The 72,089-nt window shown below is 38.4% G+C and overlaps 1 protein-coding gene across 1 annotated transcript; it reads right to left on the bottom strand.

The window, feature by feature from the left end:
* Positions 1-29,553: 29,553 nt before the first annotated feature.
* LOC148030349 (casein kinase II subunit beta-1-like) lies at positions 29,554-71,861 on the bottom strand. Its single transcript, XM_087686660.1, has 5 exons — positions 71,504-71,861; positions 58,120-58,344; positions 30,295-30,404; positions 29,963-30,128; positions 29,554-29,822 (listed from the first exon to the last, which is right to left on the bottom strand). Exons 1-5 carry the CDS (start codon positions 71,682-71,684, stop codon positions 29,683-29,685), a joined length of 822 nt encoding a protein of 273 aa, XP_087542786.1. The 5' UTR covers positions 71,685-71,861; the 3' UTR covers positions 29,554-29,682.
* Between the last annotated feature and the right edge of the window lie 228 nt (positions 71,862-72,089).

The raw sequence follows: 72,089 nt of genomic DNA, 5'->3' as shown, positions 1-72,089 counted from the left end.
TACTCGTGAAGAATTGATTAATGCCTATTTCTTTATGCATTCTTTACATCAAGTTTTCTCTGTTATAAGCCTAGCAAACTTGCAAGAGTTCATACAATAAGCACAAAATTCCACGATAGACTTGTATGAGGTAGAACCTTCTCCTAATAATTAGACCATCCTTTTTAAACATAAACTTTATGGAAACAATCTTCAATCTTGTACATATTATATAGAGCCCAATGAACAATATAGTTGTACGTACTATACTAAACTCCATGAACAATATACCTGTATTGTCTTGTTATGGAAAACCCTCATGCCTTCATTGCAAGCATCAAGGCTAAAAAAGATGATTAGGATCCCAATTTTAAGTTGTTCCTTCATGAAAGTGAGTTTGAGGAACATTAGGGAGGCATCACTTGTTATGCCTCTTTGGATAGAGTTTTGATGCTCCTCTAAGGCTTGCATTAGAAGAGAGGAAATTTGTAGGGTAAGCCAGTGAAAGTGTGGCATTCCATATATCAAATCCCTACACCCTTGTGTTTAAGAGAAGTAGAGTGCCAAAATAGAGGTAGAATTTAAAGTTGTGATTGCATGAGAGGAAGTGGGCTTCACATGCTACTATTGTGATTCATGTTTCTTAACTATGACTCTGGTTTATGCACCAATGGATCACTTTTGTGAGCTTTGAAATTTTCCTATGGAGCAAAGTAGCATCTTAATTTTTTCTTGTTCTCTGCCTATACCAAAGATCTCTCAAAGTCTGTTTCCCATGAGTATTTCAAAGGTGGCATGGTAAATAACATAATATAAGCTCCTTCTCTAATTTGATGTTCTTCTTTTAAAGGAGTGATGCCAAACATCATATGTTTTTCTATCATGGTTGAGCTCATTGATCACCATAAGGTTAGTATCATCTTGAAGGATCACATGTTTCAAGCCACAAAAACTAATACAAAGTGATAAGTTTGTTGTACACATACACATGCCTCTCTTCAATTGAGCAACCTAGTAATGTTAGTAAAGTTGCAATCTACTTTAACACAAAACCTCTAATCTTAATTCATCCAAAGATTTTGTCCAAAAGAAGCGAGTTCATTGCAATGGGGTGTTTAGAGTGGCAAAACAAGCTTCTTGGACTTGTTTGCTAACAAGTGGTAGAGTTTAGCAATATTAGGGCTGCTTCAACTAGATCTTTGAGCCTAGGAATTAATAGTAGCATCATATAGCCCTAAAGTTGTAGTGTTTCTTTAACACAAAACCTCTATTCTTGATTCCTCCAAGTCTTGTGCAAAAAAGAAGCAATGTCATTGCAATGGGGTGATTTTTAGAGTGGCAATGATCTCATTGGGGTGCTTGTTAACAAGCCATAGAGTTTAGCAATATTAGGGCTACCTTTGTTGGATAGGTATTCATGGTCATGTGGCTTGTGCTCGTGGTTTATTGTTATGGCAGATCTCCTCTATGGTTTCACCACCCTAAGGATTAATAGTAGTGTTGCACAACCCCATTTTTGACCCCATCTCTTGATATGTGGACTATGGGAATCCTTCTCCTTGTGGAGAGTAATGGGATGTGTGGTTGGAGGACAGAGGAAGAGAGAAATGTGTATAGGGCTCACACAAACATGTGCAAGGGCCCTACACACTTGCACTCGTTGGACTACTTCAAGCACAACATCTACATCAGGGGGTGGTCTTAAGTGTAGTGCATGACTTTAGGTGTGGTGCCCTATCCACATGGTTGTCTTCTATTATCCCTTCCACTTCAAGGACAAGGAGCTCTTCATTGTTTCCAAGGGGCATGTACACTAGCAAGTTCATGTATTGTAGTAGGAAGGCCTCCCTCTCCATTGGTAATGTCCTTCCCCCTAAGTCCATCCCGGAGGGTGCATCATCTACAATGTAGAGTAGCGCATAGTAGACTCTGGCTTGTTGAATGCTAGGACCTTTGGTGACTATGTGATCCTCAACCAACCCTAACAATAGAACCACATGTGATGTAGAAATTGCTTGTAACTTCAATGAAGTAGGTCTAGGTTGTGTTGCATGGTGTTGCAAATACTTGTGATTAATGATGTAGAAATTATTTTGTCTTCAAATAATCAGATCTAGTCGACATCTATGGTATTTTGATTAAATGTACAATGTGTCATCAGTTAATTTGTTGCAACAATATTAGTCTCAATGTGTTGTTTGTATGGTTGGCTTTTGGATGGCATTGAAAATATGCTTTACCAATTAGGGTATTCCAAAAATACAAGTTTTATTCCAACAGGCATTGTAAACATGTATGCCCAATCAAGTTATTGTAGGTAGAAGAGCTTGATGCCTTGCTCCTATAGTTGGGGTTTGAATAGCATTGTGAATATGTGTGATTGATTAAGGTATTTCACTAGCACAAGGACCTGATGTTTTGTCTCAATGGTTGATTTTTGAATCGTATCCATTTCAATAAGTACTTGCAAGAAATCAAACAAGATGATGCCACTAGAGTGAAAGTAACCAATAAGAGGCATCCTCAGAGTAATCTGGATCCATCAAGCCATGATACAAAAAAAGGCTTTGGCTTAGGCAATGTAGATGGGGAGTGTCTGATGCCGAAAGGAACATACAATGCCAAGCAGAGAGATGGAGTAGTAAATGCATAGGAAAACAAGTCTTCAACCTATAAATGTAGCCAAAACTAGGAGTGCCCAAAAATGGAGTCCCTATAATAAATGTAGATATATCCTATTGCTAGCCTAATAGAGAGGCTACTCAAACTACTGAGGTGCTTTCCAAGTCTAGAAAGGCAAGCCCAATGTGGAACACAACAATAAAAATAATCAGTTTTCCCTAAAAAACAAGCCACCCACTTGCAAACTATGATGCCCAGACTGCTAAGATGCCACCCATTAAGAAGCCTACTACCACAAGTACAAAAACGCAAACAAAAACGTACTAATTGGAGTGCTAAACATGTTGCCTAGAAGGTTGTTGTATTGGTAGGCTGCAAGAGGAGACCGCTGAGTTGAAAACATAGCATAAGAAGATGGCTACCCAACCTGGTTTGAGGTCGCTCTAAATACCATTGTTGGAGCATGTAAGGTTAAAGGTCTACCGCAAGGGTAAAAGACAGCAGGGTATAGAGATTTTGAGTCCTAGAACAGGATGAAAGAAAGAGAATATAAAGATTAGATGAATCCAAAGGCAATAATCAAGGTGCAATCCAAAGATCTTGTTTCACATGTAGCTCAATAAAGCAATCTCAGTACATCCATATAATATGCCTAAACTAGCCATTATGATGTTCATTTGGGCATGTAATGCTAGCCGACCTACTCCATTTATGACATATTTTTGTTCTTTATATTTAGGCTCCTTCTCCTTAGTCAATCATTATCACCTATAGGGTTTTGTTGGAGAGAGGGAGCCGATGCCATTGCCTATGCAGCTAGTGACTCATTGTTGTATATGTGACTGTTTGGTATATGGATTCCATTTTCCAAACATTCTTTTGAGTTCTCTTCTTTGCAGTATTCTTCTATGGTTTTTTCTCTTTTGTCCTCGTGTTTAGTAGTTTATTACAACACATGTATATGCTTCCATTGCTACATCCACTTTTGACATGGTATCAAATTTTAGGATCCAAGTTCATGTTGTTGTTTTTACTCTTCCAAGTCTATATTTTGGATTTTTTACAACTGATTGGACCTATTCTTGATTATTGCAACTGATTTTTCAGCCTGGGTGACCATCTTTCGCTAATTTTTAGCCTAGTTTCTACTCTTTTTCTCAATGTTTTGTAGTCCCCTATTTGCATTTTAGGGACAGCAAGTTAAAGCAACTTGCTTTTATGTAGTATCACTGCATTTATTACAATTATTAACTACATTTTGACTCAAGACTTTGTGTTTTCACTACTTCTTCTCATGAAAGGCTGGGTGATAGTGTTTCAGCAGATTTTTGCTATGTCTATCACCCTATCCATTGCGTGTGAACTCTGCCATACAGCCTGTGTGCTTGGTTTGGTTGTACTCTATTTATCCTCGTCTTCTTTCCATTCTTTTCTATTCCTATCGTCTCTAGATGGCTCCCCCCTATTGTTCTTATGAAAGATGCAGATCTAGCGCATGGCTATGGCAGCTTGTAGACATAGACTAAACTCATGATGACATTGACCAAGGATCGAAGACCAACTATTACACAAGTGAATTAGGTTCCAAGATGGCAGCTTGGACTCATAAACACAATCTTGTGTAGGACTGACAAAGAAAAGACACTTAATTGAAAGTACAAAGCATCATGACATTGTATTCATTCCATATTAAAAGTGGTAGTCAAGTACAATGCTTTATAGTTGTTGGATGGGTAGCAGTTTTCCCTTTATGTGCATATGGGATTCAGTCTGCCTGCATGTCCTAAGCCCAGAACTACCTCATACAAAGAGGCTATAGTAGGTGTGATTGCAAATATCTCAACAATTCCACTCATGACAAATTACATGGCCTTGATTATCTCACATGGAGTGCTATTATGAAAGCTTGGTATGTGCAAAAGCAGTCATGATATGTTGTATCTAGAGCTTGTGAGCATCCTACTCCTCTTCTAGATGATTTTGACTAGGACAATTATGAAGAAGTTGTGTTTAGACAGGATACTAGTGATGCTTGTGCATATTATGCCCTTCTTCTCACTGCATTTCCAAAGAAGTTCTTCGAGCAAACACCACTTGCAGGACTTCTCTTGCAATTTGGGCAAAGCTTCAAATATCATATGAAGCTCCCTTCCCTATGCATGCCATTACTCTTTATGGACAATTTCGATAGATGAAGTTTGAGTCAAATGATTTGATTTGGTCTTTCTTATTTCATGTCACATAGGTATAGGTCCAACTTGAACATATGCATTCTACCTTCTAGAGGCTCATCTTGTGTGGAGTGTGCTCTACAAGCTCCCTCTAGAGTTTAATGGAGTGGCCAATGCTTTGCAGGGCTGAGACAACATCGGCACTCGTCAATTTTCTACATATGTCATCCTCAATGTTGCTTGAGCATGAGACATCTTTGCGGTTATAGGAGAAGCTTCCCTCCTATTCTATGGATCCAATGATGCCTTTATAGCTTCAAAGAGGGGTGACATGAAGAAGAAGTTGAAGGCACATCCCAGTGTTATCACTATGGTGAGAAGGAACATTTGCGCAAGGATTGCAAAGAGCTAGTGGCTTCGAGGAAGGCAGAGATGAAGATGAAGTAGGATCCTAACTCCTCATGGAGTGTATGTGTGCATACATGTCACATAGACAATCAGACACACGCAAGGCAATCAAGAGTGGTGTCTCAAAGCCCAAGTGTCTAAATGCAGAGGATTGGCAGAGACTCAGGTAGGAGGCCACAATTTCTCCAATATGATGGCAGCAACAGGTAGCAAGGGCACAATTGGAGGTAGGGATCATGCATCATTTGAGGAGTGGCAGCCATAGGACATATTTGGAGGACTTTGTAAGTTTTCTTTTGGTTCTTCTAACTTTTTTATTTGGAATATCAATTGTACTAACAATCTTGTTTCTAACAATGCTTTTCTATTTTCTTTACGGCACTCCATCACAAGCCACGATCCCACAAGTTTGGAGACTTGATATGTAGAGAGACATGGTCTCACTGCACTTATCAATAGATTGTATGTGCGGCGGCCGAATAAGTCAATCCTCTTTATTATCAATAGTCACTAGTTTTTTTAATGATGCATTATGTACAATGGAATAATGTCTAGTTATTTATTTTGCAAAGTCCGTTCAATGCTCCTTTGTGTTGGGATGAGCTTTTAGATGGCGATGATCTGTAGCATACACTTGGATTCGTGGAGCGCACATCATCTTCTTTTGGTCCTGTGATCTATGCAGGCCTCTTCCATGTAGCATTCCGTAGATATACTTATCATCATTTGTATAAAATCGCACTTTGTGATATTTGCAAATAGATTTTCATGTTTGTTTTGACTCTCCTCTCCATTGTTCCATGTAATTTCATGAGTTGTCATCACAAGTCTTGTACTTATTTTATGAGTTATTAGTCTTGTGGTTTTAAGTAGTTTTTGCACCTATCTTGATAACGATTGTGTATCCAATATGTAACTGCTTTGTAGAATATTATATAGCACATGATGTTATGGGGGGCAGGGCAACTTGCTACCCTGCCACCATTTTTTTTTCCTAGGTAACCATCTCTATTTGCGTTGCTAATTTACAACACGTGTCGCTATTTGTATCACAAAATCTCACTATTTGCATTGCAATTAGCATCGCTTAGTGATGCTATCTTTGATGAATTTGTAGAGATGCCTATATCGATGCTTTTAGCAATGATGGGGGAAATTTTTTTCATGAACATTTACGTCACTTTGAACATCGGTATGTTGCATGTATCTTGTATTGATAGTGCAACAAAAAAGTATGCAATGAAAGAAGAATGAAGAGATGTAAAAAGCAATCAACCCATGGAATTATCAAATGACTAACCTAAAGGTGGACTAGCCTTTCTTAATCCAATAGGCCTAAAAGGATATTAATCCTAAAGATATTTTCCCTAGAGATAGACTGGCCTAACTTAGCCTAAAGGGCTTAGTCAAAGGAGCTTGAGTCTATTATAAGGCCAAAGAATCTAGCCTATAAAGGAGGGCCAAACTAGTTAGACAAACCATAAGGCACTCATTGAGGGGGTGGGTAGTATTAGGGCAAGCCATTGATGAACCTAGGAGCTAAGCATTGCAGAAATCATGTTATTTCCTTAGGGATGACCCCTTCTCAACTACATGGAGTGGCACAAATATTGCCAAATGGGATATTGGGTGTGGATAAGATGTACAAGAATTAGAAGGGATGGGTAGGAAACAATAATTTAGGGCACTGGTATAAAACAAAACCTACATGTGTACATGGTTGGGTTATTCTACTCATAGAGCATCCTCTATATACACATTTGTATTGATCTAAGCCTTTAGGATGACTTGTAGCTGGTTCTTGAGAACAATAGGCACAACATAGAAAGAATTTGGTTTATGCAAACCTACCACTAGGCTTAGTAAAGATGAAGGTATTGGATCCTAGTCACTCTCAAGATGGTTTGTTCTCCCCCATTTGAGAGCTATGCAATCTCACCAATGAGTTGCCCCAACCAAGATGTGACTCTTAAAGAATGAATATGTTAATTACAAGAGTTGAGCCTCTAAGAAGGATACCTTTTTTGGGATGTTCCAAGTATTCCACATTCATGGCCTCTCAAGATCTTTTTTTAATACAAATGATGATGATGATGACACATCTTGATAAACCAGGAGTCCCCCAAGGTGAAGATGACTAAGAAGGAGCTCCCAATGTGAATATAACTGAGATAATAAGTTTGTATGCATTGTTTATGCCAAACCTATTGCTCACAATAGCTTAAAATACTCTTTAAAAAAGCACCAAAGTTGATGCATGTGAGAATACACTAGGATTTGTAAAGAAAATATAAAGAGCATATGAGCATGACTATCACAATGAACTTATACAAAGTGCAAATGAAGAACAAGTTCAATGAAGAATGGATGTTGAGATGAATGATGAATGAATGAGATTGATATAGAAGTGTGTACTTAGAAATAGGAGATGATTCTATTAGAAATGTGTATGCTGCTATTTAACATGCTACTATCGTTTTTGTCAATGGCTGCTTGTAATGAGACCTCTTAGGTTTTGTCCATGTGACTCCTCTTGGGTCTCATCCTCTCAAGTCTCATCCATGTGACTCCTCTCAAGACCAATTTTCCTGGCTCTCATCCACATGACTTCACTTGAGTCTTGTCCCAATTGTATCCTATACAAAGGCAACCCTATGTGGGGTTTCACACACATAGTGTGCTACATTTATTGTTCACTTGCTCTTAATTGGTGTTTTGCTCTTGGCTCCGTCTCTGTTGTTGGTGCTTGTTTTGGGGTAGCTTGTGTGTTCATCATCATTGCCTTCTCTAAATGTAAAATATATATGATGACTTTGATGGGAAAAAAAAGGATGAACATAAATCTATATGTTTTGAAAGAAAATAAATACTTGTAAGAAGAAGAAGGTCACACCAATTATTGGACAATTTTAAACAAATCCTTATTGAAGTAGGGGGGATGCAAGGCTATAACCCCCCTCTCATCATGCAAAATGTTGATGGTACATTTACTATATTCTCTTCCTTGTCAAGCAAAACTCTCAATACATGAGAGAATATATCATAGAGTTTCCCACAATTAAATACTAGGGCTTTTAGATATAATAACAAACATGATAGCATTTATTCTTGAGACTTCTCGATTGTTATTGTGAATGCCAAATGGATGGAGAATCTTATGCATTTCATAGAGAAAGAAATTTTAAATGTGATTGGGATGAAAGTGATTATTGGACTAAGTAAGCCCTCCCCAAGATTGGTTCCTATTATTATCCCTATCTCAATTACCTTCTTGCTAAATGCCTTGCACATAAGTTTGGTATCATAGCATAAAACTTTGGAAAGTTTCTGATTCCTAAGTAACATTATAAAAGCATTCATTTATCTATAGGAGCAAAACAAGAGGAGGAATACCTCTACAAATGTCAAGGAAATTAAGATATTCATAGGTAAACTATGGAGTTTTAATCACTCCAATTTATGGAATCAATAATGTAGTATTTCTTAACCCTCTTGGCTTCAACTACAATGCATGGTTATTTAAAAATTCCATCCCATTATTTTGAGGTGCAAGAATAGCATGTTCATTGAAGAAAACATGCCATCTAACTCCTTTTCTACTTATGCATCTTCCAAAGCATCATGGTCATCTAACAACTCTTCTAATATTTCTAGATCATAGAAGTACACAATCTTGCCTAAAGTTCAAATCATGCACCTTAGTCCAATTCCATGTTGGTTCTTCCACAAGCTCATCCAATGGTGTGAGGCTTGCTAAAGAGTTGTGTTTAGGCCTTTTATGTGTAGGTACTCTAAATCTCTAACTAGCTCAAACTTGTTTCATGGGTCTCATGGGTCTCATGTGGCATTCTTAGGAGTCTATCATTTTGACAAATTGAGCATCATGTAGACTAGCACAATAGACAACCAATCATCAAGCTCAGCTTGATTAGGCATCACAAGATCTTCTAGAGATTTAGTCTCTCGTTCACTATCACTAGCATGTGTTCTTTTGTATTTAGAAAAGGGAGGTTTATGGTTGTGAGTACCTAAATCCATTCTTTCTTATCCTTAGGATACAAAATATTTTGATCTCAATGGCCTATGGTTCACAAAACAATGTTTTCTTTTGTATTTAGAAAAGGAAGGTTTATGGTTGTGAGTACATGAATCCATTCTTTGTCATCCTTAGGATGCAAAACAATTTGATTGATGGCCTATGGTTCACACAACAATGTTTTTGTCACCCTTGATTGGTGTAGAAATGGCATCAAGGTCAACTTTGGAAGTCTTCCAAGTCTTTATTTCCATACAAACTACATGTTGCAATTGTCAAATAATACAAGCATGTAACACCAATCCTCTATGAGTGCAGCATTTCTCATCCATGGTCTCCCTAAGGAGAGGTTATATTCTAGTCCTATCCTCTATGAGTGCAGCATTTCTCATCCATGGTCTCCCTAAGGAGAGGTTATATTCTAGTCCTTCCATAATAGCAAATTTAATTGAGAATTGTAGTACTCCAATTCTAATTAGCCAACATGTCCCTAAGGAACCCATAGGTTTGACATTTTATCTATCTACCACTATTAGGTTGAAGCCCATATTCTGCATTGATTGACTTTTCCATGCTTGGATCAATAAACATTTCATGATGCTCATGCCAACACCCATATTAATTATTCTATTTTTGGTCACATCAACTAGGGAAATTATTGGAAGTAGATTATGCTTTTCAGCTCCTTCCTGGAAGGTGTTCACTCTTAGAGATCATAAGTTTTTTTGAGCATGTTTAGAATATAAGCTCTTGGGTTGAGCTCTTGGAGAGCTAGATCTATTGAAATAACTTCAACAATCCCTTTTATCTAAGGCTTGAATGCTCTCCAAATGAGTGGGTTCTGACTGAAAGGAATTCCAACTAAAGCTCCCATTTACTCTAGGTATCATATTTGGTGTAGAAGTAAGGTACCTTGTATTCAAAATCAAATGGTAATACATTTTAACAATAAATTTAGCCATGGTATATAGCTTATGTGAATAAACAATCACCCATATCTATAAAATGATCATTTGGTAATATCTCTTCTATCAATGACATCATTCTTCATAATTTTTGGTAATAACTTGTCTTGGAATTCCAATTGATAGGCTAAAGGACATTAATAATGGAAAATAAGTGTGTTCATCAAAATTCCTTTTTTTAAAGAAAATACTTAAAATTATATTAACGTTCTCTAATGTTCTTAATAATTATATTGTGATGTTGTAAATACATTCTCTCTCTCTCTCTCTCTCTCTCTCTCTCTCTCTCTCTCTCTCTCTCTCTCTCTCTCTCTCTCTCTCTCTCTCTCTCTCTCTCTCTCTCTCTCTCTCTCTCTCTCTCTCTCTCTCTCTCTCTCTCTCTCTCCACTTCCAACATGGTATCAAAGGTTTAGCCTCTTGACTCTTAAGGATTCAAACAAGATTGGGGCTAATATATTATGTTTTGCTTCATCATTGTTCATGTGTTCTTAACTTTTGCTATTTGTGTTTATGTTAATAGTTATACATAAGAATTGTTGACATTTATATTTTCCAATCCCATGGTATTGTGATTTTTGGATCAAGACATCACTTGTGTGGCAACAACAAGTGCACAATGACAAATTACATGTTTTAAGAGCATTGCTTGAGTCCTTTAAATGTGCTTTTTGTTGATCATTGCATTTTTGTGATGTGTGACACAAAATATGTGTTCTAAGATCATAGCATGAGAATAATGTTTTATCTTTTAAAGTTTTTGTGATGTGTGACACAACTAATGGATTTTGTAGTTTGATTGATGGAGATTGGCTAGCTAGCATGATTGTGCTCAATATTGGCCTTCATATCAATAATGCTAGTTTTAAATGTTTTGGCAAGCTTAGTTGACCTAGGTATCTTGGTGGAGTAATGCCATGCATTCATCAAGTGTCTTTGTGTCCTATTGTTGCTATTAACTTTGCCCTACTACTCAATTTCCTATTCACACTAGCCACCACATGCAACTACATTTGTAGTTACTGACTTGTGCATTATTGACCTACCTAAAAGAAAATATAAATATTTATGTAGCAAAACCTTAGAAAGGCTAGTGATTGAAACATTATATCACATCAAATAGAGTTAGAGTGACTATCATTTATTCTTGCATTAGCTTTATGCCTCATTAATACCACACTTTGGGTCTATTCTTATTGATCCACTACTTTGGAGTTATCATCAATGGACATGTTACACTAAATTCTTATCTTTTGCATAAGGATTTCTTTAGTTTGATTTTAAAAACTTTTCTTGAGATGCTTGTAGAGTGGAGAAGTTTTTCACCACAACGAAGCTATCAACACTCCTCACTATGCATTAACTACATTAGCTTTGAGTCTCTCTCACGAGCTACTCTTTGTGCTACCTAGATTGGAGCATCTCATGGATGTAAAGGGCATCATGACATCTATCTCTCACCCAAGTTTAGGTATCCTTCATCTTATTTCATTGGTCATTGTTGGTGTACTTCTCATGGAAGATCGTGAATTGGCAAAGGTACTTCTCAAATGTTGCCCTCATCTTTGTTGAGGAGTTGTTAATGCAAGTTGAAGGAAAGTTATGTGTGTAATAGTGGTGGAAGTACATGTGCCTTTACTATGAGGATTCATGTGGATCCACCATCTTGGGGATGTCTTAAAAGGGAGCTTCTCAACAAAGGGTGGCCCCACTCACATCGATTCCAGGATTCAATTGCTTCTAAGAAATCTTGTGGTGGTGGGGCCAATGCAGTATTTTCCACCAAGTGGACTTCTTTTTGCAAGTGGCAATGGATTCCTAGTCCACTCAATTGAAGGGGGGGCTATAAGAAGTGGTGTTTAAGTGGGGGAGACCAATATCCTCCCTAGAAGTATCAAATGTTCACCTTGAGGAGTGCTTTGTGATGGGGAGCCCTTGGGTGTGCTTTTTGTTTCACTTCTATATAAGACTTTCATATCATGGTTGGGAGATAATTTGTGAGTCTAAACCTTGCCATGATCAGTGGCTTGAGACATTCTACTTCTTGGACACTATGTGGCCTTCTAGACATTGCATATAATGGAAGGCTACCAACAGATGGTCTTCTTGTAGCTTTCAACAACCCATGCTTGGACTATCTTAACTGAAGGAAGTGGTTTCTTCATCCCATGCTTCATACTTGAGGGGTCTTCTTTGTGCTATCTTTGAGTCACATCAATTTAAGGCTAGGGTATCCATGGTTTTAACACATTTTATAATCTTATACTATGCATAGTGTTTAATATCAATAGATTGTGTGTGTGTGTGTGTGTGTGTGTGTGTGTGTGTGTGTGTGTGTGTGTGTGTGTGTGTGTGTGTGTGTGTGTGTGTGTGTGTGTGTGTGTGTGTGTGTGTGTGTGTGTGTGTGTGTGTGTGTGTGTGTGTGTGTGTGTGTGTGTGTGTGTGTGTGTGTGTGTGTGTGTGTGTGTGTGTGTGTGTGTGTGTGTGTGTGTGTGTGTGTGTGTGTGTGTGTGTGTGTGTGTGTGTGTGTGTGTGTGTGTGTGTGTGTGTGTGTGTGTGTGTGTGTGTGTGTGTGTGTGTGTGTGTGTGTGTGTGTGTGTGTGTGTGTGTGTGTGTGTGTGTGTGTGTGTGTGTGTGTGTGTGTGTGTGTGTGTGTGTGTGTGTGTGTGTGTGTGTGTGTGTGTGTGTGTGTGTGTGTGACTCATCTCTAGTCTCTTCCCACTTTCATGTACAAAGGTAACCCTATTTCCCACTCCACATGCACAATATGTTATATCCATTAATTACTCACTCTTGCTTGGTGCTTTAGTCTTGGCTCCAACATTTTGCAAGTATCTGTGGTGGTGGCTCGCTGTGGGGAAACTCTTGTGTGGCCTTCATCAATATTGAGTTTTTTTTTTCACAATCCTCATTGCTCTTATTTACGTTGTACATTCTCTTTTTACTAACTAAGTGCATGATATTGTGATGTTGTAAACATATACACTCTATTTTTCTCTCCCAACCTCTCTTTAGCCTACTATAGCTCCAACATATCCAACATCCACTTTCCCTCATGGGGGTAGTCTCAGGAGCATGTAAAGGAGTTGTGTCCTATATGAACTAATCTCAAGTGCAACAAATCATCAATCTCAATGCATAAATCCAATGTATCTCACTCTAATCATGGTGTAGATGAAGAGGAACATCCCAATCACAAGTCTAGAGAAGATTAATGATGGGATGGCATGCAATTGTAGGGAACTTGAATAGCATAGAATAATAAATGCAACAATATAACAATGTAGTGAAGGCCTCTACAGGATGGAATGATAGTTGGAGATCAAATAAAGGATGTAGATGAAGCTAATAATGAAAATGCACAATGGTATAAGATTGAAATATCAAGCAACAACTCTTGAGTGAGGGTGGATAGCAAATTTTCAACTTGGACTGATGGCATCTAATGATGATGATGATGATGATGATGATGATGATGATGATGATGATGATGATGATGATGATGATGATGATGATGATGATGATGATGATGATGATGATGATGATGATGATGACGACGACAATGATGGAAAATGGCATGAAACAATAGGATATTGTATTGGGAATCAAAATGTAGTAAGATAAATAGGTTAGAATTAGAAAAGTAGCAATGTAGTAGCCCAAGGACAACTTTTAGAGGATGGAAGAGATCAACATAGTAGGTCAATGGAGCTAAGAATGAAAATAGAAACATTTGTGTAGGGTTGAAATAGCAAGGAACATCTCCTAAGCAAGAATTGACAGTAGAATGCAACCTTAACAAATAAAATTTGATGATCATCATCATCATCGTTGTTGTTGTTATGATGGCGATGACCAAGAGGATGATTATGAGAGGAGACAAAATGTTAATGACAAGTTTTGAAGCAACAAGGAGAAGTTGGAGAGTTAAAACAGTAATGTGAGAGTGAGAGATGAAGGTGATAGTGCATAATGAATCCCTTTTATGGAACTTTCTAAGCCAATTATCCTAGCAAATATTCTAAATCATTGTATTACTTAACTCTTTTTGTCTAAAGACCCAAAAGTGGCTATTTCATTGTGTGTGCTCATCATAGTTGGGGTGGTTGCCTCACTTGTGACACCACACCTATATGCTACCTACATCTTTCCAAAGTTTCATTAATCTCCCCCATTTTCTTGGAAATGTTTGTCCCATGGCACTCTCATGAAGATCATGCATTAGGCATGGAGATAATATCATTATCGATGAGAGACAGTAAGGATTTTAGAAATGAATGGAGAAGCTCTAGAGAGGGGAGTGGTGAAAGTAAATTTCCTAATATGATGAGGCTATTTAAGCAAACTATATAAAAGGACAGAGATAAGGGATGGGAGAATGATTATGAATGGGGAGTTATGGTGTCTTAAAGCTTAATGATGAGGATAAAGTACAAAGAGGTATCTTGCTTTACTTTGGTATTTTTCACATGGAAGGGCTTCTAAATTTGTTTGATCATTTAAAGAGCTTTTTGAAGAACATGCCCAATGATTTTTTGACTGAGATTATGGGGCCTTCTTCAAGGAGACTCGTTTTATAGGGATGGGAAAAGGAATAGCTCATTGATGAAGATAGATGGTGCTTTAAATATTACTATCCATTATCTCTTTATTTCTTTAAGACTTTTGTTGCAACAATCACTCCTTGAGGTGAAAGTTCTTGATCACACTCAAGTGCACGTTACATGGATTAGGATTGGGACATGAATGTAATGTTATGTAGGCCATTACCTCATAGGTATGTCCTACAATCAACTTGGGTGTAGCTATATATGCAATATTTGTATGGTGCATAGTACATACCCCTCTTTACTATTATTGCCTCTTCTTGAGTGGCTTCATTTGACCTTGTTGGATGTCAAATAATTATGCCATTAATTGTTGATGATAAGGTATGGGAAGAAGATAGAAGAGATTTTAAGGGTGCCAAGTAGATACTTCTAATGTTAGGCAATTTGAGAGCTTCCAAGTATATCATACCCTTGAGGAGTGTAGTATAGGAAAGGGAATAGGGGTGACAAGGTCGTCATAGAGCAGTCAAAAACTATATTGCATATTTGCACTTAAGGACTTGCTAGTGTTGTGACGACGCTTTGTGAATAAAGTAAAGTGTGTGCTTCTACTTTTTCTTATGTCATCCTTGTTTTGGTTTTTCTAAATCTCTATTCTATTTTTTCTTTTTAAATTTCTTTTTGTTTTCTCTTTTTTTTAAACTCCTTTTTATACCATGGTCACAAGTCATACATTTGTCCATGAATCTCAAAAATATATTATAAGGATGGAAGTCAATTGAAAAATAAATACATGGTCACATTATTGAGGGTTGGAAAGGTCTAGTCCTAAATCCACTAGGGATCAAGGAAAAGAGAAGATAGATGGAAGAAAAAATATATAGGAACAAGAACTCTTAAATATACTGTAGAACATTAGAAACAGAGAAACCCAACAAGAAACTTTATTACTCTTGGAAACTTTGTACAACTATAATAAATCCCTTTAAGCTAAATACACTACACCTAAGTCAATGATAGCTTAGGTAAACTCTATACGAGATGATAACTCAGTCTCACTCTTTCAACCTGAAAGAGAAGCTAGAAACACTTGGAAATAATGTAGAATACCCTACCAAAATAGCCCATATATGCATTAAACAACCTGGAATCACCTCAATCCTCTTCCTTTGGTAAAACCCTAGGAGATCTCTTCAATTACCTCCACACAAACATTGTTTGCCCTCATCTATAGCACTAGGTAAATATATCTTCACATTTGTTCCAAAAATAACCTCCTTTTTTGGCTAAAAGCACATGTAAAGAGGTAGAATCACTTATCTTTAACATCAACTCTATTAATCACAATAGGAAATACCTTATTTATTTGCTCAACCTTGTAACAATGGCTCAGATCTCTATTTATGAAGTAGCTCATGCCTCGTTTTCACTATTGCTTTTTATGCCTTTTACCTTCCAAACTCTTGTTGTTTGCCTATGTTCACTTTTTTTCTATGGGCATACTACCACTTGTTTCAACCATAACTTTTGTGGACGAATGTGTAATCAAAGTGAATAAACCTCATCGACAAGCTAGCATGGGAAGAATTATGAAAATCCTCTCAAAATAATTGAAAGCGTCGCATTATTGTGAACGTGTTAGTTTTTTATATTTTTTAGCTTCTAAGAGTTGTACCACTCAAAATAAGTCATAGTACATTGCTAATGGTCTCTAATACTTAATTTTGGTCACTTGCATGTCTAGCATATGATTTGGTACTTTAGACTGTGTCATACACTAACTTACTCTTGATATGTCACATAAATCACCGAATAACTCATCCCATAGGCACACACTGAAATCCTATAACATCAAAGAACCTATTCATTTTCACACTTTAGACATGCAGTGTCAACAACGTGATGAGCACTTGTTTGCATCAATAATGTAGATATAGCCAAGGTAGATGAGGGTGAGCTCAAATCTATGAATGTTGATGATTAAACAATTGTAGCTTCTAGACTTCAAAGGCCAAATGTTGCTACAAATTATGATAAGGTAAATAATAGAGTGAGTTGTTGCAAATTGAAGCAGTGTTTGGGTTTACTTTCTTTAAAGAGATTTTTACTAGGGTAAGAGTTATTACTTAAGTACACTAAACCAATCACAATATCTACAAAAACATTGATGATGAAGGAATAGTAGGAACCTAATTTTACGTGTGGCCTTTTCCTTGGTTCAATTGGGTTAGCTTTAGCCCAGCTTGTTTGTCTCTCGACTTCACTTTTTAACTAGATAAATGTGTATTGATAAGAAAGGGATGGATGTTGTGGTTCAAGATTTTCTTGTCAAAATCATTGTTCTTATCATTGAAAATGCAAGGGAGGAAAATTTTCCTTTAGAATTCTTTCAACTTCATTAGTTTTCACATGGTAGGAGTTTAGGACATCTAATGCAAAAGGATGAAGAACAAGATTATGTATCTTAGTCATTTAATGCTTACTATAACCATATATGTGGAGTTTTTCCTATAAAAATCTTGATATATATTGGAAGGATTTTAAAATATTCATTATTACTTTGATCCTCTATGTGGAGATTTTTCTACGATTACTTCAATAGTAACTAGCTTGATAAACATTATAAGGCTTTTAAAACATTCATGCACACATTGAATAAAACTTAACTAGGCTATTGTTCATGGTTTTTACTTGGATGTTAGGCCCACAATTATATGCACTATCTTAAAAAGGTTAATCAATATGCATATTTTAATTGTATCTAATTGGGAGGGTAGTATCCTTAAGAATTGTAAGTCAATGTTCGTTGGACTTCATCAACCCCGAGCATCCATGCTATGATCCTCGATTCCATTTTTACAAATCAAGCTCACATTGTAGAGTCAATGTTCGTTGGACTTCATTATCCTTCAGCATCCATGCTATGATCCTCAATTCTATTTTTACAAATCAAGCTCACCTTGGACCATAAGACTATATTAAGTAGCATTATGTGCAATTAGCTTGCAATATAACCATAGCTACAAGTGTGCTACTTAGAGTAAATATTGTTGTATTATCAAATTGGATTTGTCGATGTCATTAATGATGTTATTTAGGTTGGATACTTCAAAGAAGACATTATAAAGTTGAGGATGTGGAGTGAATTGGGGGACCATCTCAAATTGTAGGAGATTTTGTGTGCAACTTTTTCTTATAGTGGAGCGAGTCTATCATTTTTTAGCATCAAACATTCTCATGTGTATGTGGGTGATTTCCACTTGTGGGTGATTATATAACATACATATTAGCCAATGTTAGCATTTACATGTACAAAGAGTATTGTCGTGACACTCTTTTTATTAGTCAAGTGTCCTTTAACCTTTAAGTATCCTTTGACTATTTGTTTTTGGTGACAACCAATGTTTGATATAGCCATTGTACTTGTGTTATTTTTAATTCAGTTTAGTGCATTTTAGCAATCTTATCTCTCTTTTTTCTATTTCTCTCATTTTCTCACATGGTATCAAAGCCATGATTATGCCACAAATATCTCTCAACTCATTTAGCCAACATCAAAACCATGAACCTATCTTTTATAGCCATCTTCAATAAACCTATTCATCTAATTTGTCAGTTCTCAAGCTATTTTGCTAATCCTTTGGCCCATATATCAAATTTAGGTTGAACTCTATAATTTGAGTACTTAGTTTGCCCTCCACCTTCTAAAATATTAATTTCTAGACAGACATACCATATCCTACTTTTTTGCTTCTAACTACCTTTATACTCCACCATTTCTTTAGCTATATAGCTTTGTTTGAAGTTAGCTCCAACAATCTATAAGGCTTCAAAATTAATCTTGCAATTGCTACTAAAAGCGTGTCCCATTATAATTAGACATTTGAGGTGGTTTTCAAGAACATTCTAGAAGTGTGGACCACAAAAGAAAATTTTTGCCATGTCCATGTAGCTAGAGCTCCACTGAGAATAGGGAATCATCCTACGAGGAGGAGAGTAGAAAATACTAGTTGCATGTTGAGTATTCAGGTTTCCATCCACTTAAATGTGAGAATAATTAAAATTTCGTAGCTAGTGGCTCGTAACTCTCCTAAGGTAACTTCAACCTTACCATTTCCATACTTATCTAGTCCATCGTCAAAAAAGAATTCCTTAAGAGTCAGGACTCAAAAGAAGTCATTAATAGAAGTCTGGGAGAAGAGTTGCATAGGTGTTTGAGTGTTGTGGTCCAAAGGCTAGGTAGATGGCATAGCAAAAAGTATTTTAAATTGTATCTCCTAACCCTGGATGACTTGCCACATACTCTCTAATTAGATTTTGTATAATAAAGGTGATGCTCTTGATCAAGAATTAAAGGAAATTTTTGTATGATAGGCATCATCCATTCCATTCTGGTTGTTGGCTAAGGTTTTGTGCCTTTCAAGAGTGCAATTCAATTGTGCTTCAAATAGCTTGTGTTACAAGTGGTCTATTTACTATTTTTTGGAAGGTAAAGATCATTAGCCCATGCTGGAAGAAGAGATAGAGGTTATTGTGATATCATCATCAAGTTCATCATTCGTTAGGATTTTTCGCTTACCAAGTGGAACACTTGCTATTTAGTTGTGCTTCAAATAGGTTGTGTTAGAAGTGGCCTATTTGCTATTTTTTGGAAGCTCATGATCATTAGCCCATGCCAGAAGAAGAGATAAAGGTTCCTATGATATCATCATCAAGATCATCATTAGCTAATGCTTCTCCAACTTTTGAAATAAATTGAAACGCCCATACCCACCAAAGCTTCCACAAATCTAGTGAATATTAAAGAGAAAGAACAAGTTCAACCTAGTTATGATCCATAACAAGAAGAGCAAGGACTACAACCCTAATTCAAGTCATTGTAACTTAGAAAAACAATGAAGCTTAAGAAGACTATTGTTAAGTGGATGGAACCACCAATGACCTACTTTGATGTTCTTCATCTTTATGGCTTTCAATCTACAACATTTTTTTACTATCATACACATGTAAACTTGTAAGTCTATTGGTAGAAGCACTCAAAAATAATGGTCTATTGGCCCCAAAGCTTCTAATAATATGATTTCACAATGAAGTTGGTTTGATCTAAATTCTCCTAGATTGTATGGTTATGTATGCACTACAGGTGACACTCCACGTAATATTAGTCATCAAGGTATTATTCCTCATCTTATGTGACTAATGGAAAAGCTAAAAGTCGCATAATGTATTGCATGCTCCTTCTATTACCAAGAGCTTTTTTTCTATAGAACAAGTTATTAAACAAGGCTTGCAATTTAGGTTTAACAAACATGGTTTCTCCATCGAATAGCATGGTTATGGTTCTAAGTTACTTGGTAAAGGAAAGAGGCGTGATAGAATGTTAACATTGGATGCTAAAATCCCTACTTTGTTTTTGCAAGCTACTAGAGGACATCAATGCATTAAACAATGGTAAAGGCAAATAGGCCACGTTAATTTACAAATGTTGAAATGCAACAAAAGGGAATAGTTTTTGGTCTACCTCCTTTCAAATATACTAATATGGATCATGTACAATAGGTTGTTGGTTTGGAAAGCAAGCAATAATGCCCTTCTTGAGGCATGTCTAAAGTACTACATGGCCATTGTAGTTGATTTGTTTTGATGTTTAGGTATTTTCATGGCCATTGAAATTAATTCATTTTGATGTTTGGGGACTTTCTCAAACAATGACACCTAGAGAATCCATGTACTATCTAACCTTCGTTGATTATTTTAGTATATACACACGGATCTATTTTTTGAAGCACAAGGATGAACACTTTAATAATTTTTAAAATTGTTCAAAAACATTAGGAAAAGAGTTCAACATAGAAGTTGGTTTCTTAACATCAAACCATGGAGGCGAATACACTTCAAATGAGTTGGCTTAGTAATGAGCTAATTAGAATACAACTTACATGCTCTTATGCTCCATAGCAAAATGAAGTAGATGAAATGAAGAATATACCCTTGTGGAATCAACTATGACCATGCTAAATACAAATAATTTTCCTAACTCTTTTAGGACCATGAAATCAACTAGGACCATGCCTAATAAGAGTTTTATCAAAAATGAACATAGCTATTGCAACCTCTACTTCTATTTTAGTAATTATTTAGCGATTAGTCCTTTGATAGATAGATTTAGTCGCTGAGGGGGGGAGAGATAAAGGAAAGGTAATAGCAATCCGTGATCCTCTTAGCCCCTTTAATACTAGTTGTGACTCATCTTCATAAAAATCGTGGATATATTGTTGGGGATCCCACCTCTAAATACACTTGAGGCTAGAAAAAATCGATTGTGCCTCCACATGAAGGAGGTAAATCCAATAATAATGCACCTCAACCCCACGAAGATCTCAAAGATTGGGACATTCATTTGACATGTTTACTTATAATTACTTTACAACCAAGCATTTAATTGAACAAATATATACGAAGCAACATGAAGGGTATGTGCACCCTAAGTATGTAAGTTACATTATAAGTTAAAGAGTGCCTTATATGGATTGAAGCAAGCACCCATAGTGTGAAATGACAAAGCTAGTATGTATTTGCAAGGCATTGGTTTAAAGTCAACAAAGTAGATTGTTCTCTATTCACAATGTCTACTCTAGTAGAATTGTTAAAGCAAGGAAATATCAAAAAAATAGTTTGATATGACAGAGTTAGAAGACCTAAAGTATTTTTTTTGGCATTGAGGCTATTAGAACCTCCAATGGGATTTAGTTAACTCAAATATAATTTGCACGACATGTTAGCAAAATATGGTTTGTTGGAATGTGTAACCTACAGACATAACTCTTGATCAAAATATAAAAATTGATGGCAAATGATGGACATGAAATAGAAGATATCACCATGAATAGACAAATGGTTGCTAGCTTAATCTATACCTTGTTACAAGGTTAGACATAAACTATTCAATTGAAGATATAGATCATTTGATGCAAAAACCTGGAAAATCTCACTTAGATGCTATCAAAAGATGATCACATACATGAAGGCTACAACACAAAATGGTTTGCTTATGGAGAGCCTACTAAGCTCATTGATTATGATGGTGCCGATAGACAAGATGTCATTATGATAGAAGATCAAGTATTGGATATGCATTTGGATTGGAAAGTGGAATGATTAGATGGGTAGAAAAAAGCAACCTACAGTTGCTTCTTCCAATATGAAAGTAGAATGTAGAGGTGCAACATTACCTACATGTAAAATTTCTTAGGTATATAAGCTACTATAAGACATGGATTGTCATGAGGACGACAAACTAATAAAGTTGTATTGTGAGAAAAATGAGCAATGTTCAGGTTGCTAATAGTCCGTTTTATCACACAAGAAAAAGCATATTAAATTACACTATCATTTTAAGTGTTTTGTGTAGGAAAGCTAAGCTTAACATGTGTGAAGAATGAAGACGTAGTAGTTGATATCTTTACCAAGTCATTGGGTAAATATAAGTTGATATAATTTGAGATGCTACTTGAGGTTATATCAAATCAACTCATATCAGACCACAATACTATGCAATTGATATATTAGCACTAACACAATTAACATGCAATTCTTTTATTCTCATTTTGTACTAATGGAAAACCTTTAAGCTAAGCAGTTACTTTTGAGCAAAACATGACTCAAGTTCAATTGGAGTTATTTTTCGTAAGTTGGACACCTAGGTCCAATGTTTGGACTAGCTTTGCTAAGGTTTGTAGTCTATCTCTTTAATGAAGTGTCTAAGGCTTTGGTTTGACCATATGCAGCATTCCAACCTCATTGGGAGTAAAAAGTTACCTTTTTTTTTGTCCTACAAGAGTGCTAAGTAAATACCCAACCTTTCATCATTACTCATATTGGCATTGATTTTTTAAATCACAATATTGGATCAATGTATTTTGTTTTAGATGGGCATTTCAAGGATTAAAGGAGGCTTTAGATTTGGGAAAATCCTTAGTGACAAGGGCCTCTTATGCTTGGAGATCAGAGGGCTAGTGTAAGAACTAGCCTCTAACTAGCTCAAACTTATCATCAAACCTTGGGGAAGGTTTGGATACGTCGGTACCATCAATGTATCGGTTGTATTAGTTTGAGGGTTGACTAGCAGGTGTCATAGTGATGTGCTCCTTGCTAGACTTAATTAGAAGAGTGATTGAAGGCTTTGGTGCATATAGCCATTTAACATGCACTTTAGTAGGTGGCTCAAATGTTTGTTCTTATTTTGACATTCAAATGGACAAGTTACCATGATAAAAGACTTGAGCCTCGAGGAGTTGATTTATGTAGGTGCTTTTGTCATCTCACATGAGTATGGTGAGTTCTATTGTTTGTGGTGTACATCTTTAGGTGTTAGGCTCTTTATTAGAATTTGGATTGGACACATTTATGGGTAGTTGGGCAGTCCTTGTTAGATCATTTCACATCCCTCTTGGAGAGAGGTAATGGGGGGTGTTATTGGTCACATCACAAGTGCCATTCATATGTGTGGTTTGTATGACATATCTCTTGTATTATATTATAGATTCCATTGCTTATTGATTCATGGTTTGAATTCTTCTATTTTCTCTTTCACTTTCCATTCCTCTCATTGTTTATCTAATGCAACTCTTCTGCTTTCATTTACTGATTCTCACATGGTATTACATGATCAATGTTGCTAGTCTTGGTGCTTTGTGTTGTTTTATTCATTGTTTTTAGCTTTGTAATAATTTTGTTTTGTTGCACTCAATCCTATTTACTACTTGATGACTTGTCTATAAGGTAGATGATCTAATTACTACTAATTTAGGGCTATTGTAACATGTCTTTTACTATTGTGGAGTTTTTCAACGTGCTTTCCTCTCTCAACTCATTGCTTGGTGCGAGCAACTTCATTTCTACTGGGAAACCTCAAATTGATCCTCATTAACATGTTCTCTAGTCTCATCATGTTGGCTATCTTACACTTTTAGCTCTTCTTAAATTGTATGCAAATGTTTGTGTTTCTCATTTTAAATTTTGCATTTGTGTTTTGAATTTTGCATTTTGCATTTTTTTTTTTCAATTGTAGTAAGGGTCTAGTGTGTTGGTTGTTGTGACAACTCACTATAGTCACTTCATGTCTATTTCCATCTGTGTGTTATTTCTACTACTTTTGTGTGCCAACAATGTTATGAACAATGGAAATCTTGATTTTTCGGGTTGGTTGACTGTGAGTGATCCAAGTATCTCTTACTTTATTCTCCATCATCATCTTGCATATCATAAATCTTTTTTCTACAGATTGTTCTATCTAAGTGGCTAAAGATTTCTTCACCATAGCCTAATCCTGATCTTGTCATGCTTTATTTTCAAGCTCGAGGTTGCTTGATATTTGATTTATAGTTTCACGTTCTTTATCTTATGCTTCAACCATGTTTCAAGTCTCACAAACTCACTCCACATCTCTAGTGCTCCTAGAGTTGTCTTTGGAGGATGGTGGTTTCCAATATGCTTCATCAAGTTCTCTTGGTGGCCCCTATTCAATGGCTTTAGTAGCCCCATATCATTGCTATCCAAATGAGATGGTGTCGTGTTTCTTCCATGGTGATCTCAATGCCCAATTGATGGTGGTGACTTATACATAGAGGGCCCTTATGTTCTTTGGTGACTTGGCCAATTCTATTCAACTACTAGATAGATGGCTACTCCATTGACTCTTCACTCCTCAAACTTGTTAGGGAGGGAAGCCAAAAATTCTCCTAGGGCATGGTTGGGCTACCAATGCCTATTAGGTGTGCTATGCAAGTTCTGGTGTTCCTTGATCTCACTTACTATGACCTATTCTCCTTTGAAGCATGGCTTGGCATGGAGTGGTCCTATAGTAGTGTTATGATACTCCTCATGTATATTTGAGCCAAATCAAAATGATTGGGAGTGGGTTATAGCTTGGCACATCGATGTTTGCTATACATTCATATGATGCAACGGATCCCAAGGGAGGGCTTCTACATGGATTGATAATCTAGATATTCAAAATCTTGGAGCTAGTTTAACTTTCTGGTCCACAATGGGAGGTTTGGATGGCAAGTAGTTTTTTGCTCCTAGTTTACTTCCACATGGGAGAACACTTTGGTGGTTTAACTGAAGGCAAGGAATCCATGTTCATGATGTACTTCTAGATGGCATTAGTGACAAGCATAGAGATTCAACTATTTCCACTTTCTATCATCATGATTTGAACATTATTGACATTGACTTGTACTTATTCTCTAAATGTCTTCTAGATTGGAAGTTGCGACCTAGAACTAGAGCCTTGGATTATTATTCAAGAATCCCTTTTCATCATATATAGACTAGGGAAGTATAGGTTTTTGGTAGATCGTTGCTATGGTATGGGACATGATGGTGGTTCCTAGGGTCTTGTTGTTTCCCATCATTATATAGTGTATAATGCTAACCATCCATGATCTAAGAGAGTGTACTAGTGGTGTACATTTCATGGGTGTTAGTTTTTAATTGGGCTTTGTATTGGGCACCTTTATGGGTACTTGGGCAACCCATTGAGGGTTAGCTCATGTTTCTTGGGTCTTCTCCTATAGTTTATATATACTCCACTCCTCCTCCATTCTTGTTAGATTGGTTCACATTCTTTTGGAGAGAGGGAGTCTGGAGGTACTATAAGTCACCAAACATGTAATTCACTTGTTTGGTTTGTATAATCTATCTATTATATTGTGTATATGGATTCCATTACCCATTCATTCTTTGTTTGAGTTATTTTGTTCTCTCTTTCATTGTTCACTCTTCTCATTGTTTAGTAGTTGTGATTCTTCCACTTCTATTGCTTATTCTCACAACTAGTGCCATGCACTATCCTAGTGCTTTGAGCCTTTGAGGATCTAGGTTGAGCCTTTGGTCCATGCTTCTTGCTTAGAATTTTGCTAAATTCTAAGATGTTATCTTAGGTTTTGCGTTAGTGGATGGATCTTTATGTTCAATGTATGGGCTATGACTTTTTCTTATGATGCAATCAACATATGCAATATTAGCCTAATTATTACAATAGACTTAGGCAAGCTAATTTGAATGCCAACTATGCACATAGTCTTACCTTGTTATCTTATCCCTAATGTGTAGTCTGTATTAGTTTTGGCCTCCTTAGTCAAGACGAGATCAAGAAAGAAGATTGTAAAATTATAGTCACTATTTTGATTACCACTTTGCGTTTGCTTTGCTTTTTCCTACATCTTACCATCTTCTCTAAGCCTTAATTGGTGTAGAGATAGAGGCACAATAATTTGAATAATTTTTAAAGTTTGAGCTACAAAGTTTTTGCTTAGTATTGTCTCACCAATTGTATGGTTCCCCTTAGGACCTAGTATTTTATATTAAATTTCCCACAAGAAAATGGAGGATTTCTTGATTTAAATTTCAACACTTTTTTGAGACACAATGGATTTTTTGTGTGGTAAGAATTATTAAATAATTCACAGCAAATATATTAGTAACATTTTAAAGTGAAGATTTGAAGTGTTAGAGCCCCTTATGATTGATACTTAAATTTTCCAATATGATTAAGTTTGAAAACTATTTCATATGCACGTACTTATAATTTTGAATTATATTTGTAATTATTATTGTATAACCTTGCTAATCATCATTGTTTTAATTTTTTTGAGTATTAATATGACCCTATTCCAAGTTCTCAATCGAAAGTTACCTAAATTTCAAGGTGCATGATTTTTTAAGTGCAATTGTTATTATATTTATGAAAACAAAATGATTGTTTGTTTATTTGTGGACTTTCATTATTATTTTTCTATTTCCTATATAATGATGACATGTTGCACATTGTGCACATGTGCAACACCAATGGTATTGTGCTAATTAGAGGGAGTTACATGGGTGCAATTGTTTTTATATTTATTAATGGAGCGCCTTTGGTGCATGGGATTTTATTATTTTGGGTGTTACTGGATGGTTATTTTATACACTTACATTACTATATATTAATGTTGTATTCTTTGTGTTATGGCCCAACAACAAGATCAATATTTTGTACAATTAGATTTGTTAGATAGGTCCTAGAAATTATTAGACAAAATCAAGTCATTCATGCAAGGAAAACAAAAAGTCTAAGGCGATATTTTTTGTGATTTTTGAGCAGCAAAGCTAAGAAATCCAAATCCATAATTAACTTCATGGAGGGAGGTGCTCTTATGCATGGGGGGAGATCATACCCATTCTCTTATTGTGCACTCTTGTCTTTCTTTCTCTCTTGTTCTATTTGAGCTCTTTTTTTTTTTGTGAAGTGTAATTGTATAGTAAAGGATATATGATGATGTTACTTGATTAGTTGCTAATTGCCATTTTTCAACTCTTTTTGAATACCCATGTAACCCTATTCCAACTTCCTGGTTTAAGTTTATGTAAAATGCAAAAGTGCATGAAATTTTCTATTCTACGTGACTCAATTGTTTGTGATACAATCAAGTTGCTACGATGCAATTTGGTCATGCAATTGTATGGACTTGCCACCACTTGCATATGTGATTGCCTGCGTTTAGAAGTCTAATGTTGCATCATATCATAACTTCTTTTATATGAAATCCTTTAGCAATGTTTTTTATGTAATGCCTTTTTTGTGCACAATGTTCTCACATAGTTGCTCTTTTGCTCATTTCCTCCTCAAGCCTATGAACTACTAAGACAAGAGAAATAGACCATAGAAATAAGAACTCCCAATAACTTTTTGTTCACATTTCAAATCTCAAGACAACTATTTAGACACATGCTAGTAAGAAACCAACTTCATATGGTACATGGCCAAGGAGTTACTGTCACACGTTGACTTTATAGAGAATGAATAAATAGCCTTCAACACAAGTTTTATAAAGCATGAAGTAGGATTGATAAAGCACTACTAATTATGTGCATGTATATGCATGTATAAATGTGTATATATGTATGTGCATGCACATGTGTAGTAATAGTAGTGGTGGTGTCGGTGTGTGCATGAGGGGGAGGAACAATAGTAGCGATAGTTGTAATAACACCATCATATGCCTCTAATTTTTTCATTCAATTACATCATTTAGATGTTAACATATACTCATACAATGATTAAACAACTCCTCTTAAAGTGACTCCTAATGATACCACCATTTAAACCTTAAAATCTGACTCAAACAATACCTTCACTTTTATGCACACTTTTCTAGAAGATATTAAATTTGTCCACTTCTTCACAAAATCTTCATTTATCTTTCAATATGCAACATATCTATCCACTTCTTCACAAACTAATCACTTCGTATTCTTTATAAGGTCCATGCTAAAAAACTCACTTTAACCTTCAATTTTCTTTGAAAATCTTTAGAGAAAATGGTTTGGCAAGACCTTTGCCAAAACATGTGGCTCTTTTTTAACATAAGGAAATTACATCATTACATTAGTTCTAGTTACAAAGTTCACTATTGGCCCATCATCAACCAACTTCATTGAACACAACTATGTAGCTTCACATTTGTAAACACTCTATCTTTTTATGATTACGGATCAACCATGTAGCTTCGCTAAAGACTACTAAGTAGCTTCACATTTGTAAACAATCTCTTATCTTATTATGATTATGAATCAACTTTGGGATTTGCTACATTAGTTTGGTAACATAGTGGTCAAAAGATCTTGATGTATACAATCCACCTTGGGTTTCTTTGAAGCATAGTTGACACCATTAACCTTGAGTTTGAGATTTCAACTCAAAACCTCGCTAAATTTTCCAATTGTTGTTCAACATAGACACACGATGGCAAAAGCTCGTATTTTGGAGCTTGTTTTGTCGTACTTCTTGAGGCCAACAAAAATTAGTCCGAGAAGACAATGGTCTCCTATCCATGATATAGACCGCAACGAGGAATGAAAAACTTGCATACTGCCAAGGCTCAAATTGTGCTCTAGCAAATAATATCACTTCCAAGATAAGTGCCACAATGGTAACACTCATTGTGTTTCTATTTGATGATATGGAGTCATAAGAATTTTGTTAGAGGCAACCATATGTAAAACTCTCATTTTATGGGGCTTGTTAGGGGCCTAAAAGGCATTCACGTGACTCTTAAATGAGGGATGTATCATAAACACAACTTTTGTTTCTAGCTTCAAAACGACTTGCATGGCAATGGCGTATAGTCCTTCCAAACTAGGGTTCAAAAGTTAAGCAAGGCCTACAAGAGAAGCATCGCATGTAGCGAACTCGTGTGGAGATGCTTGGTGGGACCATTAAAAGCCAATCGGCTTCATTCCGTCTGTCGTCCCACTCTCATCATGTTTGCTTGCAAAGTCCCTCCAAATTTGGAGGAAAGGTTTGCCAACTCTGATATTATCCATTAATGTTGCTTGGATATCCGATGTAGTGTACTCTTGGTTGTTGTCCTCCTAAGTCCAATGACAAAGAGACACACACCAAGCGAGGAATTGAATATGAGTAATATCAAAATGCCAAAATTCCTGCCAAACTTTTTACTTGAAACCCAGATTCTCAAAGGCCAATCAGGAAGGACTTTGCAAGCACACAACACCACAGCATTTGATAGACCAAACCAGCTGGAGCATCTTTCAGCACTGTATTCATGTAATCATTTGTTCTTGTGGATAATTGGCAGCTCAACTCTTCGAATGTGATATTGTGCAAAATCTTCATGATCATTTTAGTGAGGAGCTGAAATTATGACTAGTTTTCTGTCATTATATCGTTGCATCGTGAAAAGGAAAAAGATAGTTAGTGATGAACTTAGAACTGCAAATCTCTCATGAAAGTGAGATGAGAGCACAGGTATTACCTCAACAATTAAATTTCTGGCATTATAGGATAACAAAATTGCAATACATCTTTAGCCATGCAGTAAAATCTACCTGTATACAATGTTCCCTCCAAATGAGACCCAAGATAAAAGGGCTGTAGGATCCATTTCTTAAACTTTCTCATTTTTATGTATTTTAAAACCAAATATCCTTGGCACATAGCCTACAGTGGGCTTGACAGGTTTCATATTAGGGTATGTCATCAGAAATAAATGTGGAAGTGTAGTCCCAAAATAAGCTCCATCAATATCTGAACAGAAATGGTTAAGGCACCCAGCAGACAAGTTCCATTTGATCAGTTGAGTTACACAACATATTAAGTACAACTGCGAAACATGATATCACCACATTTGTTCATTTGACTAGCAGTAATGAGACCCAAGAGGATACTGCCTTGGTACTTCGATCGTGGGTAGTATATATCCTCGCATTTTGGACAGTAAATCTTTACAGTACTTGAACGAGGTATATCAGATTGGCCCACAGGTAAGCATGGTTGTCCAGAGCAGTGAACTCTTGGACATCGTCCAAAATCAACATTTTTGAACTTGTCTAACTACAACACCAAAAAATATGTACCATAAAAAGCATTAGAACTACAAATATTAAATTGTATCCAGAAAATCAATTTAGCTGGCAATGCAGGATTGCATCTGCACTTTCACAAACAGAAGAATCTAACTCACAAAAATTACATCCAAGGGTAATTTTCAAGTACTTACCATAGCATTCAGACCTTTACTAGTAAGAATGTAGCGAACATGTATGAGCCCATATAACATTTCTGCTGCAGACTCAACCATTTCATTTTGCTCCTCAGTCAGCATGTCATCTGCATTATGAACAAAACAATAACTAAAACAATCCCCAGATAAGACTGAATCAGTCACCATGTCATCTGCATTACATATATAAGTGTGTGGCAAAGGTCCATGCGACAGAAAGAGATTCATATCAACCTGACCAGTGATGCTGCAACACTGCAGGATCTCCCATGGTACATGCATCTTCTGCACCATATGTGATGAGACTCTCATCATTATTTGGAGGACGTATAATGCATTCATTTTCTATTCAGCCTCAAGTACCTGTGGTCATATGGACCAAGTCCATGCTGATGGAGCAAGGTACTAGTTGACTACTCACATGTGATCTTTGCCAAGGGCATCATCCACATGGCTGCATGGTACAACGGCTGCATAGCCTTGACTCTCCAGCTTAAATTTGCACTATAAGTTTCCCCAGCACCATGTTGTCCTCATGCTCTACTAAGCTCAATAGCATCATCATTGTGTGAGAAATGCAGCAAGTTATGGAGGAGAGAGAAATGAGAGAGTGAACAGTAGACAATGTGTGAGCTGAAAACGGAAAGTGTACTTGCTGAACTAAAAAAGTGATAGAATGTAAGTATAACCTAGGTCTAAGGTAGAACTAACCCCTAACTCAACTAGAGTCATCTAACTCTACTACTAACTCTAAAAGTAGTGACACAACTTATTACTTTAGTTGTGTTCACACCACAAACTAAACATCTAAAATATTGGGCACTGCCAATAGAATTGGTAAATCTAACACCCCCCCTGCAGTGCTAATGATGGAAGTACAAGGAGACAAATCACCAAAGGGTAGCAAGTTCAAGAACTTTTGAAAAGCCTCAAACTCCTGACTATGTACTGCTTTGGTAAAAATATTGGCAACATTTTCCTGTGTAGAAACAAACATCAAACTGACCTCTCTTGCATACCATATCTCTTTGACATAATGGCAATGTGCCTCAATGTGTTTCGTGCAAGCATGAAACAAAGGATTCCATGCCACAAGAGTAGCACTTTGACTACTAGAATCAACTTCAAGCTAGTCCCAAATCCAATAGGCCCAGGATGCCAATACCAATACAATTGATGTGCGCCCCCTAAGCTCGAGCATCCCAGATTCCCACATCAAGACGGATTTCCCCACATGCATCCCAGACTCCCCCATATGCATCTCAAATTCCCACATCCATGATTTCCCCATAGGCACGTCAAATTCCCCCCGTGTGTAAGGAGTCTAACTAATTTTATGTATGATATCAAATGTAATGGCGACACTTCGTATGGGAAGCACCTCAAATTCCCTTGTGAGTACAAAATCTAACTAATGTTATGTTATGAAATGTAATGGCGACACTCAATGAGAGGAACACTTTAAAAAATGCTCTAATCATTTGAAAATAACTCCTAATAATGCAAAAGTGCTCGGTACTTGATCCCCTCACCCTAAACTCGTCAATGCAAAAGCACTCAATTCATGACCCCCACACCCTAAACCAGTTAATGCATGAGCTCTTCCATTAAATTGGACCCCGCAAGCATTTGGTTGTTTTCTTACTCTCGTATTCGCATGGTCCTCTATTCTACAGATCGACCTCACAAGACAAGGTAGCAACTAAAAGGTTGTTTCTTACTTGGCCACGAAATGCATAAGCAGCCAAGAAAGAAACAATGTCCACTAATAGACTACCTAGATGGCTGAGTACCTTGCAAATTTCTGAAGATCTACTTAACAATATGCCAATGTACTGTCCGTAGGCTATGCATGACCTTGCTCACCTGGGATGCTGCAAATTGTATGTCGAGGCATGTGTTGCAAAGGTAGATAAGACATCCAAATGCCTGGTCACAAATCACAACATAAGAAATCTCCTCACTGTCATGCATGGACAACTTTAGCCCTGGCTCCATAGGAGTGCACATAGGTTTGCAATTTTGGATATTAGGCCTATGCAAAAGCTTATCCACATATTGTGATTGCGACACTATGACACTATGCTAATTTTGAGTGAATTGAATTTCCAAATAGTAGTATAAGTAGCCCATATCTGACATAACAAAGGCATTTTTCAATTCAGCCTTGAAATTTGAAAATTTTATGCTCTTTTGGTCCAGTGAGCAGTATATTATCTACATACAGAAAGATTACCAACAAGTCTCCCCTTTCATTCTTAAGATACAGACTAGAAACAATTGAACTATTTGCCCAATGTTGACCAAATAAGCATCAATCCTAAAGTACCATGCATGAGAAGCTTCTTTTAAACCATAAGAGCTTTATGCAATTTGCAAACCACATGCTTTTTTACTTAAACCACAAACCCTATAGGTTATGACACACAAATATCCTCATGTAGCTCACCATTCAAGAATGTGGTCTTGATGTCCAACCAATGAAACCAGCCTTCCTTCCGTGGATGGGTGGTAATCCCCTAAAACCTAGTTACAACAACAACATTTATTACAAAACTGAGAAATGCAAATTAACTTACAATCTTGGACAATGGACACCCTATTGGCCCGAAAATTGGCACCTCTTTTGGTATTTCTCTAACTTAATTGAAGAAAAAGTTGATGTACAATGGGATTTTCTCAATCCCTTTCAGTATTGCAACTCCCCTTGCTCTCCAAAATGACCAACAAGTCTTCAATCTGATTTGCCCCTTCATTCGAATAGTCAATTGATATTCATCCACTTTGATGGAGATGAAAAATGCCCCAAATTCATTGATTTGCTGGTTTCTCCACTTCAATTTGATTGAAAACTACTTCCGTCCTATTGAATCCAAGTCTTGGAGCTTCCAATTTCTGGCATGCTTTCCAAAGCTACTACTAAACCCTAATTTCTGCCAAATTAAGATTTACAAAAGAGAAATCTGCCGTCAATGATCTCAATGCTGTAATCTTTGGAGCAAGGCTATAAAAAGGCTAGGAGATAATAGAGAATGTTGAGGAGACAAAAAATTCAAACTTTCTTCGTGAAGAACTGAAAAAAATCAATCATTTACTATTGTTGCTCTATCTCAACAGCATATAGATGTTGTCACCTGCTATTGATTGGTCTTCTCTTGCCCCTAACTACCTCAAAGGGTCCTCCAATGGCTGCAAATCAAACCAATAACATCTCCTCCCTCTCTCTTGCAAGCCGAATGCACTAAAAATGTCTCTCTCCAACCTCTAAAGACGTTTTTCAATCTTGCATGGGCATTTCTGACAAGTGGTAACCTTTCCAAATGGTTTTCTAGCATTCTTCATAATTAAATATTAATTTTTAATCTTTAAATACTAAAAATTAATCTAATAATTATTTCAATATCAAAAAAATAATCTGACTGACTAATAATTAAATTGACTAGGCAACTAGCATTTCCGAGTCTCTGTACCAACTTTGATCATCAGAGTGGCGTTAAGTACCATTAAACGTCACTTCTCTAATACCACCAAAAACTAACACTAATGGCCAAATGAATGATCTAGACCAAAAAGTGACACCAAATACTACCAAGTACGTTTGCAACATAACTTACAGTAACTTTTGCCTTTGACATGCCGTGATTTTCTAGAGTCCCAAGCTCGTAAATTTACTCCAACCCCAATTACATCTCACATGTGTAACACTTGTTTAACCATGTGATTAAAAATCAATCCACATATTCAGTGAGGTTTCAAAAATACATGTCATCATGACAACCCTCCCCCTTCAAATCCTTGCAATTGTCCTTGATTGCACTATCAAATGCATCAAAAGCAAAATAGTGGACTGGAATTTCCACAGGGCATTATAGTTAACACAACATTGGGCACTGCTACTGAACCATGGTCCATTCCATATGCCCAACACATACTGAAAATTACTAACCAATTATAATATAACATAAGACTCATAAAGAATCTCAAAAACATTGTTAGATTATCAAGTAACATGTCTATTTCTCATGAGCTCAACTCATCTAGCAAAACCAAACCATAGCATAGCATAACCAAGCATAAACCATGGCCAAAACATCAATGGCATCATAATATACATTGATATCCATGGAACCAAATGTAAACCATTAAAAACTGAGCATAATTTGATCATAAACTTATCACTTACTGATGTGAAAATTAATCACAAACCGTTGCAAATGTGACTCCAAATCAATCACAAACTCATTGCAAAACGTGACAGGCAATCACTGGCAAAACTGATGCAAAACTGATCCCAAAAGTGATCATAAATTATCTCAAGCTGATTAAACTGAGCTGAAATTGATCAAAATTTTTGTCTCAAAATTAAGGCAAAATTCATGCCAAATAGATCATAAGCTAATACAAAAGTATAGTTTCAATGCTAGGGTGAAACTCATACTCATCTGCATACATCTCACAATGGCTAGTACACTAAGAAATAACTTCATGGCAAACATACTGTCAACACAATACCTTGGATGCATGCTGAATACATTTGAGATCCACTATATATAAGAGTTGTCCATAACTGGAGGAGTGAAAGTACTACCTTCTCCTTGAGCATCAAGCAATACTCCAGATCCCTACTTTACTGAACCTGACAGAGCATGAACTAAAGTCGGCTCTAAATGAAAGGCATCCAAGTAATCCTGCAACAACTCAGAATGGTCTGCCAAGTCATCCTCTTCTATTCATTTGGAATCCATTGGTGAATAATTCTGAAATTTCACCAAGAATCTCCTGGAAACTTTACCTTCGAGCTTTCTTTCCTTATGTGTCAAAATCTATTCAGGTACCAAAATCTCATCCAGCTCACCGACCTTACGCTGAATTTTAGCAGACGTATCCTCTTGCACTTCACCATGAAAAGGCCTTAACAAACAGACATGAAAGGCATTGTTTACTTGTCAATGTGGAGGTAATTTCAGCCAATATGCCACATCCTTGATCTTCTCTAACACCTAGAAGGGCCCATAGTATCTCATACTTAACTTCGGATACAATCTTTCTCCTCCTTTCTATTGAGAATCATTCCCTAGACACTCAGGCAGCACACAGGCAAGTGCCACATGGCAACAATTGGACTACATCAGTTGGTTGTATGCCAACCTGATCAATTATTGGCATTATAAATAGGCAGAGTTTCCAGCAATCTTTATATACATTGTCTCTGACATATTTCAGCCTGCTGACTGCGGAGATTGCTCTCGCGGTTGATGGAGATCGAGATCCTCGAGGTGGAGACATACGTAGATATTTTCTCTGCACCCCTGTATAATTCGACATCCTTATACATCATTCTTCACTGCAGATTTTATGTGTCTCACTGTCTCTTTCTCTCTCTCTTCTCTCTCTATTCACTCTTTCTCACGGTCGTTCACTTCCGCATTGCTTCACTCTGACATGGTATCAAAGCATTGAAGGACTTAAGGTGGACCTATCTGAAGAGGAGTTTTCAGCACAACACAAGGCTGTGTTTTCAACGTTCAAGTGCGAGCAAGTGAGCTACGCATCAGAACAAGGCAGAGGCGAGTGTGGGCATGTGAGAAAAGAGAAGATTTGCTGAAGTTGATGCTGTTTTTGCTATTAGAGAAGGAAGAAGGCTGTGTTTTTGGCCTTCAAGTGCATATTTTACCTTTCCATCGCCTCCGACGGATGAAAGAACGGGACAAGTGAACCTCAACCCTAGCAGGTTGTATTTACACAATCAAAGGGGGCTGCTTTTTGTGTTTTGTGCAAGCATTGTGGGTGAAGATATCTTCCAAGGCCGAGACAAAGTTTCAAGCAATCATGGACCGGAAGATGTTCGTCCTACCAGCTCTTCCTTTAGATCAAAAGCTCGATGGTAGTTCTTTGCATCTGGAGGGTCATGATGCTTGCCATATTGGAGTCCTATGATTTGGCGGAGCTTGTTACGAAGGCTATAAATCGTCCTTTTTTGCGAGACAAGTCCAAACTCTCTTCCAGTGAGAACGCACCGTTGGCAAAGGCTCAAGCACATTGGGATAAACTCAATACTCGCATTCGCTCGTTTTTATTTCTCTCATGTACTACAACTATTATCTCTCATATAGAGCATTTGATGGTGGCTAGGGAGATATGGCTTGAGTTGAATCTGATGTATAATCGGATGACCATCATAAAGTGAGTTTCTTTGGAAGTGCAAATGAGGACTATGAGTGTCAACAAGTCATCATCCATGCGAGAGCATATTAATAAGCCGAGGCAGCTTCAAATGCGGGTTCAAAACGCAAGGAAGTTGAGTTGGTTCCTATGGTCTTGGACCAAGAGGAGCAACTGAAAGAAACCAATGCTTCGAAATCTGAAGCTTTGGTTGGTCAATCCTCTCAGAACAAGGGGAAGGACCAAAAGAAAAAGAAGGAAGACAAATCTAAGAAGGACAATGACAAGGAGTCTACTTGTCACATTTGTGGCAAAACAGGTCACTAGAAGAAGGATTACCCCAACAAGGAGAAGAAGGAGAAATCTTCAAAGGATTCCAGAGTGGTGGCTGCTCCCTCATCAACTGCTTTCCTCCATTTGGAGGTGGTTGAGGATTCCACCCTGCCAGCTTCTAATGCTGCGCTGATGGCCCCATTTACTTGGGAGTGGATAGTTGACACTGGTCCCTCTAGACGCATGACTCCTTCAACGAGTGTTACTCATTTGCAGCCTTCTCATGGTCAGATTCTTATTGGAGATAGTTCATCTATTCCTATTCAAGGACAGGGCTACATGCATCTTATTCCAAATGGGCGTGATGGTGCCCATACATCTGAGGTACTTTATGTGCCGACCTTGGGGTATCATCTTCTCTCAGTGCATAAGATTTGTGCCCTCAGCCTCTTGGTTGAATTTGATGCGGATTCTTTTCGGATTCTTGATCGCGGATCGAGAACCGTTCTACAAGTTCCGGTCTTCTTCTACCTTGACTTCTCTTTTTCTTACCTCTCAAACTCAGTCCCAGCTTTGGCATGCTCAGTTTGGTCACCTATGATTGTTCGAGGTTTGCCAAATATTGTGGTGCGTCAACAGCCTTGTGTATCCTATATCCGTGGAAAGCAGACTCGTGACGTTGTTCCTAGCAAGGCTTCGAGACGGTCTTCAGCACCCTTGGAGCTTGTTTCCACCGATCTTTGTGGACCAATGCAGACGGAATCCCTTCAAGGGAGTTTGTATTTCATGCTCATTGCAGATGATTACAGCAAGATGACATGGGCCTATTTCTTAAGTTGAAGTTAGAGGCTTACTTCAACTTCAAGGATTGGTTGCTCTTTGAGAAGAACCGATCAGGGCGCAAGCTGAAAACCTTACGATCGATTAAGGGCGGAGAATTTATTTCTAATGAGTTTGCTCAGTTTTGTGCAATGTGGCATACACCAGGAGTTTGCCAATACAAACACCCCTCAAGAGAATGGCATTTTGGAGTGGAAGAATCGCAATGTGATTGAGATTGCCCATACCATGATGGAGCATCATTAGACACCTCAGTGTCTATGGGTTGAGGTTGTGGCTACTTCATTTCACATCCTTAATCGTTCTCCTACTTCCACTATTATTGGTATAACACCTTTTGAGGCGTACTTTGGATCAAAGCCCGATGTTTCTTATTTCAAGGTTTTTGGGTGTGATGCTTATGTTCACATCCCGAAGACATAGCGTAACAAATTTGAGGCGGCTTCCAGAAGATAGGTGTTTCTGGGCTATAGCTCGCAACCTCAAGGTTACCGATTGTATGATCCCATTAAGCGAGATGTCTACATGAGACGTGATGTTCAATTTGTGGAGATTCCAACCCTAGAGGGAAGTGAGAATCACCCTGTACTTGGAGATCCCAGTGATAGCTAGGCCCAGCGACTATTCCTCTCAAGCCTGTGTCTCCTGAGGAATCTTCTTCGAATGAGGAGCCTACTTCCCAACCATCGAATTCCCCGATTGGTCCTCCATTGACAATGGATCTTCCCAAAACTTTAGCAGATGGAGAGCATCAGGGCGAGATTCAGCCTCCTCGTTTGGCTCGTGACACACTTCAAGATTCAAGAATCGAGGGGGTCCTTGAAGAGCGAAAACCATAGGATGGACTGTGGAGGTCACGGCAACACCGGGCACATACTATGGAGCTTGTTTGTTCTAACTACTATTTAATGTCTCGTGTTATGCAAGATAAAGAGTCTACATCAGTTAAGGAGGCTTTACAGTCTGATCATTGGCAGAAAGCGATGGAAGCTGAGTTGGAGGTTATTGAGCGGAATAGCACTTGGTGCCTTATGCCTCATCCCTCTCATAAGGAGGTAATTGGTGTCAAATGGGTCTTCAAGACCAAGTATCATAGTGATGGCTCTTTGGACAAGCACAAGGCTTGCCTTGTTGCTAAAGTCTTTGCACAACGCCCAGGTGTAGATTTCCATGATACCTTTGCTCCTACTGCTCGTATGGCAACTATTCGTGTTGTTCTTGCTTTGGCTGGTCATAGGAGATGGCCTATCTTTCAATTGGATGTGAAGTCGGCCTTCTTGAATAGTAATTTGAAGGAGGAGATTTATGTAGAGCAACGTCTTGACTTTGGTTCCTCAAATGGGAAGGTTTACAGGTTGAAGAAGGCCTTGTATGGTCTGAAGCAAGCTCCACATACTTGGAACAAGAAAATTGATTCATTTCTCGAGTCCAAGTTGGGATATCGACGCTCTAGGGCCGATCCGCACCTTTATGTGCGCACTTCCGAGGGTGGTCGTGTGTTGTTTTTTTTGTATGTTGATGACTTGATTTTACAGGTGATCATGCCCGGAAGGTCGAAGAGACGAAGGCAGCCCTACATCAGAAGTTCGAGATGACGGATTTAGGACTTCTCCATTTCTTTTTGGGCCACGAGATTTATCAGTCTCAGAGGGAAATTTTCATCTCTTAGCAAAGATATCTACAAGAGCTCTTGGTGACTTTTCAGATGGAGGATTGTCCTCTACACCCATGTATAGTTATGCGTCCTTATACAGCATTCTTCACTACAGATTCTCTCTCTCTCTCTCTCTCTCTCTCTCTCTCTCTCTCTCTCTCTCTCTCTCTCTCTCTCTCTCTCTCCACACTCTTTGTCATGATCACTCGCTTTCGCATTGCTTCACTCTGACACTTTCGTCTTTTTCAACCTTGCCTTTTTAAAACCCAACAATACATAATTACCCTCTACAAACTGCAAAGCACGTCTATGACATTCAACTGTCCTCTTTTGTCTTTCTTGCAATCTCTTAAGTGCATGCTGTATCTTTGCATAGGCTGCATCCAAGTTTTTCCCATAACGATCAGCCTCAAAGATCTTATTCTTAGTTTGCAAAATAGATGGTACCTTCTTACCATCCTCAACCACCTCAAATGGAGCTTTGCCCGTACAACTATGCACTATGTTGTTGTAAGCAAACTCAACCAAGGGCAAATATTGCTCCCACAGTGTCTTGTGGTCTGAAACATAGCACCTCAAAAGATCTAACACTATCAAATTTACTTTCTTAGACTAACCATCTGTTTGCAGATGAAAGGATGATGAGAATTTGAGTATGGCACCTATATTCTCAAACAATCCCTTTCAAAATAAATTGGTCATCCGAGGATCTTGATCACTAATGATGCACTCTAGCATACCATGATACTTAAAGATGTGTTGCAAAAACGATCGTGTCATATGATCAACCTTTATTTTCCTTCCTCATTGGAATAAAATGAGCTTATTTGCTAAACCTACAAATAATAGTCCATATCCCATCATTTCTTATAGGTATTCTAAGAAGCTTAAAAATAAAGTCCATTGCAATGCTCTTTAAAAACCTCTCTGGAATAGACAAGGGCTGCAACAAACCTGATACATTTTGCCTATCAAACTTTACCTTCAGACATATGGTACATATCCTGACAAACTGTTCTACATCATGTCTCAAAGCTCGCCAATTTAAAAAAATATTCCATTGCCTTGACCATGGCATCAATACCTCTGTGTCTTGCATAAAGAGGAGCATAACTTTCAATGATAACTCTACGCCTTAACTGCTTTGTGACACACAGTCATCCCAGCTTCATCAAAAATCCATCTCTTAGCACAAAGTGTTGATGTCTTTGGCCATTGCAAAGCTAATCATAAACATTAGCAAAGTCTGAATTAATAGCATATTGCTCTTTCATGGGATCCAACTAAGTCTGATAAACCATGTTGACAACTAAAATTTCTGGCTTACGTAACAATGCATCAACCACAATTTTTTTTTTTACCATTAATATATACAATCTGAAAGTCAAACATAGAGAGAAAATGTGCTTATCTCATATGCTTCTCTGACAACTTTGTTTGCGTCAAAAAGTACCTCAAAGTTTAATGGTCTGTCTGCACTGTAAACTCAACCCCTAACAAATAATGTTTCCGTGTAGACAATGCATGAATTACAACCAAGAGCTCTTTCTCATAGACCTGCAAATTCTTTTTTGCACCGTGGAGAATTTGGCTCTCATAAGCCACAACTCAACCGTCCTACATAACAACAACTCCAATAATGTTACTACATGCAACACACTAAGCTATCAATGCCTTCCTTAGATCGGGCAACACAAGCACGACAACTAAAGTTATCTTTTCCTTCAACTTTTCAAATGCTCAAATTTCTACTGTTGTCCATCTAAATGACACATTCTTCTTCTGCAAAGCTTGCAATGGAGATGTAATTTCACTAAATCCATGTACAAAATTTCAAAAAAGTATTGCCTCAACCTTTGCAGGGTTCGTACAAATTCTATTAGCCGATACAATAGCCATAAAAAATAAATTTCATGCAAGAAGAATTCACTTTTCTTGTCATTAATAACCAATCTATGCTCATGCAATTCATTGAACACAATATCCAAAGTGACTTCTACACTCTACCTCGTTCTTTGAATAGACAATCATGTCATCAAGGAAAAGTGTCCACAAATTCTCTAAGTAGCCTAAAGATGTGATCTATCATCCAATTAAAAGTCGCAAGAGCATTCGTAAGTCCAAAAGGCATAAAAAGAAACTCATACAATTTAAAAGATATCCTCAAAGCTGTGTTAGATACATCTTCCAATATAATGCATATCTGATGATACCCACTTTTCAAATCTATACGGCTGAATATGGCTGCCCTTCGCAATCTATCCATAGCATCATCGATTCGAGGAATCGAAAAGCGATTCTTTATCGTGATCTTATCCGTGTTCAGATAGCAAGTTCAACACATGCGGACATTGGTGATAGACCGGTTGGCTAGATAAGCCCGCAAGTCTGCACTTGGCACATCGATGGTCATTACAATCCTCACATGACCATGGTTGTCAAGTATGAAAGGTACAATATGGTATGGTACAATAAAATCGGATACTAATTAGTATCTTATAATTTGATAAGGTACAGTATGATATTAGTACGGAAAAAAAAAAGCCCAACTTGGTTATTTTGAATTATAGATAATTAAACACATATTTAGAGCTAAAATAGCAATGTCACTTGAGTTAATAAAATGAATATATAAGGGTAACAAGGTAAAACCTCATGCACAACATACGCAAAGCGCTACTAAAAGACAGATGGAAATATATATGTAATACATCATACAACAAAGCAAAGTGCAAGGAGGATGGACAAAGAGACTCTTCATTCTTTTGTGTGTGTGTGTATGAGAGAGAGAGGCTTGGCAGTTTGGGAAGAGAAAGAGGGAGAGAGAGAGAGAGAGAGAGGAGGGGGGAAGAGAGATGCTCTTGGAATTGTATACTTATCTTGGAAGTTGGGAAAGAAAGTGCGTGAGAGAGACTTGAAACTATGATAATAAATATAAGGCTTAGAAGTTAAAACATATTGTGTGGTCTAGTCTTCATAGGCTAAAAATAGCTTGTTTCTTTATATGAATTTGATATGAATACGTACTGTACCGTACCGTACGGACCGAACAAGACGAACTAGTCCGTACGTAGTACGAATGCAACTATGCACATTGCTACTTACTTATAACTTATTATAGTTATTTTGTTCCACCTACCTATGGCTGGCATAGTTATAGTGCCAATCGATTAGTATAGTCAGTTATACATTGTTTAACTTAGTACGCTACTTTCCTTTATGTTGTATCTAATCTATACTTCATATACGTTGTATTGTGGGTGGAACAAAAAAAAAAACCAGCAAGAAAACAATTCGGCCTCCATCTCTCTTCTTGAATTCTTGAGTCAACTTTCTCTTATCTGTATAGTGTGTGTTTAGTGTAGCAGCTCAAACAAGTTCCCCCACTACACGATTCTTGACATGGTATTAGAGCAACACCACTGAGAGAGGTTGGTTTTGAAGGCTAAAGTAAAGAAGAAGAAATAAGGATTCAAGCAAGCAAGCAACCGATAAGAAACTCTTCCATTCTTCTACTCTTTCTCTGCGATAGTGTCAGTGAGGCACCGAAAGCAAGGCAAAGTGAAAATCTTAAATTGTTGTGATATTTGGTGAGCATGCAGAGCACTATATATTCCGTAGACAAGCCCTAAAGGGCTAAGCCACTGCTTTTTTAGACATCTAGGGCCATTTTGAGCCCCATTTTAGAGCTGCAAGATTGCAAACAACAATTTCAAAGTATATTGCGGTTTTAGCTATATTGACCAAAAGTGGATGCACAGGTTGCAGATTTTGAATCTGTAATTTTTAAGATATTTGCCTAGAAGCAAACATAAGTTTTATCTGCAAATAAGTTGCAAATTACATGTACTGTTAAGCAATTAGTGAAAAAGTTTGCTTGGTATATTATTGTGCACTTATTATGAAAGGTTACAGAAGACTTGTTGTTTTGTATCATTTTTGTGATAACGGCAAAAAATAGTGAAAATCCCATCATTGAGAAGCTATACAAAAACAACTACCCTGCATGGAAGTTCCTCATGACAAACTTGCTCATTGGAAATGACCTTTATAAGTTCGTTCCAGGTGAAGAAAATCAGCCAAAGCTAAGTATCCCTACGACTGCAAATGAATTAAAGACATAGAAAGAATGGAATGCAAAAGACAAAAATGTAATGTATTGGCTATCTGCAATCATTAATAATACTATGCTAGCATATATTAGAGATACAAAAACTTCACAAACAACTTGAACAATTTTTTAATACATGTTTTCAATAAATACAAATGCACAAAAGAGTCAACTCAAGCAAGAGTTGAATACCTTAAAAAAAGAAAAAATATATGTCAATTAGTACATTTTGAAATTGAGGAGCATTACAAATGCTTTACCAAGGATTGATGCAATGCATGACAATGATCATTTGGTTTCATCTACTTTGGATGGCCTTAATAATAAGAAGACTTAAAAATCATTTGTTACTTTTGTATATAAAAGGAAGCCATTTTCACACTTTGATGGGTTGGTCTCTCTTATGATAACCGAGGAGATCAATATGCAAGATAACTCATCTGACAAAAATGGTGAACAGATCCAAGCATTTTACTCAAGTTTAAGAAGGAAGTGTGGCATATCCTCTTCTAGAGGCCGTAGTATGGGATTTGCTGGTGATAACCAACAAAACAGGTTAAATCAACAATTTGGTTAAATGCAAGTTTTAAGAGACCATCGTAACTTTAGAGATAAGGAAAGCTCTAGAGAAAAAGATGGATGGCAAAACAGAGGTGGTAAAAATTCTGCTATTGTTTATCATTATTGTGACAAAGCACGTCATATTATAACCCATTGTTATGCTAAGAAGAATGATATCCGCAGTGGTAAATTGCAAAAGGAAACTGTATATCGCTTTCACAATAAAATGAAGACAAAAATGAATATCTATTTGTTATGCAATATATGATGAATATTGTTACAAGAAAATGGACACATGATAATGTATGGTATGTTAATTCAGATCCATCTAATCATATGACTAGTCATGTTGAATGGTTTAGAGAGATACACGACTTACAAAATCCAAGTAATGTGCAAATAGGTGATGATTCATGCCACCCAATTTTACACGTTGGAAAGGTTCCCTTGTCCTTGCATGATGGTCAGACAAAGAGTCACTTAAATGTATTACATGTGCCATCAATCACAAAGAATTTCTTGTTTATTAGCCAAATGGTAGAGCAAGGATTATAAGTTCGATTTGATATAAAAGATTGTTTTGTAAAAGACTTTAATGATAAGTGTAAATTGGTCGTAAAAGGAAATAGAGTTAGTCGCATGTTCACTTTAGATGCTTGAATTCCTACAATGAATACTGTTATGTATATTAAAGTAAAAAAAGTGGTTGTAAACATTGAAATATGGCATAAGTGTATTGGACATGTAAATGTACAAAGACTAAAATTAATCCAATCCAAAGGATTGATTACAAAGTTGCCTGCTTTTAGAGTTGCAGAATCCTTTATCTCAAACCTTTTTTTCAAAAAGTCCTGAACTTCAGTAGTTCCATTGTTATTGTCATGTGTAATAATCAAGTCATCCACATAGATGACTATGATGGATGATCAAACTTGTATATCTCTTTCTCACATAAAGTGAGTGTTTAGTATCATAAATATAAAAGTTAATATTCATAAGATACTCTCCAATCTTGTCAAACCATGCTCTGGGTGGTTACTTGAGTCCATAGAGCGCTTTCTTTAACCTGCATGCATATGCGGGATGCTCTAAATCCAATCAGATATACTTTATTGGTATTCAAGTAATCAAATATCATGATGGTATATGCCTATCCCAAAGGCAATATGACTTCAATATGTTATCCAAGTATGGTATAACAGCATGTAAGCCTCTTTCAGTACCATTGGAGCAAAATGTAAAGTTGCGTTCTGACATTGGGAATGAGATAAAAAACCCTACTATATTTAGGAGAATAGTAGGGAGTTTAATTTACATAACTATCACAAGGCCAGGCTTGTGCTATATTGTTGGCCTTGTCAATCAATTTATGCAGATATCTAGAAAGCCTCATTTGGATGCATTAGACGTATATTAAGACATGTGAAGTCCACTTTATATTAAGGACTTTTTTATGAGACAATTAAGGATGTATAGGTGTCTGGATACACATGCAAAAATTAAGCTGATAGCATATCAGACAAAAGATCTACCAATGGATTCATATTTTCCCTTGATAGTACAACAGTTACATGGAGCAGCAAAAAGCAACCTACAATTACTTTATTGAGTACAAAGGCTGAGTATAGAGGTGCTGCTATGGCAGCATGTGAGGTGATATGGCTATAAAAGTTACTGTGTGATTTGGATGTACAGGGAGATAGTCCAATTGTCATTCATTGTGACAACATGACTTTGTGAGAGAGAAGATATTTACAAGAGAGATTGACTTGGTATATGTCAACACATAGGATTAAATAGCTGACATTTTCACAAATGCATTGGATACACAGAAGCTTCAAAGTTTTGAAGCTTACTTAGAGTTGCAAATATATAATTCAGCTTAAGCGAGAGTGTTGAAATAGCAAGCTCGACACGTACGGACATTGATGATGGATTGCTTAGCTAGGTAAGTCCACATGTCTATACTTAGCATGTTGGTAGTCATTATAATCCTCACATAGCCACTGACTTATCACTTATTATATTTTGTTTATTGCACCTACCTACAACTAACATAGTTATAGTGCCAACCAATTAGTATAGTCAATTATGCATTGTTTGACTTATTAGGCCACTTATGTTGTATCTTATATATACTTTGTATACATTATATTGTGTATGGAAGAAGAAACAAAAATAAACAAGAAAATGTTTTAGCCTCCATCTCTCTTCTTGTGTTTTTTAAGTGAGCTTCCTCTTATGTGTATGGTGTGTGTTTGGCACAACAACTCAAACAAGTTTCCCCATCACGTGATTCTTGACAGTCTTGAGTACAATAGTCAATGCATATATACCATGAACCATCCTTTTTCTACACCAAAAGCACTGTAGAACCAAAAGGAGATGAATTGGGCTGAATCAATCCTTCTCTTAACAGCTCATTCACCTAACTCATAATCTCCTCCCTTCAAGCTACAATGACTCTGTATGGTGGCTTATTAGGTAGGCTACTTCCAGAGATAAGATCTATGCCATGATCTTCTAGCCTTTCAAGCGGTAGTTGCCTTGGAAGCAACTCAGAGAAAAAATCAACATACGTTTTCAAAAATAACATGCAAACCTTCTCTAACTTAGATATCTTCCCAACATTCACGCTATCATCTTTATCCTTAGTAAAAACCACATACACTAAAAGATGATTTTTCATTGCTTTAAAAATGGCAAGATACAACAAGGACAAATTCACCTTTCAACTTTATATCAAGTGTGAGTACTTTTTCTTGTTGTTGAATAGTGATCTTTTTTGCACAAGAATCAATCACTACATGCATATAATGACACCATGGCATACCAAGCAATACATCACAACCCTTAAGCAGAGCAATGAAAAACTCATTGTTGTTCACATATCCCTGTATATGCAACTGAAGCGTTCCAATGAGTGGTGTGACAAGCTTTGCATGGCCTTTACCTACCATTTCAACTTCCCCCATGGGTCCTATCTCATCCTCTTTGATGGCAAGACGAGCTACCATGTCAATAGAGATGAAGTTAGCTCGTACACCATTATCAAGGAAATCAATGCATGCTCATCCCTAATTTTGCCCCATCCTGTATACACCTCAGTGCGTCCGACACCAATCCCATTGATGTTTTGGGCTTCTTTCCTTTAGAATCTCTCTGATTTTTTGATTTTTCAACTTGCTACGTATTGGGTGTTGAGAAACCCTTCACCCACAATTTGTATTTTTTGTGTTTCTACGTTTTGTGTTTAGGGTTTGCAGTCCCAAAAAGGGACACCATCCTAGACTGACTATGCCTATTTATAAGCCACTCTCTCACTCATTCTTCACGGCTGATTCATTTAGTCCGTCACCTCTTCTCTCCACTACCCTCACACCCCTTTAAGAGGACATTGTGGTTCGTGGTTCATGGCTGTCTTCATCATTTTCCTTGTGCTATGGCACCCTTGTTCCCTTGTATCACATTCACTCCATGATTCAGAACTTCATCATTGAATTCATCAAAGTTTCTTCTCTCTTCTCTTCACTTCTCCATGTTTACCAAGTTCACTCCGTGTTTCTCTCCACAAACCCTACTGTCTCGTTGGTACGACATCTTTTGACATGGTATCAAGGCTGGATCTGCTCAAACAGCGGCAAAGATCCTCTACTCCAGTGAAGGCAAAGACCGGTAGCAAGTTCTCGACATCCACTTGTCTTCTTCTTCTACTGTATCAAAATCTCGTTTTTGCAGGTTTCAGCTGCTTTCAGCTTGCTGCCCACACCCCTTTCGCGGAGGACATCGCAGTCTCAGCTGTCCCTTGCTGTCATCTACAATCTAGCACTTGTTTCCAACCTTCCAACCGCAGTTTGCAATTGTTTACAACAGAGCGACTGTTGCTGATCACTCTCCATTCAGAAAACAATCTCTTTTTATAGATTTCAAGTATTTCAACTTGCTGCCCACACCGCGGACGCAGAGGACATCACAGTCCAAGCTGGCCATTGCTATCTACAATATCTGGCGCATGGATCCAACCTATCACACACTGTTCGGAGCTGATTTCAGCATATTGACTGTTGCTGCTGGTTTTTCCAACATTTTTAGTATTTCTCTCTCCTACAGCCTGCGTTTTTTGTCTTTCTCTCTCCTCACCTGAGTTTTTTCTCTTTCTCTCTTCTACATTGTCAACTACATCAAATCCAACCTTCCTTGGCTGCGTTTGCCCGCAAAGACCCTCCTCATCAAAGAAGACAAAGACCGGTGGCGGGTTTGGCATCAACATTTGATTTCTCTATCATTTTCGTTGCGCATTGGAAAATATCCTTTTTCTCCCTCCCACCCTCCCTTAGCTAGTTTACCACACCGGTACCATGGCGTCTCCCTCAACAGATTGCCCTTCTATTGGGTGTTCCTACTGCGGTACGAACAGTCATCTCGCCGAAGCCTGCTGACTTTGACCCTTACTCCCCACCCCCCACCCCCGGAGTATATGTGCTGTCAGGCGTCTGAGAAGATGAAGAAGAAGACTGAAGACTAGAGGAATACAGTTCGACACTCAATGGGCACGAGATCCGTTTCTCCTCCCAGCCTTGCCTAGTTAATTGCTGGCAACCCTCATCATGATCCGATTTCCAGCCGTCAAATCTTGGTGGGTCCTACTATTCTTGGACTCTCTTTAATTCTAGGCTGCCCTAAATCCCGTTCGGGTGCCCAAGGCCCCGGACGGTCATGCCTCGTGCCTGTTTCCCGTAATTTACCTTATAAATATAACATTTCCTTCCCCTTAAGAATCGGTTTCGTCCTCGAAAATGATACTTGGAAGGTCTAACTGTAAATTGGGAAACCTTTTCTTTAAGGTACTTACTCGCTCCCATGTTGAGCTTTCTTCTGAAAAATCTTTCCACTTAACCAAACATTCTTGATAAATAGTATTCCTTGTTCATCTGTTACGAACATTTAATATTCTTTCTGGTTCATGTGGATTAGATTGGCCATCTAATAGCTCCTCAATGTTATCATTTAAGATTAGATTATCCAAATCGCCCAGCTTCTTCCTTAACTTACTTACATGAAAAACTGGATGTATTTTACTACCAGCAGGTAGTTGGAGCTTGTAAGCCAGTTCTCCCACCTTTTTAAGAATTGTGAAAGGACCACAATACCTGGGTAAAAGCTTTGGACATTGTCCCATTTTCATGGTTTTAGTTTGTTCAAGCACCTTAAGATAGACCAATTCTCCTTCTTCAAAGGAGATGTCTCTTCGGTGAGGATCTGCATATGCTCTAGCTCGATTTTGAGCTTTTTTAATATTTTCTTGAGCAAATCTTAACATACTATTCATATCCTCCAAACAATCCTTAGCTGCCTGAACCTTTTCCTTCCTATCTGCATAAGGAGCTCTGGGCTGAAACCCATACATTAACATAAATGGACTATATCCAGTGGAAGAGTGCTTGGCACTATTATATGCAAGCTCTGCTATCGGTAGATACTCTTCCCAATTAGTTTGCCTTTTACTTACATATGCCTTAAGCATATCTTCAAGGATTTGGTTAACCCTTTCAGTTTGCCCATCAGTTTGCGGGTGATCCGCCGTACTCATGCTAAGTTCAGTATCCAACTTCCTAAATACCGCACGCCAAAATTGACTATCAAATTTTCTATCGCAATCAGAAACTATATTTGCCGGAAGGCCATACAATCGATATATGTTCTCTATGAACAATCTAGTCAATTCTGGTGTTTTAACATCAATTGAAGTTGGAATGAACCTAGCCATTTTGGTTAACCTATCCACAATCACCCACACAGAGTGGTGCCCCCTCTGTGTTCTGGGTAATGCAACAATAAAATCCATGGAGATACTCTCCCATTTTCCTAAAGGAATCTCTAGTGGATGGAGAAGTCCTCCCATTTTCAATATTTCAGCTTTATTAACCTCGCATTTATTACATTTGACCACATAGTCAAGGACGTCCTTATTCATTCCAGGCCAATAGAACTGCCTTTTAATAAGACTATAAGTCTTATTAACTCCTGGATGTCCCGCGCTAGGGGTATCATGACACTCAAAGAGTATCTCGCGCCTAATTTCTATATCTTTCGGGACACATACCCTACCCTTGTAGAGTAAATAACCATTATCAATGGTAAAATTCTTCCACTTGAAACCGGTTTGAGCAACCCCTGATGCTCCATTTTCTTGTTGAACATCCCCAGATATTCCTTCCTCAGTAGAAGCACTTTCATTTGGATCCCCATTTCTTATTGCTTCCCATATATTGGAATATGCCGGATCAACCTGGCCTTTTCCTTTTAAAGATTCAAGCAAGTCGAAAGAGAACTGAGTAAAACTCAATTCATTTATGATGGGCATTCTGCTGAGTGCATCAGCTACTATATTATACTTTTCTTTTCTATATCTTATCTCATAGTCAAACTCTTGGAGGAGTTCGGCCCATCTGGCTTTACGCCCGTATAAATCCGGTTGATCATTAAGCCACTTAATGCTTTCATGATCCGATAAAATCAAAAGTTTGGCACCGTATAGATAGTGCCTCCATTTCTTCATTGCATGTATTATTGCATACAGCTCCCTCTCATAAACAGAATAATTCTGTTTTGCACGGTCTAATTTCTTGCTTTCAAAAGCAACCGGTCAACCTTCTTGTAATAAAACCGCGCCTATCGCCTTATCACTGGCATCGGCTTCAACCACAAATGGTTTATTGGGATCCACTATTAATAATACTGGAGCTGTAGCAATAGCTACTTTAAGTTTTTGAAAACTTTCATTTTGGTCTGTTCCCCAATTAAAGCTCTTTCCTTTCCATTTAAGTTGGTATGTCATTGGAACAGCTATTTTGGCATAATCTCGAATGAATCTATGATAAAATCTAGATAAACCTAGGAAGATTTGCAGCTCTTCCAGGTTCCTAGGAGATGGCCATTCAATAATTGCCCTAACTTTTTCTAGATCCATCTTGATTCCCTCTTTCGAGATAATATGCCCCAAATATTTGACCTCTTGTGCAAAGAATTCACATTTAGTTTTCTTCGCATAAAGGTAATGTGTTCTTAACAGTTGGAATACCAATTGTAAGTGTTCCAAATGTTCTTCTCTTGATTTGCTAAAGATCAAGATATCATCCAAGAAGACTACTACAAAATGTCCTAGATAGGGCCGTAAGACACTATCCATCAGCTTCATAAAGGTAGCTGCTGCATTAGTGAGGCCAAAAGGCATCACCAAAAAATCATAATGCCCGTATCTAGTACGAAATGCTCTCTTAGGAACATCATGTGCATTAATTCTTACTTGGTGATAGCCTGATCTTAAATCTATTTTTTTGAAGAATTTTGCCCCTTGTAATTGATCAAAAAGATCTTCCATTCTGGGCATAGGAAATTTATTCTTCATCGTTATTTTATTAAGTGCTCTATAATCACCACAAAGTCGCATAGAACCATCCTTTTTCTTTACTAATAAAATTGGCGAAGCCTAAGGTGAATTACTAGATTGAATAAACCCTTTATCAAGGTAATCCTTAATTTGTTTTTCAACTTCTTGATGCTGCGTTTCACTTAACTTATAAGGTGGTTTAGAAATAGCATGAGTATCCTTATTTGTGTCAATTGAGTGATTTATATCACCCCTATCTGGTGGAAGGCCGCTTGGTAAATCAGAAGAAAACACATCTTTAAATTCATCTAACAGACTACTTAATTTATTATTTACATTCAACTCACAAACATAAGAAAATTGTTGCTTTATATTACAGAAAGTAAAAGTGTTTTGTACAGGAAGAGACCATAACATATATACCTCACAAGCTTCCTTCTTTATCAGCTTTTGAACATCAGTGGAACACAACAAAGGATTATCAGATATTTCATGTTCACCTTGAATGACAAAAGTCTTACCGTCCCTTTCAAATTCCAGTGTATTATGATGATAACTACGTTTTAAGGATGGTTCCAATCCCCATAGCCACTCCCTCCCTAGAGCAATATCAGCTCTTTCCATGTACATAATTTGGAAATCAAGTTTATCTTTATATCCTTGAATCTCAATTTCCAAACTGGATACCATTGTATCCCATATTTTATTATCTTGACCTTGCATCATACGAACAACATATTGATGCCCACTCTTTTGTTGGGGAAGTTGCAATTTTTTGACAAGTGCATAATTTATAAAATTATGTGTAGCAGAGTCATCAATCATGACTCTAACCCTCTTTCCAGCTATCAATCCATGCACTCTAACTAAATTATGTGGACCAAAGGTAGGCTGCCACATAGAAGTTGACATACAACACTTGTGTTGTACATCCATGTGCAAGACCTCTAAAGATTTATACCTTTCGTGCCCCTTTAATTCTAAGGTCTGCACAACATGGATTTGTTTTTCTTTTCCCTTGCCCTTGTCCTTATCCTTTCCTTTGTCTTCCCCCTTCTTCCTTTGAGGACAATTCCAAGCAGCATGGTTAGGGGATAGGCAATTGAAACACAGCTTTTCTTTTTTGGCCTTATCAAAGTCGTCTGGACTTAACTTTGACCTTACATATTGTTTCTTTTCAAAAGGTTGTTTTTTGCCCTTTAAAAATGACATTTTTCTTTTAAATTTGCCCACAAATTTTGAGGTTTCCAATTCCTTAGACTTGGGCTCTGTATCAGTGAGACTAGTGAGTATACCTGGACGCATACTATCTTCATTGATTAATGCAAATTTAATTGCCTCTTCTAGCATCTTAGGTGAACTCCTTTTTACTTCCTTTTTACAGGCTTTATCTAGTCCCCTAATGAATCCTCTTGTCTTTTGAAATTCATCTATTCCTTCCAATTTGAGGATTATCTCACGATATTCCTCCAAATATGTCAGCAGAGGCCTTCCCTTTTGTCTGACATAATCCCAATCTTCCCAATTTCTTTCCATTTTATTTTTAGGAAGAAATTCTTTCAAAAAGACGGATTTAAATTGAGCCCAAGTTTCAGGTATTTTATTTGCCTCCTTTAAAGTTCGCCACCATTTATACGCTCCTTTATTTCCAAGTAGTCCCGTTCAAGGTTTACGTGATAGTCCCGTTTAAGATTCACGTGATAGTCCAAAATTCGGCCCAAGTTTCAGGTATTTTATTTGCCTCCTTTGAAGCACTCCTTGTGCCACCTCTCCTTTTTGGGCCACACAAATCGTTCTGCATCAACTATCAATGTACTATGCTCAAGGTAATAAGATACATCCGATGCGTACTAAGTCCTTTCGAGCACATGGAGAATCGATTGGTGCTACGACCTCCTGGAGATCGTTGCAATGCCAACTGCAGTCTTCTCCCACTTATTTTCAGGTACAGTGGCTTCCATGACCTACGGATCTGCAATCCGCTCCATCAAGAGACAGTGCTCGTCAATCCACTCCTTCGAGAGACAATGGCTGCTCAACTCCTTCCTCTTCTTCGGCTTCCCGATCTGCTCCATTGAGAAGTAGCGACTATTGCCCACTCATTGCTCAATCTTAGCCCCACCCTTCATTCTCACCTACTCAGGTTCAAGAGACCACTTCTGGGAGCTCTTCACCACCCCAAACCTTCTTCAGTACAACTGGCAACACTTCCTTCATCCTCACACATTTTCGAGTCCGTGATCCACGACTTTTTGGATTCCCTACCCACTTCAGAGGGAAATGTTATTTCTTTGTCCTCAGAGGAGGCATCTACTTCTTCTTTGACTTCAACGGAGGCCTCTCCACCTCCCACCTCAAAGACGGAACCTACTCCACATGAAGTCCTTCACCACCCCATATACTTTCTTTGGCACAATTGGCGGCACTTCCTTTATCCTCACACATTTCGGAGTCCGTGATCCATGAGTTTTTGGATTTCCTATCTACCTCAGAGGGGGATTCAAAGAGGGGATGATCTTTCTTTGCCCTCTGAGAGGGCATCTACATCTATTGCAACTTCAAAGGGGGTTCCTATTTCTCCAATTTCAAAGGGGGTCCCCACCCACCGCTCAATCCTTCACACACCCTGGCGAAGACCTTTTACCTTCTTCTTCTACCCTTGGATGGGGTGGCTTCCTTCCAACAGTCATCTCATGACTGCCTTATCCAAGACCAAGCAATGCATTTCCCCCTTCATTTTGTGAATTTCAGACTGAGAGGCATCATCATTGCTTAATCTCATCTCACTATATGAAGATATGCTTGTTGTAGCACTCAGCTGATCGCAAATTCAAATCATATGTGATAGGCCCACCAAATCAAGAGAATTGATGGTATCTCAGCAATGGAACCATGAAACGAGCCGTCCTTTGAAAGGGTGGTAATGGCCTAATTATTAACTAATTACAGCAAGAAACAAATTCACATATATTGAAATTCAAATATTACCACTTAACCTTGGCCAATAGACTCCCCATTGGCCCCAAAATCTTACCCCCCTTACAATATTTCTTTAGCTTATATAGCATTTGGATGAAGTATACTCAGATTTGGCTCCAATCTCCTTCAAACTCCAATGCCTCTTGCTGCCCAAAGTGGACAACAAGCCTTCAAACCAATTTGCCCCTTGGTTTTATAGGGGATTGGCCTTTTATTTGCACTTAAGATGACAAATTTAGCCGATATTCAATTGTGCCTGGCTGACCTCTTGAATTCTCTGAAATTCCTTGAATTTCAGCAATTGAATTCCAATGCTAGGCCTTCATCCTCTGAGCACGGGACCTGAGGTGGCTACTAAACCCTTATTTCTGCTGTAAATTAGGTTTACAACAGCAATTCCATGAATTAAGCACCTCCAATGGATGTAATGGTTGAAATTTGCTCATGAACTTCAAAAAATGGCTGAAGAATGAGAGAGAAAGCTGAGGAGAGAGAAAACTCTGATTCCTATCACCAAGAAATGACTTTATCAGCCAACTGCCTCCTACTTAGACAAGATGCAATCACCTACAGCCCAAAGGCCCCAAAATGTTGTTAGCTACCTATTCTTGGCTTCTACATGCTGTCGCCTATTGCCTTAGCTGATGGACTAATCAAAATTCCCTCCTATAGGATAGGATGGCTGCAACACCCTCTCCTCCCTCCTACTGGTTGACTTCCAAAAATGACATCTCTCCCTCCTCAAGTCCCCCAATCAGCCTTTCCACACTTGTATGGAAAGGTTTTGTCAAGTGGCAACCTTCTAAATAGATTGTTCAGCTAATACATTAATTTTTAGAATTTCATAATTCTACAAATTTAAAATTAATTCATCTCTTTGTCCCTACCCAAAAAGTTAATAGCAATGCCGACCCACAATTAAATTGGCTAGGCCATTTTGTCTCCCACATTTTTCCAAGTATTGATCGGCCCTTGAACTAGTCTTGATTAATTAATTAATGCCTAGTTCCTAACGTCATCACTAGCATTTAATGGTTAATTAAATACCCTAGGCCCAAACTCACAACCAGTACCTAACCAATATAAATTATTACAACTTTTGCCTTTAGCACCCATTGATGTCTCGAGGTCTTGGGCCCATCATTGTGGCTTAGCTAACTTACACATCACATGTGCACCTCACATGTGCACATTTAATTAATGTTTAAGCCAAATGCTAAGCAAGGCATCAATAATATACCCCCGTGACAAGGGGACACATTGGCAATCTAGCTTCTATAGACCATGATATGCTTCTATAGAGCATTAGTGACAAGCATTGAAATTACTCTCTATGGTCAAGGATTGGAGCAATCAAAAGTGACATCGATGTCTTTTCGAGGCACCTTGGTTGTGGCTTGATCACCCATTGCTTGGGTATCCATAGTCCTATATGATTGTCATTTGTTATATGTACTATGATGAGTCCTTAACCTATGTATATTTTATTGTATTAATCACCCATGATTCGAGAGAGGATACTATGCCAAAGGTAACTAAGGAGTATTACGAGAAGGGCTTTAAGGCAAACGATTAATTGGACTTGATTCTTCTAACTATCTATGTCTCAAAATTTCATAGAATTCTTCAAGAGAGAGAGAGTAATAATCCTTATCTTACAAGATATTCCCTTGTATACCTGGAAAGAGAGTCAAGGTACCACTCCGTCAAAGCTTGTGGTGAGGGAGGAGTCAGCACCAAAGCAATAGACTTTGATGGAGACTAGTTTGATGAAGATGGTTGAGACATCTTGGATAGTGTTCTTGAACGCTCTCGAATGCCAAGCTTTCTTGATCAGGGCTCAAGTGTCAATCAAGAGCAACTAGATTTCATACCATGTAAAGTGATGCTAGAACAAACATAGAGAAAGCCAAACAATACCACAACATAATGAACACAATCTGATGATGTTAACAAAGATGAGTAAATAGAAATGTAGATATTACAAATGGGGTCTCGAATCTCTGTGTCTTAAGGATCAGGGCAAAGGCAAGCTGAGAGAGGTGTCGGAGATGCCAAAAACAGCTCAAAGAGTGGGCTGCACTCAAGACACTCCAGATAGATCCCAAAGTACAGCTGCAACAGGCCACTAGGGCTAATGATGATGTGGGCAACAGTGAAGAGAATGAAATGCAGTCTTCCAGGCAGCAGGATGTCAATGGTGACTCCGAGGAGTACGACACAGGTATGCTTGCTGAAAACACAGCCCAGTCAGGCCAGCAGATGAAGGCAAAACGATGCCATCAGCTGGCTGTACCAGCAGGAGCAGAAAATGCAGGCTGCAATCGGTGAAATGCAGGATGCAGATGATAGCAACAGCTGCCATGATCCAAATAGGCTGGGCAATGATCATCCAGCAGCTGGCAGCAGGCTGAACAGAAGGGTGGCACCTCCTCTGGCTGGGCAGCAGCTTCTCCAAGGGGTATGGGCAGCAAAGGAGAGGGCGATAGTAGCTAATGGCCATGAACATAACGATGATAATCATCAAGGAGTGTGAGTGATAAGACAGGATGCCCACAACATGTTCGTTTATAGGGATTTTCAGGCATTTGTCGCATTGAATAAAAATAATGCATTTTTCACAAAAATAAATATTTTTGAGCTGCTTTAATGAAGTAACCTGAGGCATGCATCGTAATTTTGTGTCAATGCATGCCCTAATTTTTTAGTGGCTCAACAAATCCTTCGTGGAAAACACAATGGGAGCACCCTCATGTCTCATATAGTAGGTAGGACACCATATATTTAGTGCTTCTTTGTCTCTACATCCAATTGCCCCCTCTAACATATCATGTGTCTCGTGCCTCTCCAGTGTATCTACCTGTCTCAACTCGAAGCTAGTGTGAGGAGGTTCCAGCTCAATATGGCAATGCAATGTGGTGGGTGCATATAGACTATACTAGAGTGTCTGTAGAGCATCCATTTTGGAGGCCATGTGGCAAGGTCCCTCAGCCCTGCACTAGTCTACACAAGCCTGTACCATGTGTCCCTTGTTGCACGTTGTTATGAGGAGCATAGTGCATAGTGTATTCAAGATAGTTTAACATGTTAGATTGGGCTGCTCTTTAATAGAACCCAAAATGAGTCAACCACCAAATAAACATGAGACAGATGGCCCCATGACACTTGACTCTTCGAACCATACATGATACACAAACATGCAAAAATAAGTTACAAAATTCTGAGTTCCCTAACTCACACCCAAGGGTCTCACCTCAATTTCTAGACACCAAAAGAATGCTTACAAAAGACTTCATCAGTCCTCTAAATGAGGTGCCAAAGTGGAGACGAAGTCAATTGAGAGTTCAATAATAGAATCCCAAACATGATGCATACAACTAAGTTAAGTTATTACATAATCGTGTCAAGAGCATAAAATAAGCAGTGAACCTCAGAGTTTTCACTCTCACATAAAGCTCTCCAAGATGTTTGGAGCTCATATTTTAGCAGAAACTTGATTCAATGGTACTCCATGTTCAGCTGAAAGCAAAGTCCAAGATTTGCACCAGATTTTTAAGTACACCACTGTTTTCATCATGAAACTACCACTATTAAAATACAAAACTAAGATTATCAAGCCACCTACTAGACTATCTGAGCTGAAAAGATTGTGTTCTAACTTGAGGCTTGTACAATCATGCTTATGTAAACCTGCTAAGGTGAAAAGCCTGCTTGGATGTTAATTACATGTCAACCATTATTCTTGTGAAAAGCAATGCATTGAGATTCACATTAGCAATGAACTGAAGCTTCAAACTTGAATCTCAGCACAGAATCCAACTTTGTGGACACTATTTGAAAAATGGTCCTTACCATCTGGTGACGATGTTGTATCTAGTATCAAATCCAAGGCATAATCATAATAAGGAACTTGGCTGCTCAAGCCACTCAAATTGAAATCATCTTGAATGTACTCATCGTCGATTTCACAAAAAAACTCACTTCCTCTAAGACCACAAAACCATGATATCCACGAGATGTCATCCCCATCAGATCCACTAATATCTGATTCCTCAGTATCAGTCTCTGAATCTTCTCCTGCATCATCAGAACCATGCCAACAAACAAATAAAGAGCCCAAGAATAAGAACGAATGACCAACAAATGAGTGGTGTGATGCTTTATAAATGAAGCTGCACAAACTTTTCAACTTATCTTTTCCTTTCATCAAATGAAGGATAGTGTGTTCTTCACTAACTCTAATGGTTTTAACATGAATATTTCTCCTCATGACAGTTGGCAATCCTTTTATGACATTTTTTACCTTTTTGCACAAAATAAAACACCTAGAAATCAACATTATCATTTTAAGTTTTTGAGTGTGGCAACATAGCAATGAAACAATGTAGCAATATAGCAACATTGTTTTACCTCGTGAACATGTGAGCATTAGCAATCACATGAAGGGCCTACTATCACTAGTTATAGTTTCTAACTAAACCCTTACACTAATCTCATACGTGATGTTTACACAGGGTTTTGTCTACTAAACCGTGATGTGAGCCATTTGGTTGAATATTCACATAAAAACATTCTAAAATGTTGTCTCGACACTTTAATCCTAGCCCTCGATTGTGCACACCAATTGCCTTTGCAATGTGATCAAAGGCCTGCAATTGGCTTAATCTCAAGTTAGAAGATGCTGTGAAAGTTTTTCCACAAATGGATGAAAGTCTAAACCCTATGCGATGCTAGATTATGCCTAAGGCCCACATTCAAATAGACCAGTCCCCTAAGGTTACTTCATTCACCATGTGACACATGGTAGGCATTGATCTCATGACACCTTGGCACACCACAAAAGTACATGTGATGCTACTTGAAAGAGCACTATCAATCTAGTTGCTATTTTGTGGACTTATTAGGGCATGAAAGTCTATCCCTGTTGAAGTTATTTGATAAGAAGAAACACATCTTAATTAAAACAGATGTGAGACAAAATAGTATCTTCTTGGGCATTTTAGAAGTTCTCTACTTATCAAAAGGGCAAAAACTTCCAAGGTGTGAATACATGATGAAGATTAACTTCAAGCACAACAAGAGGATGATATCAAAGTTTCTGCAGTTGCAGCAGCCCTAGAAAAGGAAGACGTTTCTACTTCTCTTATTTCATATTCACGCATTATGAAGGCCATTTCTCTTGGCAAGGTGACGGTGAAGCTACATCTCTCTGCATGTGATTCAAACTCAACTGAGAGAAGCAATGGGAATGCAGAAGTGCTGAGAAACTCCAGTTGTGATCTGCTCTTCTTCTTCTTGTGAAGATTATTGGTTTCACCTCATAATTTCTCCTCAAAAGTTTAAAAAGAACTTTAAGCCAAGGGAAGGGTATACAATGTCATAGAAAATAGACAAGTTAGTCTACTAATAAACAATCCCTTATCTAGCTTCACTAACTAGCTAGATACAAGTTGATTCGAGATTGTGTTTGGCTGAGTGTGATTACATATCCATGTGTCATCCCTAAGTATGTGCTTGCATGTCCAGGTGTCCGCCTGCTCATACATTTTGTCTAGTTTTCATGCTATTACCCATAGCAAATTGGCACCAAAAACTCTTGTATTTCAACCAGCCATCATCTCTACCTGCTCTTTGGTTAGATTGCATGTAACATCCGAATGGGCAGGTCACAACCACACCCCAAGAGCTGGCATTCCATATCACCATCCCACACCCTCCCAATGTACAGAGGTGTCAGCCTATGTGCCAAGCGTCTCAAAGAGACGATCACACAATGATGTGCACAATAAGCCCTTGACTCCTATAAATAAGACTTGACTGCCCTATCCCTAAAGTACCCCTAGTTCGTTTGCACTAGATCACTTTGTGACCACTGTCACCAATGCACTTGCATCCATCCAAATCCTAAAAACTATATTTCGTATGTGGTATGGAGACCATCAATTTTTTGTGCTGCCTTTTGTATTAACAAATGCTCTTCAACTTTCTAGAAGATTATGGACTTATTTCATCCCATAACTTTCCTACATAATTACTAGCTCGCTGATTCCCAAACACATTATGCCTCTTAAGAAAAGGAATTGTTGGCAGTCATTCATATGCCGAAATTTTGGTTTCATTGTTTGTACAGCACTTGGTTTATTTTTAGATTGACTATCATTCACTGAAATTCCTCTGCAATCAGTTCGATCCTCATGGCCGAAAGGTAAGATGGATGGAGCTTATGCACGAGTTTGACTCCGAGATCTGTCACCAAAAGGGAACAACCAATACGGTTACCAATGCCCTAAGTCAAATCCCAAAAGTTAATTCTTTGTCTTTCTCTAAGATTGCAACTGATCTCTATTCTTCTCTCAAGGGGCATTGCCAAAACAATCCTCACTTTGGTAGGATCTAGCAATTGGTCCAAGAAGGAGTAGCCACACCCCCCAAAACAACATTTCCAGCAACCCAAGACAAACCAATTGTTGCCCATAAAGAGAAACACCGAAACGTCTTTTCAAGCAGTCCATCTTACCGGGAAATGGTTTACCCAGAGAGTTTTCATGGCTTTTCTCATCATCTTCCTTGCACAATTTGCATTGCTTCCTATTCATCTCCTTCTCTCACTTGCTCACAACTGACAAGCCCCCCCTAGCCTCCTCCTCCTCCCCCTTCTCCCTCCTTCCACCTTGTTCTTCTTCTTCTTCTTTTTTCATTCCTTCCTTCTTAATAATTATAATTTACTCTTCAAATGATTCACGAGTCACAACTCACAATTTGTGATGGTAGTCTTTAGATGATTCATGACTCGTGACTCATAATTCATCTTATTGTTTTGAAATTTGAGTCTTAAGTTTTAACATTTTGTTGTTTTGAGTCTTAACTTGTAAGTCAATAATATGTATTTTATGTTCTTCAATCATGTAATAATCATGTATGATGTTTGATATAAGTTATAACATGTTCAACTTCAAACTTTGTGAATTCAATATGTAACATGAAGACTAGAAATTCTGAGTGAAATTTGGCTAGATACTATTGTAGGCATTGATATATCTAGATACCTATGTATTTATTTGGGGTAAAATCCGAAACTCTTCCCCCCATTACCAAAGCTAGCCAAAACTCCGAAACACTGATTTTTGTTGTTTCTGTTTTCCTCGTTTCTAAAACTCCCCCTGTACTATGCTAGTAGCCTAGGAAGCTTTGATGATCCAAACACCTAAAAGCTCGCTACTAAGAGAAAGATTATAGAAAAGTATTCCATTAAAAAAGGATTACTATTTAAGGCAAAGTGTGTATACTCAATGATGAGGATATCCACAACAAAATTCGTTTGATGCATTGAGTAAAGGACACCTTGGCAAACATCAAACTTTGGCCTTGGTTAGCCTATATTTCTATTGGCTGCACATGAAGACTTTCATTAAGTCTTATGTGCATGAGTGCCCACAATGTCAAGTTAATAAAGCTAAACAACGAAAACAAGCAAGGATATTACATTCTTTACAAATTCCCAATAAAAAGTGTAGTATCTCCATGGATTTTGTAGTCAAATTACCCATACAAATCGAGGTCGTGACACAATTTGGGTCATGGTCACCCAAGATTGCATCATGATCAACCAATTGACAAAGCTGGCTTGATCCATTCTAACGAAGACAACCATTAAAAGCCATGAATTGGCTAGTCTCTTTATCGAGCATTTATAAAAACTTTATGATTTACCTCAAAAAATAGTCAACAACCCTGATCCTAAGTTCACTAAACATTTTTGGCAAACAATCTTCCAGTGGTTAGAGTCTCAATTGTCCATGTTGTCCTCGAATCATCCTTATACCAATGGATAGACCAAGAAGACAAATCAAACTATGGAGGACAAGCTCATGCATATGCCTCTCCTAGACAATCTTCCACAAATTGAATTTGCTTATAATAGCAATTATTCAACTATTGCTCATAGCCCATTTATGATGATATATGATTATGACTTGAAACCATTGATTGCCATTGATGCCAAGGGACCACTGGGTGCTCCTACTGTAGCAACAAGAGCAAGCCTTGCACCGCAAATTGTCACCATCGACCTTTGCTCCCTACTCCACTGGAGTATATTTGTCTACCTCCTAGCAATCCTTGTGCCACCTCATCGTATTGGGTGACAAAGATCGTTTTGTATCAACTATCAGAGTTTTATGCTCAAGGCAAGAAGATGCATATGATGCCATAGTCACCAAAAAAGTTTCATCTTGTTTCGTTTTTCAAGGTTTTGAGATTTCATTTTGCATTTCGTTTCATTAGCTAACTTGAGGTTTCGAGGTTTTAAAAAATGTTATTTGTAATAATTAAATTATTAGAGAAAGAAAAATACATCTATATCTATATATAATATTATTAGAGAAAGAAAACATATCCATAAAATGCACAAATCAAAATGAATAGGCTACAGCATACATGTAATACGTAGTGTAAAGTGAAAGTAGAAGCTAATGTTCATGAGTTAAAACCTAGTGAGGAGGCATTTTCACTTGAGGTGAAAGGCTGAAGGTAGAGAGGAAGGTGGAGGAGGGTGTGGAAGAGGTGAAGGATGAAGAGGAGGCAGATACAAGGTGGAGGAGGAGGAGGAGGAGGAGATGATGCACAAGGATGAGTTGATTGGATGTGCAAGGAGGATGATTGAAAAAATGTGGGTTGTAACAGAAAAACAGCCCACATGTTCTTTTAATAAAAGAAACTCTTTAAAAAACTTTTTCATTTCACGACCTTGTTTTGCAAAACAAAACAATGCATGAAGAGATGGAGGGGATGATTGGGCATACAAGGAGGGTGGACAAAATGCTACTTGTAAAAGAAAAGCAGTCCCCCATATTCTTTTTAATAAAGGGAAACCTTTGCTTCACAACCCTATTCCACAAAACGAAATGGAACATTTCACATGTTTCGAGGTTTCCCATTTCGCTAGGATGAATTGTCCTCTGTCTAGCAATATACCACATCAATAGTCTCATCCAAAAGTTTCTCCCGAATGAAATGATATTGAATTTCAATGTGCTTCGTCCTAGCATGAAACACAAGGTTCCGAACCAAGGCAACGCAACTCTCATTGTTGCACTAAAAAACAATAGGACCTACCTACAGGCAGCCAAGCTCCTCCAATAACCTACGAAGCCACATTGTCTCACATGTAGTAGAAAACGCCGCCTAATACTCCACCTCAATTGAAGATAGGGCAACCGTGGGCTGCTTGCTCCTCCATGAAACAACACTTGCACCCAAGGTAAAACAATAACTTGTCATGGACCGCCGATGATCCACATCACCAACCCAATCTAAATCACTCCAACTGGTAAGTTCCAAGCTTACATCACCTGTACCTACTAGATAATAGATCCCAAGACCAGGGGTCCCTTGAAGGAACCGCAAAATCCTCTAAGCAGCCTGCCAATGCACCATCTTGGGTTTACTCGTGATTCATGAACTCGGCCAACACACCTATAGCATAACATAAGTCAGCAGGAGTGTTGAGAAGTCATATCAAGGAGTGAACCAACTGCCTATAACGGGTAGCATCCGCCAAAGGAGAATCGGAATGGGTTGTGGCCTTCCAATTTGGATCCATAGCGGTCGTAATAGATTTGCATCCCTCCATCTCATACGTAGTCAAGAGCTCCTGCACACACTACTGCTAGGAGAGAGAGATCCCCCTCGAAGTCTGATAGATCTCATGACTTAGACAGCAAAGAAGTCCCATATCCGTCATCTCAAACTTCTCATGAAGTGCTACCTTCGTCTGCTCGACCATCCAAGCATGGTCACTTGTCACAATCAAGTCGTCCACATAAAGGACAAACAACATATGACCACCCGAGGTATGTACATAAAGCTGGCCTTAGAACGCCGCTATTCCAATCTCTCTTGGAGGAATAAGACAATCTTCTCGTTCCAAGTACAAGGAGCTTGCTTAAGGCCATAAAGGGCCTTCCTCAACTTGTACACCTTACCATCAGAAGAACCAAAGCTTCAAGGTTGCTCAACATAGATCTCCTCCTTCAACTTCCAATTCAAGAAGGTAGGCTTCACATCCGACTGATAGATTGGCCAGCTCCTATAACTAGCCAAGGCAAGAATTGCACAAATAATAGCCATCCAAGCTACAAGGGCAAAAGTATCATGGAAATCAACTTGAAGACCCGTTTGACTCCAATTACCTTTTTATGAGAAGGCTTAGGTACAAGATACCAAGTGTCGTTCCTCTCAATTAACTCCAACTCCTGCTCCATCGCTTTTGGCCAATGATCATGTTGTAAAGCCTCCTTCACAGAGGTGGACTCCTTATCCTGCATGGCACGGGTCATCAAACAATAGTGTACATAAGCTTGCTGAAATGTGCTTGGTTCCTTAACCCATGCATCACAAAGAGTGTCACGGACCAAACAAGGAGAAGACTAGATCTCTCCCCATTGCTCACCATCTGCTAAAGTATTTGGAATATCCACCGACTGCTAGGGTTCAATCAAAGAGTCAGATGACGAAGAAATAAACTCCTCATCCAAAGAAAAATCCTCAAGAGGCACAGGCACCAAAGGTACAACCGCTAGTGCCCAACCATCTCTTGGATCGCCAAGAATAGGGTGTTCCTCACCCCCTCTTAAAGCTAGAACTTCCATGAACCAAACATCATGGCTCATGTCAACATCCCGCTTGATGGGATCATACAATCAGTAACCTTGGGACTGCAAGCTATAGCCCACAAACATCTGTCTTTTGGAAGCCGCTTCAAATTTGTAACACTATGTTTTTGGGATGTGAACATAGACATCACACCCAAAAACCCAGAAATAAAAAATATCTAGCTTAGATCCAAAATACACCTCATAAGGTCTCATATCAACAACAGTGAAAGTAGGAGAGTGATTAAGGATGTGGATTGCAGTAGCCACAGCCTCAGCCTCAGCCTCAACCCATAGACACTACGGGGTCTGTCTATGCTCCATCATGGTACGGGCCATGTCAATCACATTGTGATTCTTCCACTCCAAGATACCGTTCTCTTGAGGGGTGTTTGTGTTAGCAAACTCTTGGTGAATACCACAATCAACACAAAAACAAGCAAGCTCATTAGAAATAGATTTTCCACCCTTATCCGATCGTAAGGTCTTCAGTTTCCGAGCGCTTCTCCTCAAAGAGTAATCGATCCTAGAAGTTGAACAAGGCCTCCGACTTCAGCTTCAAAAAATAAGCCCATGTCATCCTACTGTAATCATCCACAATTAGCATCCAATACAAGCTTCCTTTAAGAGACTCCACCCACATTCGTCCACAAAAATCAATAGAAACAAGCTACAAGGGTGCTAAAGAGACCACCTCAAGGCCTTGTTGGAAATAGAATCATATGTTTGCTTCCCATGGATGCAAGATACACATAGCTGCTAGCTCACCACAATACCAGGCAAACCTCGAACAAGCTATCCTCTAGACACCTTTGAAAGGTAATCGTAGTTGAGGTAGCCAAACCAAATATGCCATAGCTCGAACTGTGTCTAAGACGTAAGAAAAAAAGAAGTCAAGGCAAAAGAAGCTCTCAACTTGTAGACTCCATTCTCCTCATAACCTTAAGCAAGGACCTATCTCGATCCACGATCAAGAATCCGAAAGGAACCCACATCAAACTCAACCAAGAGGCGAAGGGCACAAAGCTTGTGCGAAAGCACATCGTATCCCAAGGCCAACACATAAAGCACCTTGAAAGTATGGGCACCACCCTGCCCATTTGGAATAAGTTGCATGTGACCCCGTCCCTAAATAGGGATAGAACTATCACCAATGAGAATCTACCCATGTGAAGGCCGCAAATAAGCAACACCTGCTATAGAAGAAATCGTATGCCGTGATGCACCACTGTTAAAAATTCACTCCCAAGTGTGTGGGGCCATCAACACAGCATCAAAGGCCTTCAAGGTCAATGTCTCCATCTCCAAGTGGAGGAAAGCAACCACCACTCTAGAGTCCTTTGAAGATTTCTTCTTTCTCCCTTTTCTTCTTATCCTTATCAAGACTATCCTTCTTCCAGTGACTTGTCTTGCCACAAATGTGACAACTGGACTTCTTTTCCTTGTTCTTCTTTGATTTGTCCTCCCTTTGGTCCTTCCCCTTCTTCTGAGAGGATTGACCTATCAATGCCTCTGATTTAGGAGCATTGATTCATTTCAACTACTCCTCTTGGTCCAAGACCATAAAAACCAACTCCTCCGAACAAAGAGTCTCCAACTCCCCCGAGGCAATCAAGACAGAATAAAAACCACTGAAATGAGGCGGAAACTATAAAAGAAGAGTTATCGTCATGTCTTCAAAAGTAATCATCTTCCCTGTGTTCTGCACCTGCATTTAAAGCTGCCTCAGCTTGTTGATATGCTCCCACATAGAAGATGACTTGTTTACATTTATGGTCCGCGTCTGCACTTCCAAAGAAACTCATTTCATGACAATCATTCTATTATACATCTAATCAAGCTCTAGCCATATCTCCCGAGCCATCATCAAATGCTCTATATGAGAGATCACAGTTATACTACATGAGAGAAATAAAAACAAGTGGATACGAATATTTAGTTTGTCCCAATGCGCCTCAACCTTTGCCAACTCCAACTCATCACTCATAGAGAGTTTGTACTGGTCTCTCAATGAAGGACGGTGGATAGCCTCCATAACAAGCTTCGTCAAATCATAGGACTCTAGAATGCAAAGCATCATAATACGCCAAATGAAAAGGTGGCTTGCTACGGCTCTTCTCCGCTCGTCCCGCTCCTTTACCTGTCGAAGGCAATAAAAATGTAAAATTTACACTTGAAGGCCCAAAATGCAGTCTTCTTCCTTTTCAGATAGCAAAAATCAGCAACAAATTTAACAACTTTACTCCTTTCTTGCACACCCACGCTCATCTCTACCTTGTTTTGATGCACAACCCTCCTGCTCGCACTTGAATGCTAAAAATGCAGCCTTATGTCACGGTAAAATCCCCTCTTTAAGTATGTCCAGTCCTTCAATGCTTTGATACCATGTCAGAGCGAAACAGTGCGAAAGCGTATGACCAAGACTAAGAGTGAACATAGAAAGAGGAGAGAGAGAGACTGGAACACAAAAAATCTACAATGAAAAATGCTATATAAGGAAGCAAATATGTACACCCGCATAGAGTGTATGTCTACGTACGTAACCACCTCAAAGATCTCACAAGCTGTGAACCTCAAAGTATGTGCAACAATCTCCACGAACAATAATCTATAAACCTGTGATCAAAGAATGTCCAACCGTGTGCTAAAAACAAGCAATAAATAGGCTAAAGAAAAATGGTGAAAATATGCTACTGGTTGCATTTAATGCACTGAATTGTCCTGTTCAACTACAAAATAAGCCATTCAACTACATTGCTAACGTGGCAATCTGACCAACGCTGCCACATGGCATACCTGTGGACTGTATGGAACTGCCACAACACACAACTGCTAGAAAATGCATATATACATAGCCTATCTCTCAAGAATGTCTTGAAAGGTGAGAAGGATCGAAGCTTGCACCCGAGAGCTATGGCGAAATCGAGAGAAAATGGCGAGAAAAGTGTAACCAAAGCTACTACCCACCAAGTACTACTGAAAGTATATCATTTCAAAATATTTCAGCATGAAAAATCCGTGTCAGTCCGATGCTTGCTGTAATAAATGACAGCAGGGTGCTCCCACTGGCTCAAAAGGCGGATAAAGGAGCTCAACAGCTCGAGCAAACCAAGTCAAAGTACCAAAGACAAGTAACCAAGACAATGCCTCAATAGCATCCAAGGTCGTAATGGAAAAATCCAAGTCAATGTCCAACTGCTCAAGGGAATACTGAATGTCGAGACGAGCTCAAACAACTATCATCCACACCCAAAGCATAAAGTATTCACCAAGACATCATAACCCATATTGGATAGCCTAGACATAAATCATGTCATAGATGAAATGCCAGTTGCAAAGAAGTGACAGTAAAATCTAAATCGAGCTCTAATCTCAGCTCAAAAGCATTCCAGAGCATAAACAAGACATGTGGCATAGTCCAAATGCATCATGACATCATACCAAGTAGCCGGCAGCACCCCGTGACCAATAGACATAACCCAACTGTAGCATAAATAACTTCAGCCCTGAAGTTTCTAGCAGCATATAACCTTTGTAAACTGAGCATATCAATGCTCAATCCAAGCTCAAATCCATAGGCATACATTCTCGTATATATAGGCACCAACCGGGCATAATCGAACGTCAAATGCCAAGACTTGTAAGCATAAAATTGAAGTAACAGGTGGCTACCCTGTTTTAGACAGATCTGGGATTGTTCAAAACAGTCAATGGCTGAGCTCAATCAGCTCCAAATGCATCTCACATAAAAGGCATAACATCCATAAGTGATCCAGTATCAATAGACATCAGTAGAAGCATCACATAAGCCATAGATATACAAATACATGTTGTCTCAGACCTGATATCTGTTGCAAAATATTCTGTCATCAAAATTAGGCAAATCCGACATCACCATCGCATCCGGAGCGTGTTAAAACCCCAACTCAGACTCTTACCTTGCCTGAAACGGGTTCTGAATGCTCGAGATATGACAAAAAAAGTGATTTTTGGGCCAAATTTTTGAAACATGCGCAAAAAAAACGTGAGCTAGCTAGGGGGGGTCTACTATCCCACATGTCAACAATGGGGCCCAAAGGGGGTACAAATGAGAACCAAAGAAAACCTACACCAAGCCTCAGCAAGCCTTGATAGGCCGGAAGCAAGATCCAGGTGAAGGAAGCTCCAAGAGGTATGGGCTATGGCTACCCACAACCTGTGAAAACCCTGTTTACCTAAACCTGTGGGCTGAGATAAATCTCTGAAATAATGAAGCAATACCTCAATGTCAATGCCCTGATGGTGCCTCAATAGGCTGGGAAGAAGCTCGGGAAGCCGAGGAGTGACGAGAGCTCAAGAGAATGAGCTATGGCTGCCGGAAAGGAAACCCAATGCGAGTGAGAAGTCAATGATAAGCTGAGAATGCCACGAGCCAAGCTCAAGAGTCGAGAAGCCGTACTCTGATACCAGTTGAACGGTAATAAGGATCGAAGCTTGCACCCGAGAGCTATGGCGGAAGAGCAAGAGCAAGAAAGAGAAACAAAAAATGGGAACTCCAACAGTGACAATGTGTGACCGGGACTTCCTTTATTCAAAATGTCACTAAAAGAATAAAGAATAAAGTGACAGTGATGGGCGCGCGCCACCTGCAGTGTGCAGCGGCGGTGACTGTCAGTGTAGTAATATACGGGCAACTAGACGAAGGTGCCTTACCCCCAACATGTCTATCCAAGGAATGATAATCTCTAACATTTTGGTCTAGCAACATGTTCATCATTTCTACTACTATGTTTATTGTTCCTTCCTAAATTGCTATAGCAAATCATCTTCACCATTATTGTGTGTTTCCAATTTCTATTGCCACCCCAACTCCCATACCACAATTCCCAACCATTAGCTACTTCCTGGAGGTTGCATTTACGAAAAACTCAAGGCCACCTAAAAGAAGTTACACCCTCATAATCAACCCTATATTAGATATCTATATTTTTAAGTTTTATTCACTCTTAAAGGACTGCCCACCAATCACCTATGTACAATCACTTACACTTTCAGAGATTGGATATCCTTCATCTCCGACAACTCCTAAGAATTGTGTTTTGCTCCCTCTACTATTGTCCTTCATTTTCCAATATCTACTCTAACATTCCACTACCCATAGAATTACATTTTGCTCCTACCATAGAGGGCCTCTTTTACTCATCATCGACAACTCTGCCTGACAAACTGTGTTTCCATTCACAATGCAAATTCCTTCCAAGTGCTGCCAATTGATCAACCAAGACAATGCACTTATCTCCAAGATTTGCTCCATTGTATCAACATGATTCAATATTCATTATTCTTCATTTATTTTCTTCTTCAATGTTTCTAACTTCCTTTGTCTTCATGTTTGCCGTCCAACACTGTGTTTCTCTCTAAAAACCCTATTATTTCTCAACATGATATCAAAACATATCATTCCTTCTCTTGATATCCGGTTTGCTTTATGCTTAGAAACTCGTATCATGATAATGGAGCAAGAAGCAACTCATTGTGGCCACTTTTATTGTGAAACTAAATATAGGGCAGCTTTCACAACCAAAGTTGAGTGTGTTTAGCTCACCTTGTGTCTGATTTGGATGTTGGATAGTCATCTAATACCACCATCTGCACTAATAGTCAAAGGACATTGGCACTTGCACAAAACCTAGTGTTTCATGCTCATACTAAGCACATTGAGATGCATTTTACTATCCTTTGTGGATCGATCAAAGTCCCGAGCCTAGCACTAGCCTATACATAAGTGCAAGCTCGTATTCACCGCATCACTCCTAAGAGGGATTTGTTATCAAATTTTAGTAGTAATGTAGATCAATACACTTAACAGTGCTAGGGCACTTTTTCCCTCACCAGGAGGTTTTTGCCCTTGTCTTTGTATATATACATATTCACTTGAGAGTCTACTTAGTCTTCTCAATCTTCTACTTTAATACCTCTCAATATACTCTATGTTTTATGTTATCAAGCTCCTTCCAACCACCACATGTGCTAACCTTAAGAAAAAAAAGTCAAATTGAAATATCACAAGTAAAACCAAAACTGCAACCACCTATGATAAGCATCATTTGTCAATGCCCTAGTAATAAATCATTGCAAGTGAGAAGTTGGGTGGCGGGGTCCAGCAAGAATAGATTGGTTGGTAAAGGTGGTGACATAGATTGGGAGAGAACTACTCCACAATGAGCATGGAAAGGTCAGCAGTAAGAGTCCATGGTTAATTATGTGCCTTGGAACAATATGTATGAAAGGCATGAGATATCCAATTATTCCTGCCTCTCACTCTCGCAAGAAGTTTTAGATAAATCCCCAGACTGTGAATTACAGCAACATCATGAGCTTCTGTGAGGGAGGCACCGCATACCTTGCTAAGTGCAGTTGGGGGCAAAGGGCTGCCATCACATCTTGCTAAGTATGTGTACCTCCCGAGCAGAAGTTCATGATGTTAAACACAGCGTGTGCACATGCAAGACATTCTGTTGCACAGTGAGCACGATTGTAAGACGGCTTATGATGCCCTTGAGTAAAACCTGTGCAGTTCAGAACTGAAAGGCACTGAAACTCACCATCATCTACGTACTTGGACACGGCCCGCGTGGGGTGCGAGGAAAGCTTGTCCCTACCTCCTCCTCCTCCTCCTCCTCCTTTAAAAGTGGATGGAGATGTCCTCTCAAGCACATCTTGGATGCGTTTCTTGCTGTCGATGCTGCCTGCCCCTCCCCTGTCTTTGCTGTAGCTGTTGTACATGGCTAGCTCCTCGCAAGCGAGTCGAGGCAATTGAGCTGATGGACTGTGTGCTGTGAGTTCGGTTCAACGGGGACTACTGACGATTGGCGCCCTTCACCAAAAAGAAACCCCCGCCACGACAGAGATTCCACCGCAGTAAATCACTTACATCAAACATAAATGCGAGCTCATTTTGAATTTTGCCTTGAAAATAGCAAGTTGGGCGATACCAGATACAATGTCTAAGCTGAAGGGGCCGACAAAGTGTCATTTAACAATTTTCAATTGTATTTTTTTTTTCGAGTGAATTTTATAAATATTTTTAGACTATCAAACTATTTATATCATATGAAGCTTGAAGATAAAAGATTGGGGTATTTTGATATTTTTATCAAGTTGTTCAAGTTATAAATGAAGAGTTCAAAA

This window comes from Lygodium microphyllum, chromosome 10 (assembly GCF_053477565.2).
Source record: "Lygodium microphyllum isolate KBCC chromosome 10, Lygodium_microphyllum_v1.1.10, whole genome shotgun sequence".
In the NCBI taxonomy this organism is placed as follows: Eukaryota; Viridiplantae; Streptophyta; class Polypodiopsida; order Schizaeales; family Lygodiaceae; genus Lygodium; species Lygodium microphyllum.
This window is presented reverse-complemented; position numbering and strand designations above follow the sequence as displayed.

Excerpts from the sequence above, each read along its gene's own strand:
- LOC148030349 (XM_087686660.1), bottom strand. The coding sequence starts at position 71,684 with ATGTACAACAGCTACAGCAAAGACAGGGGAGGGGCAGGCAGCATCGAC. Across the intron at positions 30,129-30,294 it reads GTAAAGGTCTGAATGCTATG|TTAGACAAGTTCAAAAATGT; the intron begins GTAAGTACTTGA and ends TTGGTGTTGTAG. Across the intron at positions 29,823-29,962 it reads ACGATCGAAGTACCAAGGCA|ATATTGATGGAGCTTATTTT; the intron begins GTATCCTCTTGG and ends ATTTCTGTTCAG.